Source organism: Pinus tabuliformis, chromosome X, assembly GCF_031772625.1.
Source record: "Pinus tabuliformis cultivar Carrire ecotype Pingquan chromosome X, CPIR1, whole genome shotgun sequence".
NCBI lineage: Eukaryota > Viridiplantae > Streptophyta > Pinopsida > Pinales > Pinaceae > Pinus > Pinus tabuliformis.
This window is the reverse complement of record NC_142308.1, coordinates 141041759-141113847: the sequence shown is the minus strand read 5'-3', so window position 1 is coordinate 141113847 and position 72089 is coordinate 141041759. Positions and strand designations below refer to the sequence as shown.

At 38.1% G+C, this 72089-nt stretch overlaps 1 protein-coding gene across 1 annotated transcript; it reads right to left on the bottom strand.

Annotated features, from left to right (window-relative positions):
• Nucleotides 1–23076: 23076 nt before the first annotated feature.
• LOC149138857 (uncharacterized) lies at nt 23077–59498 on the bottom strand. Its single transcript, XM_089453261.1, has 4 exons — nt 59219–59498; nt 53256–59013; nt 23595–23636; nt 23077–23490 (listed from the first exon to the last, which is right to left on the bottom strand). Exons 1-4 carry the CDS (start codon nt 59256–59258, stop codon nt 23283–23285), a joined length of 6048 nt encoding a protein of 2015 aa, XP_089309387.1. The 5' UTR covers nt 59259–59498; the 3' UTR covers nt 23077–23282.
• Nucleotides 59499–72089: the final 12591 nt, after the last annotated feature.

Sequence of the window (72089 nt, the reverse complement as noted above, 5' to 3'; positions counted from 1 at the left end):
TGCACCAGTAGCTAAGTTGAATACAATTAGATTACTGATTGCCTTAGCCACAAAACATAACTGGAATATACATCAAATGGATGTCAAATCTGCTTTTCTAAATGGTGATTTACAGGAAGAAGTTTATTTGGTTCAACCTGAAGGGTTTGTCAAACAGGGACAGGAGCATCTGGTTTGCAGGTTAAGAAAGGCCTTGTATGGTTTGAAACAGGCACCAAGATCATGGTATGTAAAGATTGATACCTTCTTTCTTCAGAATGGGTTTGTGAAAAGAAAAAATGATCCTAACTTGTATGTTAAGAAAGATGAAAAAGGACATGTTGCTTTAATATCTTTATATGTGGATGATCTCATTATAACAGGTAGTGCTCACAAGTTAATTGAAGAAATTAAAGTTCAGTTGTCACAGGTTTTTGAAATGAAAGATTTGGGTGAAATGCATTACTGTTTAGGCATTGAGGTATGGAGAGAAACTGGTAAAACATTGATTACTCAAAGCAAATATACAAAGGAGATTCTCAAAAAGTTCAATATGACAGATTGTAAAGCTATGTCAACTCCATTAGAACAGAATGCAAAGTTGTACAAAGAAGATGGTTCGAAAGAGGCAGATGGAATTTTATATCGTCAGTTAGTGGGAAGTTTGAACTATCTCACCACTACCAGGCCAGACATTGCATACTCAGTCAGTATCCTTAGTCAATTCATGGCTAAGCCTTCAGGAAATCACTGGATTGCTGCAAAGAAAGTTCTTCGATACTTAAAGGGAACAGTGAATCTTGGTATTATGTATACTGATGTATCTGATGTTGTACTGACAGGTTTTTCTGATTCAGATTGGGCAGGAAATCCAGATGACAGACGATCTACCTCTGGCTATGCATTCCATATTGGATCAGGGGTCGTATCTTGGAGCAGTAAGAAACAGCCAACTGTTTCTTTATCATCAACAGAATCAGAGTACAAAGCTTTAACCAATGCCACCTGTGAAGCTATTTGGTTGCGGAGAGTTCTTGCTGATCTTGAAGAAGCGCAAAGTGGTGCAACATGTATTAATTGTGATAATCAGAGTGCTATCAAATTAGCACATAATCCAGTTTACCATGCTAGAACAAAACATGTTGAGTTACAGTACCACTTTGTACGTGAAAAAATTGAGTCCAAAGAAATTGGGTTGATATTTTGTAACACCAAGGATAATGTGGCTGATATATTTACTAAGCCCCTTGGTAAAATCAAATTTGAAGTTTTTAGAAATCAGTTAGGTATGGTAGAAAATCCATTTCTCCATTAAGGGAGGATGTGAGAATAATGCTAATGCAGAAATGGTTAGTTATGAAGCAGTTGAAATAGAAGTAGTTATGAGCAGTTGAACAGGAATCGGTTGTGAGTAGTTAGGAATTAGTTAGGTGTTATTCCTATATAAGCATGATGTAATTGAGTAAAGAAATGAATAAAATTTGTGAGTTTTATATTTTAATTGATACTACCTTGTTGGACACACGAAACTTGTTGTAATTGGTGGTGAGTCACTAAAAATATATTCATAAATATATAAGAGAAAATTTACAGAAGTAGTTCCCGCGAGAAAAAAAGAGGGTTACCACAGAAAGCCAGATAAAAACCCTCATAGCCCGAGGTGAATAAGACATGCATAAGTCTGCATACATTAACATCAATATCTGAAATAAATAACCGAAGTTACAAAATATGTCATCCCTTAAAGAACTCGGTCTTTCTTCAATTTCCTTCGTGAGTATTTTTTCACAAGAAAAAAAAGACGAGACTCCTCTTGTGGTTGGGTTCCATTTCGTAAGAACCAAAGGAAGCACGAACCAGTGGAGAGACATTGTTAGTTTGACAACGAATTAGTAATTTTGGGTAAAATGTAATTAATCAGTTTTATACCGAATTGTCAGTTATGTAACTGAGGTCGATGATATAACACTGGTGAATGCCCATGGAATGTATATGAGTGGAGAATCATTGTTGAATAATATATTCCAATCCCTTGCCCCGTGGATGTTTCCTTGACACATTGTCGAGGTTTTACCACGTAAATCCTGTGTCTATGTGTGTGTTTGGTTTCCAGTTAGTTATGGTGTTTTCTTGGTCAATATATAACTGAATGTGTGTAATTATTTCCTATTTTTCCTTCTATTTCACCAACAAGTGGTATCAGAGCTCCGAGGGCCAAGCGATTGGTGCGGTGAGCGTGGGCGTTGTAGGAAAAGCGGTTGTGCGTTGAAGAAAAGGCGTGGAGGCTGTATCAGCGTGAGACGTGAGGCTGTATCAGCGTGAGACGTGAGGGCCGAGCGATTGGTGGCTGTATCAGCGTGAGGTCGAAGAGTGCATGAAGACCAGAACCGCATGCCTCTGCAATCCCGTGAAGACCAGAACCGTGTGCGACCAGCGTGGATACTCTGAGGTCCGGAGGCTGTAGAAAAACTGTCTGCCCGGCGTGAAACGTAGGCACAGAGCCTGCGTGATTCCAGAGTGAGAACCTGACCTGCGTGAGGCTGCTGCCTGAACCCCAGTTCTGCGTTGCGCCCATTCTCAGTGTGCTGGCCACCTGCGTGTGAAGGAGCCACTAGCCTGCTGCTGTTTTCTGAATACAGAGCCTGCGTGAGGCCAGAAGCCTGGCTTGTGGAAGATCCGGGTAATTTTTTATTTGTTGAAGACAATTTTTTTTGTTTACCCAGAATATTTTGGTTTGGGTTCATAAACCAGTTGAAAAGGAAGTTGTCCAAAATTGATAAAGAGCAGGGTTTCAGTAAGAAGAACAAGTTTTATTTTTTTCAGTAAAATTTGTTGAAGGGTTTCTCTAAAAAAATATTGCAGACCATTAAAAAAAAAACAAAGGCTCAAAATTGTAGAAAGAAATTTGTAAAATTTGTTTGTTTAAAAAGCGGGCTCAGTTTTTTTTTAAGAAAGGGAAACAAAGTTTTTTTAAGAAAAAGGGAAACAAAGTTTTTTTTAAAGAAACCCTAGGAGAAGAACAAAATGGCTAAGATGTCGAATGTGAAATTCGAGGTGGATAAATTCACCGGAAAGAGCAATTTTGTTCTTTGGAAACTGAAGGTTAGGGATTTGCTTGTGCAACAAGGGTTGCACAAGGCATTGGATGGGGCAACTAAGAAACCTGCAACTATGACTACTTCAGACTGGGAGGACTTGGATGCCCGAGCTCTCAGTACCATCCGGTTATGCCTAGTGGATGAAGTTCTCTTCAATATTGTTGAAGAGACTACAGCTTCAGGATTGTGGGAAAAACTTGAAAATCTCTATATGACAAAGTCATTAACCAACAGAATTTATCTGAAATGACAATTATACAGTCTTCGAATGAAAGAAGGTTCAAACGTTGCAGAACATTTGAATGTTTTTAATACACTAATATGTCAATTAACAGATATGGAAGTTAAAATACAAGAAGAAGATAAAGCCATAACCTTGTTGTGTTCTCTGCCTGAATCATGGGATCAATTCCTAACTTCAATCAGCTTGAGCACCGCTGATTCTTTGAAGTTTGAATCAGTCGTGGGAGCTCTCCTATCTGAAGAAGTACGAAGGAAATCCAGCACTGAAACAGCTGCATCAGAAGCCATGGTCACTAGAGGAAGCTCAAAGGAAAGAGGAGAAAAACCAAGGGGGTCTTCCAGATCGAAGTCGAAGAGAAAGAAGTGTAAGGCAAAATGTTGGAACTGCGGTAAAATTGGACACTTGAAGAAGGATTGTTGGAAACGAAATGAATCTAAAAACCCGAAGAAGGAAGCGAATCACGTCGATTCAGGTATGATAAACGAAGTTTTATCTGCTGAAGAATTATGTATGATAGATGAAACTTCACCTGAATGTAATGTCTCTCAGGGTTTTGATCGCTGGCTGTTAGACTCTGGTGCTTCGCATCACATGTGCCCACATAGAAATTGGTTTACTTCATATAAAAATGTAAACGGTAGTTCTGTGTTTATGGGTAACAATGTGTCATGTCAGACTGTTGGGATGGGAGATATCAGGATTAAGATGTATGATAACACAGTTAGGACATTAACTAGTGTTAGACATGTACCTGATTTGAAGAAAAATTTGATTTCTTTGGGAGTGTTGGATTTAGATGGTTATAAGTTTACAGGTCAGGATGGCGTCTTGAAAGACTTTAAAGGAGCCCTTGTGGTTATGAAGGCAGAAAGGGTCAGAAATCTTTACAGGTTAAAAGGAAGTACTCAGGTCAGTGAAGCAGCGGTTGCATCAGAAAAGGAAGAAGCAGGTACTCGTCTATGGCATTAGCAATTGGGTCATATGAGCGAGAAAGGTCTTCAGATACTGATGAAACGTAAATCTCTTCCCGATCTGAAATCCTTGAAGTTAGATTTCTGTAAACATTGTGTGTATGGAAAACAGTGTAAACAGAGATTTAAAGTTGGAAATCATAATAGTAAAGATGTTTTAGACTATATTCATTCTGATCTATGGGGGCCATCCCCTGTTGTGTCATATGGAGGTGCATTGTATTTTTTAACGTTTATTGATGATTACTCTCGTAAAGTTTGGGTCTATATGCTAAAAAGGAAAGCTGATGTATTAAATGTCTTTAAACAATTTAAAGTAATGGTAGAGAAAAGAACAGGCAAATCTATTAAATGTTTAAGAACTGACAATGGTGGTGAGTTCACTTCAGTTGAATTTGAACAATACTGTAAGGATGAGGGAATTGTTAGACACAAAACTGCTGTTTATACTCCTCAGTGAAATGGTGTTGCTGAGCGTATGAATCAGACTCTTATGGAAAGAGCCAGAAGCATGATCAGCAATGCTAACTTTCAAAAGGAGTTGTGGGCAGAAGCAGTATCTACTGCTTGTTATTTAGTTAACAGATCACCTTCAGTAGCAATTGATTGTAAAATTCTTGAAGAAGTTTGGACAGGTCAGTCTTGTGACTATTCACATTTGAGGATATTTGGCTGTGATGCTTATTCTCTTATTCTGAAAAATCAGCGTTCAAAATTAGATCCAAAGTCAAAATGTTATGTCTTTGTTGGGTATGACTATGCAGTGAAAGGATATAGGTTGTGGGATCCTACATTGCGGAAGATAGTCATTAGTAGAGATGTAACATTTGATGAATCCTCTCTGTTAAAATCAAATGTTGAAATAATTGAATAGGAACAGGTACCGTCGAATCAACGAGTTCAGTTGGAGGCTAGACCTTTCGGTGACAGTCGAAAGGAAGGAGAGACTTCTGGAGAAAAAGGTGTTGAAGACACAAAGGAAGCCGTTGAAGCTTCTGAACCAATGCAAGTTTCTGAACCAGTTCAGCAACCAGTCGCTCTAAGAAGGTCTACAAGGGAAAGGAAAACTCCCAAAAGGTATGAAGATTCTGCTTCATCTTTTGCTTTGATTACTGAAGATGGGGAACCTTCTTGTTATTAGGAAGCAGTAGATGATACAGATAGCGAGAAATGGAAAATGGCTATGGAAGAAGAAATGGACTCCTTAGCCAAGAACAATACCTGGGATCTTGTAGAGCTTCCTGAAGGGAGAAGTGTTGTTGGATGCAAATGGGTCTTCAAGCTGAAACGGAAAGTTGATGGAAGTATCGAAAGGTATAAGGCGAGACTGGTAGCAAAAGGGTATTCTCAGGTTGAAGGTATAGACTTTCATGAGATTTTTTCTCCAGTTGTAAAACTTGTTTCTATTCGTACTGTGTTGGCACTAACTGCGTTGCTTAATCTTGAGTTAGAACAGTTAGATGTTAAAACAGCTTTTCTACATGGTGATTTGAACGAAGAGATATATATGGAACAACCAGAAGGTTTTGTACGAGGTCGCAGCAGAAGATTAGTTTGCAAGCTCAGGAAATCATTGTATGGTCTGAGGCAGTCTCCCAGACAATGGTACAAGAAGTTTGATTCCTTCATGGTGAGCCAGAACTTTATAAGAAGTGAGTATGATCATTATGTGTACTTCAAAAGTTTCAATGGCATATTCATTATCTTAGCTTTGTATGTTGACGATATGCTTATTGCAACCAAAAGCATGGAAGAGATCAACAGGTTAAAGGCTCAACTCTCTAGGACGTTTGATATGAAGGATCTTGGAGCAGCAAAACATATCTTGGGCATAGAGATACACAGAGACAGGAAAAATGGTAAGCTTTGGTTATCACAGTAGAAGTATGTGGAGAAAATACTTGAAAAGTTCTCTATGAACAATGTGAAGCCTGTTAATGTTCCACTAGCTTCCCATTTTAAGCTTTCTTCGGTTTTGAGTCCTAGCACTGATGAAGGAAAGTAGTATATGTCTCATGTACCATATGCAAATGCTGTAGGCAACTTAATGTATGTGATGGTATCTACAAGACCTGACATTTCAAATGCAGTTGGGGTTGTCAGCAGGTTCATGGCAAATCCAGGTAAAGAACATTGGCAAGCAGTGAAATGGGTGCTTCGATATCTAAGAGGCACAAGTGATCGTTGCATCGTCTTTAATGGTAGTGAAGGATCAGTCTGCGGATATGTAGATGTTGACTATGCAGGTGATTTGGACAAAAGAAGATCTACTACAGGTTATGTCTTTACTCTTGCAGGTGGAGAAATTAGTTGGATGTCAAAGCTTCAAGAAACAGTTGCGTTGTCCACTACTGACACTGAATATATAGCTGCTTCAGATGCCAGTAAAGAAGCAATCTGGTTAAAGGGTCTGCTCGATGAGATTGGAAGGACGCAGGAGAATGTGAATGTACTTTGTGACAGTCAAAGCGCTATTCACTTGGCTACAGATCCTGCTTATCACAGCAGAACCAAGCACATTGATGTAAGGTATCATTTTCTGAGACATGTGATCAATGGCAGAAAAGTAGCTCTTCAAAAGGTCCGTACGCGAGAGAATTGTGCAGACATGTTCACAAAGCCAGTTACAATAGAGAAGCTGCGGTGGTGTTTAGCTTCTCTTGGCTTGCAGAAAAGATGATGAATGGGCATGGGCAAGGGATTAGGAAAATTGTTGTCAAGGTGGAGTTTGTTAGTTTGACAACAAATTAGTAATTTTGGGTAAAATGTAATTAGTCAGTTTTATACCGAATTGTCAGTTATGTAACGGAGGTCGATGATATAAAACTGGTGAATGGCCATGTAATGTATATGAGTGGAGAATCATTGTTGAATGATATATTCCAATCCCTTGCCCCGTGGATGTTTCCTTGACACGTTGTCGAGGTTTTACCACGTAAATCCTGTGTCTATGTGTGTGTTTGGTTTCCAGTTAGTTATGGTGTTTTCTTGGTCAATATATAACTGAATGTGTGTAATTCTTTCCTATTTTTCCTTCTATTTCACCAACAGACATTAGTAGAAGAATTAAAGAAAATACTTTTTAAACCCCGCATAAGCCCGACTGTAATATCCGTGAAGGCAACATGATAAAAAAAAATAACATACCAGATGCAAGTTTATAACAAAGAACTGAATGGAAACCCTTGCAATCAGATTATTTAATATAGCCAAAATTGCTAGAAGCCTCAACGAGTACAAATAACTAAAATATTTTAAATTAAAATAAATAAACTAACCTGAAATTCCAATTACCAAAACTAACAATTTTCAGATCATACACATGAATCTTTGTGAGCTACATGGCGGGGGTTTCAATATGTCCGGAAGTGCAAGCTACAAATTGTGAACAGGATGATGTGGGCATATGAAACTGTCCATGATTACATAGTACATGTTACCCCCACCATAGTACATAGTACTGAAACTCAGTGCCATAAGTGCACACTTAGGGCACAAAACAAATAATGTTTTCTTCTTTCGATCAATGAATAATTTAAATGAAAAGAAGTTCAAGTCATTTAAGTTTTCTATAGGATAGTATAAGGAAGATGGAAAATATAAATCAACCATTTCAAAAAGGATTGAAATTATCTAAGCAGCAAACTGGAACCAACCTAAAGTCCTTGAGGGGAACCCATACGGACAGGCCAATCAACTCCCACCTCAAATTCCAAAGTAGATATGTGTGACGTGGTTCCAAGGTAAAAAAAATCAAGCGGTGTAGGATATTTGAATGAAAAACCAATTCTCGTCTACCGCCAATAGAATGGAAAAAGAATAAGGAAATGACCAGTATCCAGTCCGAATGATTTTAGAACATCCAAATCAGGTCAATCAAAGACAAATTTCCTAAGCAGAGAACCCTTTATGACCGCAACATAGTTTAAGCACAGTTTGCCAATCTAAAAAAACCTTTATTATCCCAAATAGCTTATCAATACCTTATATCTGGCTTCGACAAACCTTATAGCCCAAATTTCATTTGCAATAATTGAATCTAGAGAAACCCTCACGAACTAACCCAGGTTGAACAATATACGATTTCACCTCTGAGAAAACCAATCTATGAACCCAGATCAGGTCGGAAATACCCAATTCAAATGAGATTTCCAATACGCGGAGAGCAGATTGAAGGCCCCAACCAATATTAGCAATACCCAATGTCCAAATTGGGATTGGACTGAAGAAATCCCTAAAGAACTCGATCAATTTTAGCAATACCCAATGTCCAAATTTGGAGCAACCTCAATGACCCAAATCAAGAATTGAAAACACGAGGAAAAAAAAAAAGACGCAAACCTCCAAATAAGAACCGGGCTAGAGGTATTACCCAGTCTCCAATTTGGCAAACTCCTTATCCCATAGGTCTCTGGATAGGGAAAAGGAGAAGAGAACACACTGTAATGGCAGCCCTGAGATCCTTTGAGCATCCGTTGAGTTGGGTTTTCGAGGAGGGCCATCATCCGCTGATCTGGGTTTCCAACGAGGGGAATTGAGCATCTGCTTGCTATTCATATGGTTTCAAGGAGGAAAGATCAGTATTATTGCAGTTATAACTATATCTTTAATCCAACGATGGAAAATATTTGAATCGTCTAACATCTCATCAAACGGATCATAGCAAGATAGATGTGACAAGAGGGGAGTTGATTTCAGAGGGAACGCTTTACAACGTAATTATAAAAAATAAAAATGTACATGAAGAGAAAATTTGGATAATTTCTTATCCAAAATTTTTACAGAAGTAAAAAAGGGGGAGATGAGAAGATATTTTCATAATTTACCAAACATGGTTGAAGACATGGTTTTCAAAACCATGGGAAGGAAAATAGTAGATGGTTTCCAGAGAAAAATGAGAATTATTTATGAAGTTTCATTCATTCATAAGTGTACCAAAAGTGGTCAAAACTACATATGAAAACAATGGATGGTTTTGGGTAAATGTTTACAAATTTCAATTATGAAATTCATAAACAAATAAATGCTACAATGAAGAAGTATTACATGAATGGTTTTCAAAATCGTGGATGGGTTTACAGAGCAATATTTTGGGATTTGATTTATGAAATTCATGAGGAAAGGAAAAGTTTTACATGTCAAAATAAGACATGGATTTCAAACAATGAATGGTTTTACGGAATAAAATCATTTGAGGAAATATTTTGAGTTTTCATTTATGAAATTCATGGAAATCTGGTTTTATATATTTTTGGGAAATTTTTATCAAAATATCTTATTCCCAAAAATTTAAGATTTATATTTTTGAAAATTAAAGAGTGACAAAAATATTAATGATTTCCAAATCATTTTCAAATTTTTCGACAATGGTTAAGCACCTAAAGGATAATTAAGATAATTGAATTATCAAAGGATAGGGGATTAATCAATTCGATAAAAAGGGATCGGCTAACTAGATTATGGGCATATTAACTGAGTTTTAGGGAGTAGCTTCAACAACCTCCAGATTCTGAGGTAAAAGATCAACAGGTAGAAGATTAAGGTAGATTTGTGACAAAAAATAGGCAACCAGTTTCAAGAATAAAGGCAATGAATCAGCGATCAATGAGCCAATTTCCATATTTGAGGGAATAAAATCAGCAGTCAAGCAATCATTTCTAAATTTACATGGAAAAAACTTTAAAAAATTCAGATTTCTTAGCAAAAGAATCAGAAACTAAAGGATCACTTCCAAATTTAAAGGCATGAGACTCTCTGCCATTTCTAGATTTTCGCAGCATATTGTATTTTTAGTTTATTTGATAGGATTTGTTTCCTATAGACTAGCGACAATTTGAGGAAGATTTTTTCCTATATATTGTTTCATTTTCATTGTAAAAGGGTTGGCTTTTAATGCCAGAGCCCTACCATTTTTGTAAATACTTTTATTATAGGAATTTTAATTAAAGTATTATGGCTTTAGTTTCATGACAGAAATTGTTTTTCATGTATGTCTTTCCTTGTTATTTCATAATTTGTTTCTGCATATGTTCAAGGTAACATAGGAGTTATGGCACGACCAGGTTTGAGTATCAACCTTCCTGGCAGCCCACTACAAAGTTATCATCTACACTTATATTAGTTGATTGAACAATTTGTTTAAATTAGCTCCTCTGCATCATTTAATTGTTGTCTTTTGTCATCTCTTGAATGTATATCGGTTTGGATGTAGAATTATTCTACACACATATACTATATCTGATTGATTAAGTATTCGGTATGAATACTTAATTATCTGATTTCTCTTGTATTCCTCCACCAAACTCTTTAAGCTATGCTTTTCTGTCGGAACTAGACGTTGGCACTTTGATTAAGTTTCAACAAGAGAGAGCTTTATTTCTGAGCAGAGATTGGATAATCATCAGCAACCACCTACAACAAATAATAGATATCGTAATTATGCTTCAAAGGTTGTTGTCCAGTGACAATGAACAGCTTTAAAAAATCCTTGTAACACCTGAGGGAGTCCCCTCCGATTCAAGGGCCAGCTTGAACCTAAACACTGGTCGCGTTGGTTTTTCGGTGCAGTTTCGCAGCCAAAAACTGCCTTCGAGAAATAGATACAACATTTGGTGTTGTTGTCGGGGAGCGAGGTAACGAAGAAATCTTTCCTCGAGTCACGATCACTATTAGATCTACTCTCTGCTGGTGAAAAAAGACTAGACAGTTGATATTGGCTGCATTTATTTCACCTAGCAGCTCCACTTTGTCTATATGGTGATTCCATTGGGTTACCAATTCCCCTGGTTCGAAATGTCGGTTGCATTCAACATGTCTTTCTTTCTTTTGATGACGACCAGAAATTTCAAACATCAACAAAGGATGCAGTCTTCAAATTTCAGTTGTAAGTATCAGCTACTCAAGGAATTTGAGTTTTATATCATACATATTTTTGAAGTTATCAATTGCATGCAAAGTGATATGCCAATTAATCTGCTTCTCAATGTGGTTACACTGGAAATTTTACTACACTTAACAGTGTAGATTTTCAACTCAGTTAGATAGAGGTGTGTGGGATTGAATCAGTAGATCATTCAATTTCAGTGTGCAATAGATAATTCAGTTTTGGTGTGCAATTTATAAATTGGTTTTATTTTCAGCAGTTGTTTCAATTTGGATTCCAATTGCAGTTTGTAGTTTGGTTTGCTTGAAGTGCAATAAGTTGCAAGATATGGGAAAAATAACATTTGTTGACTATTGACTCCACTAACCCAATGGATTAAGCATTGTTGTACTTAATTTTACTCGCAACGGTTGATGATTTGGTTTTAGTTGGCAGCTTACAGATTCCAGAGTGCATAACAGGTTTCAGGCCACAGATTGCAGGTTTGAGAGTGCAAATGATTAATTTTCTTATGACACGACTCTATGCCCAACATAATCAAAGATGTTGGTCTACTAGTTCTCTGCATCCCACAGAGGGAAGCAGTTCCCAGTTGGAGTCTATGTTGTAACTTTTTTTGACACCTTTAAAAGTTACAAAAAAAAATTGCCAAAATTTGCCACCTTCCTTCAATCTTATCCTTGCCTCGGTAAATGTCTTTCTTTGAAAATCATTTCGTTTAACCCTTTCCAATGTTAAAGGATGAATTGTCTCTAAAGTTTTCTAATTGTATTTGAGTTATTTTTAATAGTTTTGATTTTGAATAAAAATTAATTTTATAGAATATATATAATTATATTTTTTATAAAATTATTTATTTAAAAATATTGAACTTACATTAAAAATATCGAGTCAGCCCAATCTCTAAGTATCAAAACCACATTTGTTATCTACTACCCCCCACACCCTCCCCCGCAAGACCGTTGCAAAACCATTTTTTAACATTGATTTGAAGTTATAAATGTCAAGCGGGAATTTCTACTAGATATGCAAGCAAGTTTAAAAGCTATAAAGTGTGTATCGAGGGAAATAATGGAGGGAGCATTTTTATAATTGTATTCTTCTGGAATGAGCTCATAGGTGAAAGCTTGAGGTAAAATGAAGATACACGTTCCAAAAGTTTCTACTAGGTATGCAAGCAAGTTTAAAGTTATAAAGTATGTATCGAGGGCAATAATGGAGGGAGCATTTTTATAATCGTATTTTTCTAGAATGAGCTCATAGGTGAAAGCTTGAGGTAAAATGAAGATACACGTTCCAAAAGTTTCTACTAGGTATGCAAGCAAGTTTAAAGTTATAAAGTGTGTATCGAGGGCAATAATGGAGGGAGCATTTTTATAATCGTATTTTTCTGGAATCAGCGCATAGGTGAAAGCTTGAGGTAAAATGAAGATACACGTTCCAAAAGTATATTTCAAAGAATATCATGGAGTTTCCAATGTTATAAATAAATATTTCCTCCTTGTGGAATAATTTTACAAAAGTGAAAAATGTACGTGAAAAGAAAATTTAGATAATTTCTTATCCAAAATTTCTACAGAAGTAAAAAAGGGGGAGATGAGAAGATATTTTTATAATTTACCAAACATGATTGAAAACATGGTTTTCAAACCATGGGAAACAAAACAGTAGATAGTTTCCAGAGAAAAATGAGAATTATTTATGAAGTTTCATTTATTTATAAGTGTACCAAAAGTCACTAAAACTAAATATGAAAACAATGGATGGCTTTGGGTAAATGTTTGTAAATTTCAATTATGAAATTCATAAACAAATAAATGCTACAATGGAGCAATATTTTGGAATTTGATTTATGAAATTCATGAGGAAATGAATAGTTTTACAGGTCAAAAGAAGATATGGATTTCAAACAATGAATGGTTTTAAGGAATAAAATCATTTGAGGAAATATTTTGAGTTTTCATTCATGAAATTCATGGAAATATGATTTTATATATTTTTGGGAAATTTTTTTATCAAAATATCTTATTCCCAAAAATTTAAGATTTATATTTTCAAAAATTAAAGAGTGGCAAAAAAATCAATGATTTCCAAATCATTTTCATATTTCTCGACAATGGTTAAGCACTTGAAGGATAATTAAGATAGTTGAATTATCAAAGGACATGGGATTAATTTCCAGATTTGAGGGGACAAAATCAGCAGTCAAGCAATCATTTCCAAATTTACAGGGAAGAAATTTAAACAACTTTAGGTTTCTTAGCAGAAAAATCATAAACTAAAGGATCACTCCCATATTCAATGTCACAATAAAGGTTTTCTTTGCAAAATACTTTCGTGATAACAAATTGAATTGTTGAGTTTTCTAAATCATTTAAAGATCTCAACTTTATTTACATTGTAGAAGTCTTTGATTTTCCAAGTCCAATGGACTTTTTAAAATCTCACAAAGTAAGGTCATGAACATCTCTTTGTATAACCAATATGTAGACTTTACCTATACTCTTATGTGTTGACACGTTCACCATCTTTCCTTAGAATAAAAGACAAGTTTAATGACACTAGCTTGTTGGAGACATTTACTTTAATTTTCAAAAGAATGTTTCCCTATAACTAGATTAGTTCTAAATGTGATAACTATGCCAATGAGGTCAAAGTTCAAGTCTCTTCAATGGCATGCTCATGACTTTGTTTGCTTCACACCTTCACCATCTTTCCCTAGAATAAAAGACAAGTTTAATGACACTAGCTTGTTGGGGACATTTACTTCAATTTTCAAAAGAATGCTTCCCCTATATTTAGATTATTTCTAAATGTGTTAACTACCAATGAGATCAAAGTTCAAGTCTCTTCAATGGCATGCTCATGAATTTGTTTTCTTCAGTGCTTGCACTAAATGCAAGTCCTTGGCAACTTGGGTGGCATAGGTAAATCCCAATTAGGGCCTCTTAGCCAAATGGAGACTTTTTAAATCTGGAAAGACATTTTAGTCTATTAAATATCATGCCTAGAGTATTGGTTACTTCCTCCTATTGACTAGAAGCATTCAATAAATAAATAAAAAGGTTGTTTTTAACCTGAGTTTATCATTTAATAATATAAATCATATACAATCAAAAATCTAATTATATTCATCCATTGGGTTGTCATCTAGCCATAAATTGGAGCATTTCCAATTATGATGACCAAGTTCAAAATCCAATGTTAGCAAGACCTAGAAATTTAAATATAAAAAACCCAAAGAGAAAACGTCAATAACTAGACGACGGGAAGCAAATACTTTCCCAAGTTTTTCATTTACAACAATAATAACACCATGGCAAATGTTGCAACAACATCCTTCAATCCAAGATAGTATTAGAAATGATATTTGTAAACCTAATGATGGTTTATGGGAAGGCAATAAACATTAGCCATTATATTGTCATAAAAAAAATCCTTCCTTGTCATTTATATTGGCATAAAAAAATCCTTCCCTGTTTTTAAAGCATTGTCACCAAAGCAATAGGTTTATAATCTTTGCAAGATTTCTTCTAGCTTTTCCTAATAATTCTTCGTTGAACCTTCCATTGAGAAACCTTTCCATTTGATTCGACACAATACAATTATTAATGTCAAAGGAGCTTGACTTGAGTGTCCAAAACTTTCTTTGGTTCAAAGACAAGATTTCCCTCTACATTGTTAGTATTTCTATCTAAGAAACATGATGGTTTCCCATTTTCTATTTTTAAACATGACACATGAAAGAGATCATGGATTTTTCCTTTGTATATGATTTCTACAGCATATGCTACTTCACTTATTTTAGTTTGCATATAAGGACCATAGAAATTTTAACTTGTAGCTTGTTAGTACATTGTTTTAAGGTTTTTTGCTAATAAGGTTGAAAATGGACTAACCATGTCACATATTTCATTACTTCATTCTATTCGATGTTGGTGGGGCTTTTACTTTCTTTTACTTGTTGCTAGAGCTAAGTTGCTTTTTATAATGGCTAAAGTCATCTTGCATTTCTTGGAAATACTTTTGCATTTTTATTGATCCAATCTTTTGACGATAGAAATTCATAATCATGTACAGCGTTAAAAGCAAACTTCTAGGTGGTTGCCTGGATTTGTGGGCAATCAGAGGTACTTATTGAATGTAGTAACTGCAAGTTTAAAAAGTTCCTTAAAAAATGGCTGATGAATTATGGGTCTCTGTCAAAAATCATATAATGAGAGAAACCATGAAGACTTTAATATTTTGAAGAATAGGTTGGCAATCTCTAAAGCAGAAAATTTAGTGGTTATTGGGATAAAATGCACTCAGTTAAAAGATTGCCTAACGCAAAGGTAGCATCCTTCCCTTCAAAGAGTGGAAAGCAAACAATGAAATCCACAGAGGTTTGTTCATATTTTTTTTATCGGCAATAGCATTCGGTTAAATGAGTCATAGGTAAGTGATTGTTTTCATCTTACTACGTTAACAAATATTGTATTCAATGGCCAACTTTTCAATGTCTGTCTTAATTTTGGGCCGGCTAAATTAAGAAGAAAACTACCTGTTGTGATCCAAAATGGATTTTAGATAGACTTCTAAGTCTAAGTGTTCCTCACAGAAGAAAATGAAAGTCCAAGGAAGTTCCTGGAAATAGCCCCACTTGTAGAGATATTTTCCTTCTCAATCCACTGCAACTTGAATGGGCTAAAATGGACTTAGGATGCAGAAGTTATCGCAGAAAGAAGATGCCCTTTGTTCTTTAGAAAAAGAGGCAAAATCCCCTAAAATGGGCAAAAAACCCTTATAAAGGGAAATCGCATCAGAGAGGGTCCAAGAGCGGACTTAAGCGGAAAGGGGAAGAGACCCCCGATTGTCGATCCCCGACATATCGGGTCGGAGGCAGGCTGGTGCATATAACATGAGGAAAGGACCCGGGCCGATGCGACATTGCGATCGCCGATCGGCAGATCGGCATCGGCGATGGCATAAGACAAGGGACGGACCCCCAAGGCTATGCGACGAGCGATTGCGATATATCGCATCACAACGTCGCATCGCGGCAATAAAAAGGGCGATAATACATGCACATGCAATCGTCGGACCCGATGGGTTTTATAAACCCGGCTTCATAATGTTTGAGTTCCGCCGTAAAGGGATTTTCTGTGTATTGGCACATTTCGGCATAAAAACCGAAATACAAAGGAAAAAGCCCCCAAAGCAATAAAGTGGACCCGAAAGGGAATTATAAACACGGCGCATGATATTTGAGTTCCGCAAAGGCGGGATTTCGGGCGGGCCTCGGGCGAAAAGCGGTATTGGGCTGGCTCCGCCCACTTCCACACACTGGTCGACACGTGGCTGGCGGAGGAGAGAGGAAAACCGCCTTTTCAGGCGGGTAACCCCCGTACTCTTAAGCCGCCCGAAATTGGATATCGACCGTTGATCAAAGATCCAGTGGATTGACGGTAGGGATTGCGATAGTGGCCAAAAGTGGACGCGATGCGATATTAGGGCGATTTCAATATAATTTCAAGTCCAATAGAAAGAGTTTTGTCGGGTTTTTCACGTTTTCCCGTGTATTTGGGATTTTACCCAACTTATGTGATGCGATATAATAACTAATGGCGGACCCAATAGGATTTTTAGGGGCGATTGAATGGGATTCCACGTCCGGAAATCACGCCCAAAAGTTTATTTTGCAGACATTCTCTGTGTGATGGGATTTTCTCATTTGTCGGGTTTTTGCCTATGAAACGGCCCTGATTCCTTCTGTAACCGCTCCTGGTCATAATGCCACGCTGCAGCAGGCATTTTTACAGGCAATGATGCATTTTGAAGCCACGGAGCCGCAGAGCCAGATGGCCAGTCTAACTGACAGGGAGCAGAGAAGCCGCAGAGGGATAATGAATCGCAGAGAAATGGCTGAGGAAGCCGAAAAGCCGAAAAAGTACCTCAAAGGAGGCAAAGAGCTCAATTGAGAACAAGGGAGAAGAAAGAGAGCAGAGAGAGCGAAAAAGCTAATGCGCAGAGTAGCTGAGGGAGTCTTTGGAGTCACTTGGAGGTCAAGGGAAAAGCCAGAGAGCTGAAAGTTGCAGAAAGCCAAAGCTAGAGGCAATAAGTGGAAAGCTTCCGAGCCGGGGGATGAGATGGTGTCCTGAACCCATTGTGTTCTGTGTAAACTAGTGAAGTTAAGCGTGGAGCTTGTAAAATAACTTAGACCATAATCCCAGAGAGCCTAGTTGAGTTGACTAGAGCTCAAGGAGATGTAGCCCAAGAGTTTTGGGTGAACTCCATATTAAATTGTTGTTTTGTGTGTGTTTTATTGCTGCATTGTATCTGATGTTTTATTTGCTATTATATGTTTTATATCAACTCAAGCAAATAATTTAAAATACACAAACAGTTTAAAAACAAACACCAGCATACACTCATTTTCAAGCATCATTAATTTGACAATTGGTTAATCACACTAGATCATGGGAATATTTAAGCTTTGGAAGTGGGAGAGGTGCTTGTAAGTTAGACAAGAAACCTAAGCGCTCCATTTTCAGATTAGGTGGTATCGGAGCCTGAGTTTGATTAACCCCACCTTCAAAGAATGTTATATCAAGATGCTTGATTAACAGAGCAAATATTGCTTGTCTAAAAGGTGTTTAAACAATCAGAGGTTGATTTTATGCTTGTTTGCAGACTGGCTATTGTTTGAATTTGCAGAGGTGAAGGGAAAGCTATTGATTGCTCAGTCCAAGGACAAAAAGGAAGAAGGGTTGAAGGCATTCTTCTATCCCAAAGGACCTCAAGGCGATTCTTGAAGCACAAGAGGTTTGTTGCAAAAAGTTGTTGAATAAGCTCTTTATTAATCTTGTTTGAAGTTCTTTGTTCATTTGCATAATGACAACTCCTACAAATGTATCCTCAAATTCCTCCTTCATCACAAGATTCTTTGATGGAGACATAAAGCGAGACTTGTTCATCATGATGGACAAGGTGAGAGAAATGTATGAGGATGGAAGGAAGAGCAGCATACTTAGAGAGCAGTTGAATTCCATGGAGGAAGAGAAGCAGATGCTTTCTGACAAATTGCAGGAAATGGAGAGGCAACTTCATATTGCAAATATGAACCTGAAAAGGATGCATGAGTTGGAGTCACAGTTCTTTGTTGCCAAAGAAGCCTTAGTCAAGTATCAGCTTGAAGAAGAGGTAAACCATTCCAATTTGTATTCAAATTCTTCTAAGAATACTTATATTGGTTCTTTTGAAAAACATACTAGAGGCATAGGTTCCAAGCTAATGTCCAAGATGGGCTATGAAGGAAAGGGCTTGGGTAAACATGTACAAGGTATTGTTGAGCCAATAATAGTTGAGAAAAGGCCTAAGTATTTGGGTCTTGGTTATGAAGTCTTATGGAGAAAATTCCAAAGCTGCCATGAAGGCCATTGAAACAGCTCCAAGAAGGAGTTGCATTGCAGGTCTTCTACCTCAAGAATGTGAAGATTGTATTCAGGAGAAATGCAATAGCTTGAAGCATCATTTGCAAGATGTAGGTGTTCAGAAGCACACACTTGAACCAGAGAGTTGTGGAAACTGTGACAGCCTTGAAGAGATTGATGGTGTTCCAAAGGGAGCCACTTCTTCATTCAATTCACCTCCTCATAAAGGCAATAAAGGTGAAAGAGAAAGGTATAAATCTGGTTCTAAACATATTCTTTTTTATTATGTAAAGCATGGTAAATTTCCATATAGATATGGGAAAAGAATTGCATGTTCCTTCTGTGGTTTGGATAACCATCATGTTTCTAGATGTTGGAAGAGAATGGCCACATACAAGAAACTTTTGAGGGAAAAAAAGCAAGAAGCCAAAGGCGGATTGAACAAGGCAAATCATGTTATCAAGAGGATGCACATGTGTTGCACTTACTGCGATAAGCAAGGATATCTTGCTGAAAAGTGTTGGACTCTGAATCCAGCAATGCTTCCACAAAAGTTGCAGAAGGTGGAAAGAGAAAATGGCAGAAATGGAAAGGAAGATTCCATGAATGATGTGTCTCAAGATAATTCACATGTTGATACTGATGTGCAGACAAAGGAAGGACCTTTGAAATTGATTGGTAAAAAATGGCTAAAGTTCTTATCCAATTAAGATTGCATGTCTATTGATGCATCTATTTGCATTTCTTTGTTGACGAGATGCAAGTTGCAGGATTTTACCAAAAGGGTGAATGGGAGATGTTGAGTAGGAGACTCACTTTCTTGTTGCAACATTATATTTCATTTCAGCTTCGAAAGTATAGTGTGCTTAAGTGAAAGTTGAAGAATGAAATGCATGCATGAGCATGAGATGCATGAATACAGGGATGTTGATGTTTGAACATGTATGTGTAATTAACTTGAAGAGTTGATTGCTTTAAACATGCATGTAATATTGACTTGAGAAAAGTTGATTTGGTCTCCAGGATGGAGATAATAATGAAGTGTTTCATCTTTTGAAAAAGAGTCCTAATAGTCTTTGTCTACATGTTTGACTTGAAGGGTCATTTGTTTTAAAGGCATGTTTTGTGAGCTTGTTGTCTAGTCCATCATTTGTATGCAAATGTAAAACATGGAAGTGTTCACAAGATGTGAAACCTATTTCTTTTGTTGAAGCAGGAGTTAGACCATCCAGTTGTTGTCTATATTTCTATTGTTGTTAACAGTGGTTGTTGACAGCTTTCCAAACAGGTACAAATGAGAATTTTGTGGAGTAGGTGTACTTCACATTTGTTTGAGCCACCTTGGATCAATGATCAAGGCAGAAAAGTTCAAACTACCTTCTATGACCATTTCAACAAGAGTCCTGCAGGAAGGCAAGGAGGAAGGCAGTCCTTCTCAAGAGGACCAGCACATCGAGAAAAGAAGGTGGTCAGAGACTTTGGTTCAGAGGCACTATGCAAAAGCGTGTGGAGGCTGAAAGAAGAGGGTGTTGTTACTCTCATTTACTGTTCAAATCAGTGTATCAGTGATTTGGAGACCAAAAGTTCTTTAGTGGGAAGGCGTGATCCGAAATGGATTTTGGATAGACTTCTAAGTCTAAGTGTTCCTCACAGAGAAAAATGAAAGTCCAAGGAAGTTCCTGAAAATAGCCCCATTTGCAGAGATCTTTTCCTTCTAAATCTACTGCAACTTGAATGGGGCTAAAATGGACTTAGGATGCAAAAGTTATCGCAGAAAGAAGATGCCCTTTGTTCTTTAGAAAAAGAGGCAAAATCCCCTAAAATGGGCAAAAAACCCTTATAAAGGGAAATCGCATCGGAGAGTGTCCAAGATCGGACTTAAGCAGAAAGGGGAAGAGACGCCCGATTGCCTATCCCCGACATATCGAGCCGGAGGCACGCTAATGCATATAACATGAAGAAAGGACCCGGGCCGATGCGACATTGCGATTGTCAATCAGCGGATCGGCATCGACGATGGCATAAGACAAGGGACGGACCCCCGGGGCTATGCGATGAGCGATTGCGATATATCGCATCGCAACGTCGCATCGCGGCGATAAAAAGGGCAATAATACATGCACATGCGATCGCCGACCCCGATGGGTTTTATAAACTCGGCTTCATAATGTTTGAGTTCTGCCGTAATGGGATTTTCTGTGTATTGGCACGTTTCGGCATAAAAACCGAAATGCAAAGGAAAAAGCCCCCAAAGCAATAAAGCGGACCCGAAAGGGAATTATAAACACAGCGCATGATATTTGAGTTCCGCAAAGGCGAGATTTCGAGTGGGCCTCAGGCGGAAAGCAGTATTGGGCTGGCTCCGCCCACTTCCACACACTGGTCGACATGTCGCTGGCGGAGGAGAGAGGAAAACTGCATTTTCTGGCAGGTAACCCCCATACTCCTAAGCCGCCCGAAATTAGATATCGACCGTTGATCAGAGATCCCATAGATCGACAGTGGGGATTGCGATAGCGGCCAAAGGCGGACGCGATGCGATATTAGGGCGATTTCGATATAATTTCAAGTCCGATAGAAAGAGTTTTGTCGAGTTTTTCACGTTTTCCCGTGTATTTGGGATTTTACCCAAAACACTTATGCGATGCGATATAACGCCTAATGGCGGACCGATAGGGATTTTAGGGGCGATTGAATGGGATTCCACGTCCGAAAATCACGCCCGATAGTGTATTTTGCAGACATTCTCTGTGTGATGGGATTTTCTCATTTTTCGGGTTTTTGCCTATGAAACGGCCCCGATTCCTTCTGTAACCGCTCCTGATCATCATGCCACGCTGCAGCAGGCATTTTTACAGGCAATGATGCATTTTAAAGCCACGGAGCCGCAGATTCAGATGGCCAGTCTAACTGACAGGGAGCAGAGAAGCCGCAGAGGGATAATGAATCGTCGAGAAACAACTAAGGACGCTGAAAAGCCGGAAAAATACCTCAAAGGAGGCAAAGAGCTCAATTGAGCAAGGGAGAAGCAAGAGAGCAGAGAGAGTGAAAAAGCTAATGCGCAGAGCAGCTGAGGGAGTCTTTGGAGTAAATTGGAGGTCAAGAGAAAAGCCAAAGAGCTGAAAGTTGCAGAAAGCCAAAGCTAGAGCCAGTAAGCCGAGAGCTTCCGAGCCAGGGGATAAGATGGTGTCTTGAACCCATTGTGTTATGTGTAAACCAGTGGAGTTAAGCGTAGAGCTTGTAAAAAAACTTAGACCATAATCCCAGAGAGTCTAGTTGAGTTGACTAGAGCTCAAGGAGATGTAGCCCAAGAGTTTTGGGTGAACTCCATATTAAATTGTTGTTCCGTGTGTGTTTTATTGCTGCATTGTATCTGCTGTTTTATTTGTTGTTATATGTTTTATATCAGCGCAAGCAAATAAATTTAAAATATACAAACAGTTTAAAAACAAACACCAGCATACACTCATCTTCAAGCATCATTAATTCCGCAATTGGTTAATCACACTAGATCATGGGAATCTTTAAGCGTTGGAAGTGGGAGAGGTGCTTGTAAGTTAGACTAGAAGCCTAAGTGCTCCATTTTCAGATCATGTTGTCACCACTAGTCCTGCGAGTTGATTGCACCGCAGAAATTACACAACAAGATAGGAAAACAAGATAAGCCAAAAGAAATTCTCATAAAAAGAACGCTATATCAAGCCGTGGTTAATAAAAAATTGATTGTTGAAGATTAGGAAAGGAATCCTATGCTAGATTCGTGATATGCATTATATATCATATTTTCTCACGTTGTGTCCCAAACTAAGGTTGACAGGACCAATTAGTCAACTAATTTAAAAACAGATTGATTGTATGGCATTGAAAATTATCATGCTGTATATACTCAGGGCAAAACTCTCTAAAACCATGAAATAGAGTAGTGGCACAAGAGTTCTATGGGAAAACAGACGACATTTAACTAATTATTACCATTTATTGACTATCTAAACAGAATATTTTTTTAAATTGAAGACCATCCAGTAATTCGAAATTCAGAACCAGAAATCAATATATTTATGTGAAATACTATACAATCACTTCAGCATGAGAATAGGGGTAGCCCCTGGCCACATTATAATCCAGCCTTGTAAATACTACAGCATTCATTCAAAATTCATGATTGTAGGCAAGAAGCATTTGCTCTTAGAATAATATCAAGAATATAGAATTCTTTGAGATGCATGCTCACATTAAACTGCTAGGGGAACTCTTATTTGAATATCAACACGCTTAAGGGTTCCATAAAAAGTTGTTCTCGCATCTAACAATGCTTCAGCCTGGATTGTAACAAGGGACCTTCCATAAGAAGAGAAAAGCAGAATGGAATCATGCAAAGATACTCGGAAGTAATATCTCCTCTAATTTTCTATTTGGATAGTACGAGTGGATCATTTTATTGCATGCTAACAGATATAGTAGTGCTACTAGATGTAGCTTATCAATACCGTTTCTATACAATCAACAAAAATGTTGGCAACTTCATACTACCCATAAATCCTAACATGTAGCTTATCAAAAACACTCCAATCAACAAAAATGTTGAGGGCAGCAAGCTACCCATACACCTTAACAGCGTCTTGCCTTGAAGTCTCATCAAGTAAATGGCCAGGCCATTAACCTAATGTGTGATGGAAACCAAGGTGGGTTCTAAGGTTAGAAGTTGAGCTCTTGTAGTGGAGGCCTCTCTGAACTTCCATGCCCACTTCCAACCTCTGTCTGTACTTTGGTCTTCGGCATATAAATCATATTTTCGTCTTGTTTTTCTGTCAATCCCCCATCTTTGTTGTTATCTTCAAGGTGTGATTTGGCATGCACTAATTGCTGCATTTCTTCTATTTGCTCAACAAGCCCCTGGTTTTTCCTGCATCTCAACACCAATATATTTAGGAAACCACTGTTTTAAACAACAATTGTGGATAAATTGACAATTTTTGCAGAGAACAGGGACACTTCCACAGATAGTACCTTTCAGCAATATCCAGTTTCTTCTTCAACCTTAATTGATCTCTGTGGAAGCAACATCGAAACCACTTAAATTAGATCAGAAAGCAAGTGCATTTTCCTACAACCATGATATATTTAACTTTCCAGACGTACATTTCTTGTTTAGCACAGCACATTTATACACACTTAACATGTAGTTTAAGCTCCTAAATAGACAACAACTAGGGTACACTAAAAACAAACAAGGCTAATAGGGATGGTTATCTCATCCCTTTACTATTAGAATGTATACAGAGCAAGCTATCAATAATCATCTTAATCGTTCACAGTAGGAGGGTGTTTTTATTTTAACCCACAAATACAATTAAACACTCATTTCATAATTTTAGTCTCTGATATCATCCTTCATTATAAGATATCCTCTAATGTCAACCTTTTCTTTTTTTATGCTGATAAAGCTAAGGGCTCAAACATAAATCCATGCTTATTAGAACCCCACATTCTTGCCCTGGTTTGGGAGGCCCACACCATCCACTTACAACTTTTCAATCATCATTGTCTAGCTACTTAGAATTTAAGTCATAGCAGTCCAACTCCAAATGTCAAATCCAGGGTAGGTCAACAGAGCTCTGGTAGTTGGGCTTAAGTGATTGACTTTTTCCTGCTGTATAATCTCCTCAAGGTAGTGGTATGGGTGAGTGAAATCAAAAGTTAAAACTGCAAGGCACTGAAAGACATCAATTAAACCACCAGGACATTTGTTTTATAATATCCCGGTTTTGATCCCTGGTTCATTGTCTGTGTATGCAAATGATGAATGGCTATGGCAGCAAATGTAGATTGTAACCAAACACTGAAGGATAATAAGATACATCACCAGCTGCAGAAGACAAGGACATAAAGAAAAGAAACTATGACTCCACAAGGAGAAAAGCCAAGGGAGCTTCAGTACGCTAAAGAAAAGGACCTGAGTAAATGATTTTCATTTAACCCAAAGTCTTTGTAACATTAATCATAATGGCTGTCATTGAGGAAATTCACTACAGCTGATAATTCCTTGGAATCCCGCCAATGAGATTTCCTAGCTAGCTTGTGCTAGAGGCCCGGGAAGAAGTGAGACGGCCTGTTGGACTGCTAAGCAGAGAAGGGGATTCCATTCCTTGGGCTGTGTACATTGATAAGAAGAGACTATGGATCAAGAATTGCTGTAAGTGTAATTATTAGCTATGAACCTGGAAATTAATGTGAGAGAGAATTAGAGCTAACCATAGCAAGAGTTCATCCCCGTGCAATCATAGCCTCAAGTTGGGGATGGCCTCTATTGCAGAGAGAACTGGTGCAGCAGGAAGCATATGGTTGGGTGGAATGTTCCCCCTCTCCAGCCAGTTAGTGGACAATTCCATATTTTCCAGTTTGTTAAATTCTGACTACCTATATTAACCTGCATTTATACTTATGGTCTCATGGATAATTGACTGATTTCATTATGTTGCACACATCTATATTGTCATGCCTACATATGATAATTAGCTATTAACATAATAATGAGTTTGGTTCCATAGGAATTTACTGCAAATTTGGGTGGTTAAAAGAGTTACTCCATATCCAAATATTGCAGAAGGCTATTAGGTACATCACAAAATGGTATCAAAGCTACTAGTTATAGCACTAGGGTTGTATGGGCCACATGTCAATTGTATATGAAGAAATTCTTGTTTGTGAGACAAGTGTTGATGAAATTTCTCCATGAGAATATTTAGGGAAACTAGTGTTTGAAGTTTGCAAAAGTTGAATTGAACACTAATTATCTAATTGAGTGGCTTATGGAGGCATAAATGAAGAAATGCCTGAATTTTAGGGTTAGTTCTGTGAAAAAATTGAGAAAATACATTTTGTAGACAAAGTGTTTGACAAAATGTACATGAGAAAGCATTCTATAGAGCCATAACTCCCAGTGTAGAATACCAAATTAGGCATGAGTGTAGTCATAGGAAGGCTAATTCAAAAGGAAATAATTTTGATGTATCAGATTTCAGAGAAGAGCTTTAGAATTCTTCAGAACTTGAGAAGAAAGAGGGAAGTAGCCTTGATTTGATAGAACGAATGGAGTGCATGATTATGAGCATTTGAAAGAAAATGCTACAGACCAATAATTGAGATGTATCTAAACATTTATTTATATGCACAATTCTTGCAGGGTCAAAACTACAAAAACAAGTAAAGAATATTATTGAAGAGGAGACATGGAATATGGACAAAGACCTGATATCGATGAAGAATAAGTTAGAGGGTTGTATATTAGCATAGAAGAGACAGAATCTAACAAGAATAGAAGACAATGGAGTCATTAGAGCTGGTGGAAACTATGAGCTTGAAGATCAAGGTGCAGAGCTATATAGCTAATAATTAGAGGATGTTGAAAACTCAAGTCGAGCAAAATCAAATGAACACTCAACTACTACAAATTTTAATTATTTTCAAAAGCAAACGAAGAAAGGATTAGGCTCAGTGTATGAGAAAGGAGTTAGACTCCATTCAAGAAAAGAAAGCCATGGAAGATCCCGACACTAAAAATTGCTATCAAAGCTCAAAAGCATCATTATTTGGCAACCCATTCAGCACTATGCATCCGAAGAATCACCAACCAACCCATGTGTGTCTCCTTTCTCCTCAATCATTGAGACTGGGAGGAAGTTCTTATTTAGTCTGTTGTCGCACAGAATGTCTAGGCACCGCGACAATGGCTCAGATCGTGGTTTGTCACCCTGATCCCCAATCTCTCCATTTAAGTTGTCTCCCTACAGCAGACTAAAGGGGGTAGACCCTACAAAAATGAAATGAAGAAGGACCGGTTGGGAACCTACCAATTTGGGAGACACAATTGAGTAACCAAAATAATAATTTTGAGTTAATTACCTCAAAAAATAGATAATTTTGACGGACGAAATTAAAAGATAATTAAATCTTTTTCAACAGTCAAGATTACTTTGACAGGGATCAAGCGAACTAGCCGTTGGAGAATTTCTCTATAAATTAGAGGTCGGTGTTAGTCTAATCCATCTGATCTTTTGATCGTGTACTAGCTCTTGAAGCTCTTGTAAACTTTTATGGAATAATACAACACAAAGTCTTTGGGGTTTTAGTTGATGGCATTGTTCCTCTCTGGTATCTTATAGTAGCGTGTGTTTGCTTTTTTTGTTGATCTTATTTTAAGATAGCATTAAGATTTTTATTTGATTGGCGGGTATCTCCAATCTTTGAAGATTTAATCGTTATTTTATACCTCTATTAATTTGACTGCTTATATTTTAAATGTGCAGAAGTCATCTTTATTCAAAGATTTTGGGCATTTGGGGAAGTCCTCGGTTGGACCAATCGACTCCTGAAACTTAAGATCTAAAGAGACTTCCGGATTAAAACTCTGAGATTATTTAACGAAATATATTTTGCAGAGATTTTCTAGGCTAGTACCTAAAATTTTAAAAATTAATTGTCTTCAAAAAATTATGCTAAATAGCTAGATCTAGCTGGAAAGAATCTTAGATCTACAGATCTGGGAGCGGAGTTAGACTCATACTCCTCAAATCTAATAGATCTATAAATTATTTGTATAGATATGTCATTTACTTGTGTAAATCTGAAATTTTGTAAAATAATTTTGAATTTTAACACTTGGGATTTTAGGATTTTCTCTATTTTTGTATATATTGGGTATTGGGTTTTTCTCTTTTCACTTTTGCAAGAATAGATCTGAGAAATCAACCAAAGAAATCGTCAAATCTGAGCTAGATCTAGACCCCGGAGAGCAAGATCTAGCCACAAATTTTTGTTTGCAATGAAGAAACGATAAGATCTTTCATTAAAGGCTTCAGATCTAAAATTATTTGAGGAAATCATCAAATCTGAGCTAGATCTAGTTTCCAAAAATTTTGCAAGGTCAGCGATTTAAGATTTTGCAACAAATTTGAAGATCTGAGGCAAAATAATTTTTTCAGAACAAGGGTTTCAAGTTTTGGTGCTCCTAAGCCTCTCTGCCTTCTCCTGGCCCAACGCTAGCCCATTGAGCCTAGGGCTAGCCCTCACTAGCCCTAGATTCCCTTGCTCCATTTCTGATCTGAATATTTAAATTTTTTGAAGCTAATCATTGGTGGTTTTTTGCAAAAAAAATTCGTACAAATTTGTGTTTCAAGTATTGAAATTATTTTAGCAACTTGAGCAAGTGATCTTCAATGCCTAGGGGCTAAGGGTTTGATCTCTAAACCCTCTTTTTCCTCACTATTTGCTGCAGCATTCATATATTTTTCTAATAGTGGTGAAAAACACATCTAAGAGGTTTGAATAAATAAATAATATTTGCTAAATACATTAATAAGTCACATATGTTTAATCGGTATCAAAAATTTGGCCAAAGTCTACATTTTTTTGTGACTGTTATCTCCGAATAATTTTGTTTCTAAAGTCTGAAATATAACAGTGGCAAAATTTCAGGTGGGTTATCCTAAAACCAGTTCCTAAGTTGTCCAGTACATTAAAAAATTAATTTTTTGAGTTGGGCATCCATCATTAAGCCTATTTCATATTTTAATTGTTGACTGTAATAAGTATATCAAATCTGATATAATTCTAGAAATCACATCATAATAGGCTGAAAATTTTTAATAATTCATGTGGACGTGTTTGAAAAAATTTCAGTAAATTTTTGGCATAAAGATAGCATTGATAGTTTACTATTTTCATTGTCATATTACTATGGTCATAACATTTGTTTGTTGTTGTCCTAAAGTTTTTCTTACTACTGTCCTAAAAAACAATTTCTGAAAATTAAGTGCTTTAACATCATTGTGAAGGTGACTGTCACAAGTTTTCAGAGGATTGATATATTTGTTTGCAGCAAGCATTTCTTTGTTGTCATAAATCTTTTTTCTTTTTTTGTGCTCTTATTTCATAACTACTGTCATAGATATCATCTTTGAAAATAAGTGATTTTGTTTCACTTGTAAGGGCAATTGTTTGCATAAGATTACATCAGCAAATTTTAGTGGTTTTTTGGATTTTGGATTTCGAGTCTAAGAGTCTGTTGTTTTTTTATTTCCTACTTCAAAATCACATATATAAGCTTGTTTCCCTAAAGAATATTTAAGTTGGAAATAGTCGATATTTATCTTTCTAAACCATTTCTCTTGCCTTGACTTGTGAATGGTAATCACATTGAAATATAATTCTCTTTAAGCTAAGTAGCATTTAAGGTGATTTAGTCCATTTGCATAATATTGAGTAATTTGAAGATAATTGAATGGTTTGAATCTAATTGTCATTGGCATTATCTTGGAAGAATCCTAATTGTCTAAAGGGAGTGTTGATAATCTTATTTTCATTGAAGCATAAATTGGATAAATGCTCTAGTTCTCTTTCTTGACATTAATCTCATTATTGGCTTGTGGTTATTACAATTTTTTGGCATATTAGTGATCTTTCTTTAAGAGCTTACATTTTGTGATCATTTACTTGAGCAATTGTATTGCGGACATCTTTTATATGTTATTGGTCCTTGGAAATTTGGCACTTTGTCTTGTATAGGGTTGTCTTTTCATTTATTAAGTACTCTTGTCATAAGGTTAATTTATACTAAGTACTCAAACATTAAACGATTTTATCTCAAGACTGCTCACTCATCCCTTTGTTAATCGCATCTTGCATCTCTTTTCGTCATAATAACATTTTCCTTAACAACAGTTGTCCACCCTGTACTTGATCCCAAATTACTTAGCAAAATAGTTGACCCCACAATGCACTGGTATCAATTGTCTAAATCGAATCATTTAAGTCTTGCTATATCTAAACAAGTATATAACATATATATACAAATAATTTATAGATCTATCAGATCTAAATATGAGTCCAACTCCACTCCCAGATCTGTGGAGCTAAGGCTTTTTCTAACCAGATCTAGCTATTTAGCAAAGTTTTTTGAAGATAAATAATTTTTAAAATTTTAGTTACTAACCAAGAAAATCCCTACAAAATATATTTTGTTCGATAATCTCGGAGTTTTAATCTGGAAGGCTCTCCAGATCTTAAGTTTCGGGAGTCAGAAGGTCCAAACGAGGACTTCCCCGAACGCCCAAAATCTCTTAATAAAGATGACTTCTGCATACTTAAAATATAAGCAGTCAAATTAATAGAGGTATAAAATAACAATTCAATCTTCAAAGATTGAAGATACCTGCCAATCAAATAAAAATCTTAATGCTATCTTAAAACCCAACAATTTAAACAAGATACCTGTGCAATAAATTGATCTACAAAAGCTATTAACCAACAGCTTATAAATAAGATCAACAAAAAAATTAAACACGTTACCATAAGATACCAGAGAGGAACATTGTCATCAAGTGAAACCCCAAAGACTTTGCATTGTATTATTCCATAAAAGTTTACAAGAGCTTCAAGATCTAGTACACGATCAAAAAATCGGATGGATTAAGCTGACATTGACCCCTAATTTATAGCTAAATTCTCCAACGGCTAGTTCGCTTGATCCCCATCAAATTAATCTCAATCGTTGAAAAAAAAAATAATTATCTTTTAATCTCGTTCGTCAAAATTATTTATTTTTTGAGGAATTTTTCATTTTTCATTTAATTCTTTTTTAATTAACTCAAAAATAATAATTTTGAGTTAATTACCTCAAAAAATTGACTTTGACTTAACTACCAAGGTCCAAGGGTCCAAGATTTCTTAAAATTTTCAATATTCCCTTGGCCCGAGACCTTTAAAAAAAAAATTTAAGACCCACGAATTTTGCCTTTGGAGAATTTAAATTTACCTAGGACATAAAATTAATTAAATTTCTGGCTTAGGATTTTTAATTTAATTTGGCCAGAAAATTTAATTAATTGACTTATGAAAGGATTAATTATTTTTCCAACCCTCTAATACTTAACCATGGTGTCTAATTATGAGAGACCATGGACTCAATATTTTTTACAACAAGATTTTACATTTTAATACATGAAGGGGAAAAACTCGTTCGTTAAAAACCCTCAACATTTACCCATTTTTGCAACACAAAAAATATAATCTAGTAGACCAAGTAATCTATAATAAAATAATCTAGCCAATTAGCTAGGATTATTCCCAAATTGCTTTTACAGAGACTCGATAAAAAACACTAGGACTCACTTGATATCTTGACGACAAAGTCCACCCTCGCTTTGGGGTGAAGTTGAAGGGAAAAATTGTGTTGATCATTTGTGTCCAGATATATAAATGAAACAGTGAAACAAAAAACCACCTAAGGTAGAAATCGTCATCAAAATACTACGCTTACCTAGGTTGTTACATACACGATGGTCTTACTAAGATGATTTACATTATAACCATGCAGAATGTGTTTACATCTTTAACAAACCGCTAACTAATGATGAAAATCTGAATGATGCGAACACTAGAACATGATAGATCCCTTTGGTGAAAAATTGGGTGCATTGTTATGGGGTCATTGACATAGAGTGGTCAACACAGCCCTACAACAAATAGCACATACTTGGCTTCCAATGTGCCTCTTGACTTTGGTTGGAACTTAATGGTTTTTATTGACCATGTACATGTCAACAATTCCAAGAAGCATAGTACAGAATTATGCATTAAAAATTTCCAGTCATCATCATCTTTGTAATCCCAAATTCTGCAAATTATTGTAAAAATGATTCTAGTATGACTATTAATCCATCTAACACCTAGGTAAGTCTATCATTCTTCTCAAAGGGTTTCACTCTAGGGAGTTTTTTAACCCCCACAAATTATTTGTGTTTGTAAACAAGAATAATTGGCAACATTTTTCTCTCAGATATACACCAAAGCTAGGGTGAAACTCATTGACAAGATCTTAGGTGAGTCCTAGTGTTATCGACTCGATGTACTTTTATCATACTAGAACATGTGTCTTGTGTCGCAGAAATTGGTTGAGACTTAAGAGGTCTATGTCTATGTATAAATTGATTTTGTAATATCTCGATGTAAAAGTGTCTAGGAATATTTTTGGTGAAAGGATCATCATAATTAAAACACCATTACCAAATTATTTTTTAGATACACTTAGAGGGTGGAAAAATATTTGTAATCCCCACCATAAATTATCAAAAATAAAATGAAGGGAAAAATTAATCGTCGGCTTAGTGGAAAAATTATTCAAAATTTATTTGAGGCTATTTTCAAAGGAAAAAATTCAAGTCAAAATAAAAGCCTCATTTCCAAGGCAAGATGGACCAATACAGAAATTCGTTGGGCCATAGAAGACCATTTTCCAACAAATCAAAAAATTTGGACCAAATAGATAATTATTTTGCACGAGTAATGGAAATTCTATTTTTTGAAAGTCCTCCTCCATGGTCCAAAAGTCAAAGTTTGAACCCTCCAGCATAGTGAACAAGGAAGATCAAATTGTTTTGGATATTTGTGCCAACTAATCAAGGGTTCGAATTTTTTCAACAAGTATCAACTTGTGCATCAATGCTACTAGTCGTTATTTTCCACTTGGAGGGGTTGATCCCTCTTATTTTCTATATATGGAAGCTTTCTAGCTCCTCGTTGTAACAGAACTTCATCTGTGGTGTACTGAGCTAAGCTTTGCTAGAATATTTTTCTGCATTAATAAAGTCTTTGGGGTTTCAAATCAAGGTGTCTCAACTCTCTCTCTCTTGATGACTCATGGTATGTGCTTATATATTTTAATGCTCTAATTGTTTTTATCATTGAAGATTATTGTTTCATGGTCAGTGGTCAGATGATCTATTAGCACAATTATCTTGCTTTAGGTATTGGGCTAGAGTAAACACGTTGAAGCTAGTAGATCTAGTAGGTATATCTAGGTCTCTAGTCTATTTGTGTGAATCAAACTCCTTTGAAACTAATAATCTATCTTTCAAGTGTGTATAGATCTTCAAGTGATTCAGCTCTTGGGCACAACAACCCAAGTACATGGACTTTGAGGTGAACACACCTTGTTTGGACTCTGAGCTTATCAAATAATTTGTGGTGCAAGGTTATGGCTTGTGCATTAAGTAAAAATTATTCCTATCAATTATTTTCAAAATTCCATTTGGGCTAAAAACTATTTATTTGCTAATTAGAGCTTGAATTTAATTGTGAATAGTGTAAATAATTTTGTAAATAATTTCCTGACCCTTGTATATTATTTTCCTTCTTTGCAAATAATAGTTTGGGATTTCTATTTAAGAATTTTCTAGATCTTGTGGATCAGCTCTATTTATTTAACTTGCAGATGCCAAAGGATCAAATTTTCAAAGAGGAATTCAAGTGTGAGGATCCTAGCCCTCACCTAACCTAGATGGCTAGGGCTCATGGCAATATTCAGCCTTTGCAAGGGTCATTCAGCCAAGGAGGGTTGATTTAGGGTCTAGAGGCCCTAAGTTGTAAGACCCAAGTGCCAAAATTGCAACGCCTAGCCTCTTTAAGGGAGCCGCTAGCCATAGAGGGCTTGTTTGCTGCAGAAACTAGGGTTTTCTCAAGTGTTGACATCTGAAGTTGTTTTGCAGGTGGATTTTCTAAGGTTAGAGTCATTTTGAAGCTCCAAATTAACAAATTTAACTTGCAAGAGGTGGCCACAAGGGTTTGGAGGGCATTAAACCCTAGTCGCTAGCCTAATAGGTCTATTTTAGCCTAGCCACAACCCTTAAAGGGCCTACAAACCCTAGCCACAAGACTATTTGGCCTCTAGGGCTAAGTCGCACCCTTTGGTAGCTTGGAAATATCATTGCAAATTGATTTATGACCGCTAATAATTTGTTTTTCAGGCCTAAACATCATTTTTGAAGGGGCTTGAAGTGGGTTTTCGCTGAATATTTGCCATTAATCAATGAGGGTTTGAGCTTTCTTGGCTAATTAGTGGTTTTGCAAGGCTATAATCCATTTTGTAAAAGTTTAGTTAGTTGAAGCTTGCTTCTAAGCCTAGCCGCAAGCTCCAAGAGGCCTAATAGGTCTAGCCGCTAGCCCTAGAAGGCTTAACTCATTGTCAAGGGTGTTCTGGGGCTAACAATCTTATGGTTGCAGGTGTCTAGAGGAATTGTATCTCTTGTTGCAATGCTAAAGATCACATTTTGGGGCTTTGCACTTGCTACTTTTGTTCATTTTTTCTAGTTGCGGGTCTAGGAAGGCATTCTAGCCCTTGTCATGGGGTTTTGAGGGCCTCCTCCATTAATTTCAGATTGACATTTTGTGATTGCAGGTGTTAGAGAGCCTACATTGCACTTTCAAGGTCAAAACATCATCATTTTGGTCCCTCAACCATCCAAGGTTGCCATCAAAAGAAGGCCGCTAGGCCTCAAGGGTTTGATTTCTCTAGCCTTCTCTCCTTTCATGATTGTCATATCAATAACCAGATCTGAAGCTAACCATTACAATGGCTTAGTCACACAATAATCACATAAGGCCCTAAAACATTCTCTAATGAGCCTGAGAACCTAAAGGATTAACTTACATTAAGTAAGGGTTTGATTCATCATTGTTATAAAGTGAATTTTGGGACTGTTCTGACAATAATAAGTGGCTGATTTGATTTGCATAAGTCTGGTGCACCTTCTTAATAATCATTGAATGGTAAGGACATTGGTGCATTGATATATCTTTAGGTCTTGCATCATTGCATTATGCTTCTCTTTCTAGCATCCATTGTTAGTTAGATGCATTTATTAGTCTCATCATACATTGCATATCACTGTTAGCAATCTCAACTCTCCTTGTGCTTATTGTTTTAGTTATTATTGTGCTTCACAGAAAATTGCAAATCTTTTCTTGTGTCTAATTGGCTTATGACATAAGTGGTAAACAAGATATTGCTCTCAATGTGCTCTAAATTGCAGTGTTCCACGGGGACTCGCCCCCCCCCCCAAGGGGTCTAGTTTCCTCGCTCCCCCACACTCCGGGGACTTGGGGAAGAGTAGGGGACGTGCCAGGGAAACATTTCCCTTCCCTGAGGGGACGTTTCCCCACGCTCCCAAAAAAATGGCCTTGCTTATAGTTTATGATTTAATAGACCTAAAGTGGTACAAAGCTACTCATGTTCTGTATGGGGATAACGTCTTGTGCTGTCTTTTGGTTTCAACAAGCGTTATTTTAGAGGGTCAGTATCATGGAAATTTGTTGGACCATATAGCACGTACATGAATTTTCCCTTTTAAAACTTCTCATTTTTTTCTCAAGTGATGGCTGGATTACAGTGGGGAGATAACTGGAGTGACAGGCAAAGAATATGAGACATTCAGTTTGTGTTTTTAATTTGCATGACATTTGACATACAAACTATGGAAGCAGCACCTATGTCATGTGGGAAATAATTGGGTGGACTATAGACTAACATGCGTTTACTGCAAGCATGACAAAATACTATGGGCAACAAGAAATCTCAGGAACTGTCGTTATATATGAATTTATACAGTTACAAAATTTACATAGACCACAGTTGCTCAGCTTGAATTCTCAGGTCTGAAAATTATTTTCACCCCTGAAATACACTGCTAGTTTGAAGTTTGAACTGCATGGCATTGCTCTAATAAGGTAGACAAATTATCCATGCCATCGTTGGTCACCCAAGTTGGTTTGCAGATGGTCATCCTGCAGTCAATGTCATTTGATAGTAAACTGTCAAAAACTCTTTCATGTGACCTTCTCATCTCTCCTGGAACTAAAACTCTTCTTTCAGCATATGGTGTACTGTCTATATTATATATAATATAACAAACTTTCTAGCTGTTGGATCCAATACAGCTGGACAACCCATTGTAGTTGCCCCTTCTACTGCCAATGCAGTGTTCTTGATCTGTTCATTTACCTTTTCACAGAATTCAGTGGCTACCTTATCAAGTTGAAGCTCTCCCTCTGTCTGACCAAAATCTAAATTAGAATTTGACCAAGCTGAATTAGAATTTTAAATTTATTATTTTATATGATATTATAAATTTGGATAATGTCAAATGATATTCATATCAATGATCATGCTTTGCAGCTTTTCAATTCAAACCAAATTGTCATAGTGGACTCAATTAATAAATTATATTTTATATTTATAAATTTTTAAGACCCTGACGCTCCCCCACGTTTCCTAAAAAATGGTAGGGAGCTTTTGCATAGGCCGCTCCTGCACCCCCTCGTCCCGGAACCTTGGTGGAAAATTGCTAAATTGTTCTTGCTCCTAATTGCTAAATAACAAAAGAGGACTTAAAGAAGATCCAATTGACATATTAATAAGCTCTTGGATAATTGATATTGCTAATTTGTTTCATTGGGATAGCTTCTAAAGTATTCTATAAAGTGCTACATTTATTTGTTAATCTTGTGTTGGGAAGTAACATTGTGATCATCTTGATTTCAAGTGACATTGTCATATTGGAGCATTTTACACATTTGTAATCTCATTGAAGCAAACATAATTGCATCCTCATTCTATCTTAGAAGTGCATCTCTAAAATTTACCTCCAAGCATAAGCTTGGTATTAAAATTGGCAACTAGGGCCAAACCCCATGTGGGTCATCTTATTTATGGCAGCTGATATTTTTCTTGGATCCCTCTCATCGAGAGGTGTAGTATTGATCTAAAGATCACCGGATTTCGATAAGTATTCATGGAGTTATGAATTTATTTGTGTTATAAGACAATTCGTGAGGGTCGGCCAACGACCAAATAAACCCCGCATGTACTCAACGCTTTAGTATAAAAGGAGATGACTTGAGATTCATTTCACACATACTTCACTCTTGAATTCTCTCCACTCACTTTGGGTTTTAGTGGAAGAGAAATCTAGGAGAGAATGCCCTAGACGTTGGAGGAAAGGAGCCTAAGCATGGAGGCCATAACGCAGTCCTAGCACCCTAGCCAATGACTGTTCTACGCAAAACCTAGAGGACGCAGTTATGAAGGGATCCCTAATCCTCCACGTTGTCCTAAACGCAATCAAGATAAGAATATACATTGTCCTAAACATACCAAGGGTTCCCTAGCCACAGGCCTAATGCGGCTTAAAAAGGAGGATTGTTTTAAGGGCTAAAACAAGGCTCTGAGCTCCTGGAAGGAGGCCGAGGTTACTTGTTGGGTAGGCCGAGTTGGAGACCTCTATTACAAATATGTTTGGGCACTATTTTGTGGACAGGATACTTGTATGGTGTTGGCCGTAAGCTACAGAAGTATTGTGTGCTAGCCGCAGGCCATAGCATCACAATTAGGGCTTGCGTAGGGTGAATTGAGGGCTCCAATATGCCTAGAACAGCAGCGTGCTAGGGGAGGTGTCACATGAGGGTGTGCCGCAATTTTCCTAAGCGTTGTTCCAGGGTTGTGTGAGGAGTTTAGGGCTGCCTTAGTGCCGTAACCAGAACAGCCACGAACAGCAGTATACAAACATATTTGAGCAGCATTTGTATAGTGTGTTGGCAGCGAGATACATGGGACAGCAAGGTCACTTGGTGGAGAAACCAATAGGACAGCTATCAATGACATGGTGTAGCAAGGCTACAATGGGACAGTAGCAATAGCGCATAGTGTTGCAAACTCATTAGGACAGCAGCAAGGTACAGCATGCCAAATGGGACAGCTAGGCAATGGTGCTTGTTGGAGCATAGCAAATGGGACAACAATATGCCAAACATGGAATGGCTAGTTAACTAACAGTGGGACAGCAGTATGGTGTAGCTATGGCACATGGGATAGTTGTTGAAGCATGGTGCAACAATGACACATGGGACAGCAGTGGCAGCATAAGGTGCAGCAGTATGATGTGTGCAGCATGGTTATGAAGTCCAGCATAATGATGATGAGTGCAACATGGTGCAGCACGGCGAGGTGCAGCACGATGATGAGGAGCAGCACAATGATAGGTGCAGCATGGTGATGGAATCACCTGGGAGAATCAGTTGAAGCAGCTTGTCTTCAACTGAGTTCAGCTACCTCATGTATCATCTACTTAGAGATGATCTATTAGATAAGTCAAAGTGTTGACTTCTGTTGTATATGTATTATCTCTCTCTCTATTGAACTGTTGAAGAACATATAAGAAGAATTGATCAAGGGTTTCCCCACATTGGGGTTTGTCTTTGGCTAGCGCCACATGTTGTGTCCTCTTGTCTTGGCTTGTCTTCTGTGATTTATGTTTATGTTCTATCTCCAATTTACTTTAATGCTAATGTGATTACTAATCTAGAAAAGATATTGAGCTAACTGTGAAAATTGAAATAAATTGCTCTAAGCATAAAACATACCTAAAATTAACATGGTATCGGAGCTGAGGTGAAGACAAAGCCCAAGCAAGAGTGAAAAAGGAATAACCGAAAACAGTTGGGAAAGGACAATAGGATCAGTGGATTCCTCATCCCTCTTATAATTCACCAAGGGTGAAGTCGAAGCAGAGAACATTATCAGAATGGCGTAGCGGAAGCCTCTGATGGCCTACCTAAAGATCACTTCAATGGGAAGTTCGGATCTAAAGGTGGAAGGAAAGGCAGGTGCCTTGGGTGTAATAAGTTCGGCCATTATGCGAAGGAGTGTCAGAATGGCAGGGACACATCACTTGATGGTGATAACAATCATTCCAGGGACATCTTCAATGATCAAAGGAATGACAGGTAATGCAAGTCATCAAGGAAATAGTCGACTCTTCAAAGAAAGAAAGGAACCCCAGGTATGAAGAATCCAATGTTGTTTTTGGTAAGATAGAGAAGTATTATATTATATTGGCCCTCTCCTCCAGACTCTTTGGGAATCTGGCTTATTGATTGCAGTGCTTCAAGGCACTTCAACAGATAGAAGGGTGCTCTCTCTCTAATTTGGTAGAGATGAAAACAATCATGGGATTACACTTGGAGTCGATGCCACCTATCCCGGAAAGGGTGTAGGGAATGTTTCCCCTCAATTGAATGAGGGTAACTCGATTCATTTATAGAATCTCTTTTATGTACCTGATCACAAGAAGAACTTGGTGTCCATTTTGGCAATGAAAGTCAAAGGTTTCAGGGTGGCATTCATCAATGGAAAGGTACGTGTGTGGATAAGGAATTTTAAAAGATGCTTTTTGAATTCAACAGTTCCAACACCCTTCACTACATACCTAGCGTCATTACCAAGCTCCACATGTAAATCTGAGTCTCTCTCTGTCAGATTACTAAATAGCTCATGTTCCATTGTCATATGACTTGATGCACCACTATCCAAGTATTAGCCACTCCTTTTGATAGTGTTGGTAGATAAATAGGAGACTAATGAGAAGTCCTTCTCGAACTTCATTGAAAACTCATCAAGTTGAACCTTTAGTAATGTTGTTGTCTATTGCGACTTTCCCTTCCCCTTCTTTGGACATTGTTATGCATAGTGCCCATTCTTGTGGCAAATGAAGCACTTGAGCTTGCTCAAGTCCCTCTTCTTTCCTGGCTAAGAGGTTTTCCCATCATTGTTACCTTTGGAACCCTTCCCTTTGCCCTCCTTCGCCACACTAGCCACAGTTAAGTTCCCCTCTCCATCTCCCTGCTTGTTGGCTTTAGACTCCTCCCAAGTCTCTTCTTGGATGCAGTCATCCCAAAGCCTTTCCCAATTGGATAGTTTCTCTCAACCACAAATTCCTTTGACAAATGGTTTTGGAAATACTGAGAGGGGGGTGAATCAATATTTCACTTTAATTAATTGATTCTGCACTAGATCATTTTTTATTAAGGCTACTCTATTAGCTAGGTTGGATCGTATCCGTCAATGGGTGGGATCGGGGGGTTTATCCGACCACTCCCCTATTTTCATGGAGATTAAGGAATCCAACCATAAACCAAACTCTCCTTTCAAATTTAATGCTACTTGGTTTGTTGGAGATGATTTTCATAAATTAGTACTAGAGACCTGGACACACTGTGGTTTAAATAACCGTTCCTCCCCGACTGAAGTAATTACATGTAACTTAGCCCGTTTAAAATAAAAAACCATCAGTTGGGCTAGAAAAAAGATGCAGAAGGATGAGGCCGACTTACTAAGGATTGTAGGGGTCCTTAAGCAAATGGAAAACTCGAGGATTACAAGCTACACAAATTTTGAATCAAAGGACATGCTGACTAAATTGGAATTTGAAAAAATCCTTGTTTTGAGACAGAAAGAGGAGGCTTGGCGCTTAAAGAGCAGAGCGATTTCGCTAAAGGCGGGGGATGAGAACTCAAAGTTCTTCCAACAATATGCCAGGGGGAGGAAAAATACTAATACTATCTAGGCGCTGCGAGACCAGACTAACAAGGAGGCCAGCACTTTCAACCAGCTTGTAGATATGGGAATCAGACATTTCTCTCATATTTTCAAGGCAACTGGGGAAGCCTCCTTAGCTGAAATCTTCTGAATTGCTAAGGTTTTTCCTAGATTTGTAGAGGCTGAAGAGGCAGTGACCCTAAATGAGCTAGTAACATTAGGGGAAATGGAAGCTGCATTGAAATGCTTCAAAAGAGACAAGAGTTCAGGCCCAAATGGGTGGCCCGTGGAATTCTACATTACTTTTCCCAACCTCATTGGGCCTTACCTCCTTTTAGTGATTGAGGACTACAGACTTTCTAGCCAGATGTATGAGGGGTTCAACTCGACTTTTTTGGCCCTTATCCCAAAAGTTGATAATCCTCTATCTTTTGACGACTATAGGCATATTTCCCTCTGCAACTGTATTTACAAACTTATCTCCAAAATTATTGCAATGCATCTTAAACCATTTTTGTCCAAGATGATCTCCAAGGAACTATTCGCTTTCGCCAGCCATCGACAGATCCATGAAGCCATAGCTTCTACTCAAGAAGGGCTCCACTCGATCAAAAAAAGAACAACAAGTCTATCATACTCAAAATTGATCTTTCAGAAGCTTTTGATCGTGCAAGTTGGTCATACCTTCAACTCATCCTTACCCATATCGACTTCCCTTGTATTTTTATTAATTGGATCATGTGTTGCTTCACTTCTGCATCCTTATCAATGGGGTTGCATCAGGTTTCTTCCATGCTGAACGGGGTCTGAGATAGGGATGCCCTTTATCCCCTTCACTATTTCTATTGATCATGGAAGGGTTAAGTACATTGTTAATAAAGGCTCGTGCAGAAGGGTCTCTGGGAGGGGTAATGATATCTGAAGTGTCTTATCTCTCACATCTATTGTTTGTAGATGATGTGCTTATTTTTTTAAATGGTTCATTCTGTGATACCACTTGTTTCAAGAAAATTCTATCATTGTTTTGTAAAGCTACAGGTATGGAGCCAAATTACAACAAATCCACCATCATTTTAGTGTCTTGCCTCCAAAATGAGGAAAGATATGCTTTACAACAATTTGATTTCGTCATACAAGAGCTGGAGACCGGTCTCAAATACCTTGGGTTCAAGCTCAAGCCAAATGGATACCATATTGCGGATTGGTCATGGCTCATTGCAAAAATTGAAGGTTGGATTGGTCACAACTCTTTCCTAGACTCCAAAAGGTATTATAAACAAGATTCAACAAATTTGTTGTAGGTTCCTTTGGCGGGGGAAAAATGTGGAGCGGACTTTTCGCTTGGGTACACTGGGACAAGATAGGGAAACCTAAGAAATGGGGTGGTTGGGGTTTAAAGGACCTCCATATTTTTGCAAAGGCCCTGGTAGCAAAGATGGGATGGCAAACTATCAAGTGAGAGAGCTTATGGAAAGAGGTGATCTATTACAAATATATTCATCCCCTATCTGTAATTGACTGGATTCGAAGACCCAGCGAGTGCTTACCTGGTGCATCGATTATATGGAAGGTTATCTCACAATCATTAAGCATCATCAAGGATGGCTTGGCGTGGCATTGGGAATGACGAGCAAGTCAGACTAGGTACAGATGCCTGGTTTGGATGTGGGAATGCACACATTCTCCCACTGGCTTTGCGATAATTCCTATCGGTAGCTGGCATCACCCAGATTGCCCACATCGCAGTTGACAAACATCCACTCCGGACAACATAGCACTGGCTAGATTCTCTGGACCTTGGCATCCTGAACAGATGAAGACGGACATGGCATCGATTTATAGGAGCTTTGGAGGAAGCAAATATCAAGATAACGTCGTGGGATGATGAAATCATCTGGGCCTCAGCGTCTCATGGTTGATATACCCCAAAGGATGGGTATGCTGCTCTCATATACGCTCATGATCTAGGGGATGCTTACTGGTGGTGGCGCCCTCTATGGAAACTAAAAGAACCACACAAAACGCGATTGTTCATGTGGTGTATCCTTTCGAATAAAGTACCCACGGAGGTAAACCTCATGCGACGTGCCTTTCATGGTCCATCCAGATGTTGTCTATGCCATGAAAGTGCAGAGGATATTGATCATTTATTCCTTCACTACTCGACAGTTGTTCAAGTGTGGACTCATATTACTACCACTCTCAACATTACCAACAAATGGGAAGGCCCTCACATTGCTAATGCCTGGCATCGTTGGTGGACAGAAGCAACCACTCAAAAAGTCAAAAACCTCCCTTTGATTGTTTGTTGGGGCATTTGGTTGAACAGAAATTGTTGTATCTTCCAAGATGCTCTGACCTATTGGCCAACCACTTGTAACCATATTGTTGCTATATACAACCTGATTCCAGATGATCCTGAACAACAACATGCGCGGGTCATCACTCCAAAAGTTATAGATAAGAGCATACCTTGAGCCTATTTTGATGGGTTTGCTCAGGCCGCGAGCTGTGAGGGAGGGGAGCCGATCTGTGTGAGTTTCTAGAGAATTTTCACCTTATATCAATTAATTTTGATTAATTAACCCCTTTCCCTGAGTTCAAACCTAGGAAATAATTAAAAAATGGGCTAATAATCTAATTAAGGTACTTCAAGGTGGAATTTCCATAAACGATTTTTGGGTTATGGAGAATTCCTGGATTCTAGCATCTCCACAAAGTTTTGAGACTAGAACACCTCTGATGCTACAAAAACTAACACTTCCTCTTAGCGAGGAAGGTGTTATAGTGTCGTAATGCTACAACACCCTATCTCTGTATCACCCTCTGTCACGTTGTTGATGTCTGGCCACTGCCCACTAACCACTACGCAACTCTAATGTTGCATTTGTGTTGCTGCTGACACTATTGTACTGTTGTCATCTTTGCATTTGCACTGCAACTACCCCTCAACTGTTGTTGATGCAACTACAACTGAGAAGCATCGTAAATACAGAAATAATTAAGGAGATAGGATGAATTGTATCTGAGTTGTAATTAGTTAGCTCAGTTAACTGAATTAAGTCCAGTTAAATTAGTTCCAAACAGTTTGAGGAACTAATTGTGAGTTCAATCAGTTAATGCATGCATGCATGAGACTAGTGTACTCCAGATAACTGAAGATTCTCTCATAAATAACTCATGCATGTCAGTTCAGACAAAGACCCAATTGAGATTAAAGACAGGGACATTGTACTATCAGTTGGAACAATTTTCCTATAAAAGAAACTAATCCATGCAGAAGGAACAAGGTTCCTTGAGGATTGCGCAGTTCTGACAGTGTGTTGGAGCAGTGTGTGAGATCATTGTTACATTGGGTAACAGCTCGATCACCCATGGAAAATTGCGGAAAGAAATAGGAGGCTTGGAGGGCAGAGGAGAAGGTTTGTGAGAAGCCTCGTTTGCCTGTGAGCATCCAGGAGGATTGTACTAAGAGTTGGCTAGCTATGAGAGCTAAGGCTTTGTGTAATCTTGATGTATTTCCACCTTGTATGATAATACAGATAGTGGGGTTTTTAGTTGAGGCTTTCCCCTGAGTATTTTCTGTGTTTCATGAGCATTGATTCTTCTTCTGGTTATATGTGTTCTGCTTGATCTTGCTAAAATCTATTAAGCTTCTGCAAGTTTGATTGTAGAAGTAGATTAAGTATTTTGCTTTAGTTATATTGCATAATCGGGTTAATCTACAGTGAGAATTTCTACTTGGTATCAGAGCTAGCTGATCCACAGAGAAATTTCTACAAGTAAAGTGGAATTGAGGAATTGAAAGAAATATCCACTCATCTCAGTAAGAAAATGTCGAATTTGGGTGGCCAAATGACCCATGTCACACATTCGCAATAGACCTATATTGTTGGAGTCGCGACGCTACACACTGACAAGTAAGAACTTCTACCATCGAGCAAAAAACTTCTTCCACCTCTCAGCATGGGTATTACGTTTTTGAAGGTTGAGATGTTGTCGTACAATGGCGAGATAGTGTTCTGAAGTTGGATGATTGGCCAAAGCAGTTGGGGATAAATTGTATGATACAACAGTATACAGATGAACAGAAAGTTGTTTTCAGAATGCTACACATGAAATAAGAATCCCTCTTGTGCTAGGAGAACTTCTAAGACAAAACCTCAAAGCCTTGAGGTGTATTATGTGGGAGAAATTAAGGATTCAGATCAAAGATTAGTTCTACCTTACAAACAACAAATGCAATGGCAGTATATGAGACAGATTGAACCAATCGATAGATGCTTATCTTTACACTCAAACATTATCGAGGATACTCATCATCACTCATCAAAAGTATTCTATAGTTTTTTATACTTCTAGAATAGATTTGGCACCATCCCAAGAGAGGCTTTGTTGTAGCAATTCCAAGATATCATATTCTGGAGATTTTCTCGACTACCATAATGGGACTTGTTGACCACCCTATGTCAACTACCCTATAGTAGTACAGTTTTTTGCAAATGGATTCCATCATGTTCGAGCTCTCAAATCATCTTGAATTCAGCATCATCAGTCTATCAGAGTTGTAAACCCATTTTGTAGTTTGTAATGTAAATGATCTTAGCAAGACCATAATGTATGTAACAACCTAAGTTGCACGAAACGGGGAAACAGGTACGAGTTTCTGAAATGGGAAGCGATACGATACGCGACCTCCCCAAGTTTTGGAAACGGGGAAACGCGAATATATATATATATATATATTGAAAATATTTAAATATATATATATATATGTGCAATCATAAAGCATAAATGATACATTATAATTTATTACACTTAAACATTAAGATTTAATTTACATCACATTTACTCATGAATGATCACATAATGAAAATAAAAACATCGGAATATCCAAAAGCAACCTTTATTATATATCCAAATCTCAAAATTAGCCTTTATTTATATTAATATATGAGGCTGCAAGTACAATAAAGACTATAAGGCTGCAAGAGAGAGATCCAAATCAGGGTTTTCTGCATCCATATCCCATTCTTTAGAAGGACCACTGTTGTATTGGGAGTCTCCTCCTACATAGTCGAACGACCTTAGTGCTCTTGATTAAATACACATTTCATACCCTAGTACCCTACATGATCTTGATTATTGGGAGTTTCCCCTGCATAGAGGGCTTGGTTCTCTTGATTAAATACAAGTTCCATACCCTAGTACATGATAAAATCCAATGGAAACATTGCAATCCCTCCAATCCTGAAAAACAAATAAGTCTGCTGGATTTTGAGTGAGATCTAAAATTCTACTTTCTCCATATGAAATCCAATGAGGGCGAAACCACTCTCAAACATCCTGAGTCATTTCATGGTAATGTTAAAAATTTAAGTAAAAAGATGAAAATGAAAAATAAAAGAGAATATCACTTTTTTTTCATTTTCATCCTTTTACTTTAAGAATTTAACATTACCATGAACTGCATATCCCTCAAACTTCCTGATGAACTGCATATCAACACTAGGGCAAAACTTCACTTTTATAACTTTAGACACGCATCTAGAAGCAACAATAAGTCACTAACATACCCTAAAAGTAAATTAAAAATTAAAAATTAAAAAAAACACAAGTTAATGAGGAAATGTGGGTCGTACGACCCTGAAACGCGTTTCCGGCCGTACTGGCCACGTTTCCATTTCGGGAAACGTGGCAGTACAGCTGGAAACGCGTTTCACAGCCGTACCAAACGCATTTCCGTGTTTCGTACCCGTACCTCTATACCACGTTTCCTACAACATAGGTAACAACCTAGGTAAGCCTATTATTTGGTGACGACTTCCAACCGAGGAGATTTTTTGTCTCATTGATTCATCTATGTTTCTAAACTCAGATGATCAACAGAGTTTTTCCCTCCAGCCTCACCCCAAAGCTAGGGTGGATTTTGTCATCAAGACCTTAGGTGAGCCTTAGTGTTCAATCAAGTCTTCTGTAAAAGTGATTTGTGATTAATTTTAACTAATTGGCTAAATTATTTTATTACAAATCACTTAGACTACTAAATCATATTGAGTAGCAAAATTTGGTAAAATATTTGAGGGTCTATAACCAATGGGTTTCCCCCTTTGAGGGTTGAAATGTAATTATCTTATGTAAATAATATTTTAGCCATGGTGCTAAAATATTATAGCGTTGGAAAAAATTATCAATCCCCTCGTGTGTCAATTAATTAAATTCTCTGGCAAAATAAATTAAAAATCTTAAGCCAGATATTTAATTAATTAGAGTCAAAATTAAAGTCTTAGCAAAAATAAATTCTACAAATAAAAAAATTCGTGGGTCCTAAAGAAATTAATTTTTAAAGGTCCCTCACCAAGGGGATATTGAAAATTTCAAAAAAAATTGGACCCTTCGGCCTTGGTGGTTAAGTCAAAGTCAATTTTTTGAGAAAATTAACTCAAAATAATTAAGTTTGAGCTAATTAAAAATGAATTAAAACAGAAATTCGAAAATTACTCAAAAAATAAATATTTCGATGGTAGAAATTAAAAGATAATCAAATCTTTATCAACCGTCAAGATTACTTTGACACATATCAAGCCGACTAGCCATTTGGAGAATTTATTTATATATTAAAAGTCATTTGTCTCACAAAAGATCTGATCTCTAAATCGCGTACTAGCTCTTGAAACTCTCTCTCTTGTAATTTTTCTGGAGTAATAATAACACAAAATTCTTTGGGGTTTCTCATTTATGGTGGTGTTTCTCTCCTACTTCTTATCGTAATATTGTTCTTAATGCTCTGTTGAAATATATTTTAAAAGTTGATTATTAGCCTTCATGGAATAACTTATTGCACAAGTATCTTACATAAGTTATTGGATCTAAGATAGCATTTTAATTTAACTGAATTAGCAAGTATCTCTAATTCTTGAGGATTATATTGTTATTTTATATCTCTATCGATCTAACAATTTGATCTTGGGTGTGCACAAATCTTTTATATTTGAGAACTTGGGTGTGAAGGGAATTCCTTGGTTGGACCAACCAACTCCCAAGGCATAAGATCTGAAGAGCCTTCATAATTGAATACCAAGATTTATCTAACGAAGAATCTCTTCCCAGAGTTCTTGGCTAGTGTCTCATTTAAAATTATTTATCTTTTGATCATTAAATAGATCTAACTAGGAAAAGCTTATTTCTACTAATCTAGAGTGGAGTTGAACTCATACACCTCAAATCAAGTAGATTTGTATTCTAATTGTATAAATCTAAAATAATTTTTTGATTTTCTACCTCTTTGGGGTTTTGGAATTTTACTTTCAAATTTTTGTATATATTGAGTTTTGGATATTTTATTCTTTCATTTGTGCAAATAGAGATCCAATCTTATTTAAAAGAAAGTGTTGGGGTTTGAGATAGATCTAGACCCTGGAGGACAAGATTTAATCTCAAGTTTGTTTGCAGGGCATAACGAAGCACTATTCGATGGAAATTAATTGGCAAAGATTTTAAGTTGGCATTCAGCAAATTTATGAGCCCTTAAGACCTAACGCATACCCTAAAGGGCCTTCCTAAGCTTGGTCGTTGCCCTTAACCTCCTCTGCTGCCCTCTTCAACCTCAACCTTTCCCTCATCTCCCTCTCGGCCCTCTCCATAACCCTGTCGTAGCCCTTTCTTCCTAAATCCTCCTCCACTGGCCTTTTCTCCCTCACAGCACCCTCATCTTTCCTTTTGCTCTTCCCTTCTCCTCATCCACAGCTCCATCTCCCTGCCGCAGCCTTCACTTATCCCTCCGCTGCTCCCATCTTCCTCTTCCCTTGTTGTCGCAGCTCCCTTCCTCTTCCGCGACAGCCTCTTCTCCTCATTCGTTGTCTCCTCCCTTCCTCTTTCGTGACAGCCTCTTCTCCTCATCTGTTGTCTCCTCCCTTCTCTACTCATCCCTTCCTTACCTCCTTTCTCTTCCACATTGCCTCCTCTTCTCTTACTACCCTCCCTCCTTTTCCTTGGTCGTAAGGCCCTTCTCTCCCTTGTGTTTCCCTCAAAGGACCTTCAGCTATCAACGTTGTCCTCTTGAGCCCTAACACGGTCCTTAAAGCTACCTAGTACAATCCTCACATTTTCACACAGTCCCTTTGCCATCATTGCTTTGACAACAAGCCTAAAGGGCTCCTCTCATTCAAACTCATACCTTGGGGAAATCAGAATTTTCGATAAGGTTTTGATTCAGATTTGAGGTGTGGGTGACTTAATTTGCAGATCTAGAAAGAGTCTTCAAGCCTTAGGGCTTCCTAATGCATTTTTCTAACCCTTACCTCATTATTTCAGTCAAATAAAGAATCCTTAACACTGAAGAATCCTTAACACACTTGGGCATTTACTTAATCAATTTCATCACAAATTTTAAGTGACTGTCATAAAATTTTCAAAGGGCTGATATATTTGTTTGCAGTAGGCATTCTCTGTTGTTATAAGTCTATTTGTTGCTTTTATTATCACTGAACCTAACTGCTGTCATAAATTTAATCTCTGAAATTTTAAGTAATTTTAGCTCATTTTGTGATAGAGAACTGTTTTGCATCATCAGTAAGATTGAAAATAATTATTGGTATTTAAGAAGTTAAATGCTTGTTATCTCTTGAATTACATTATCTGAATTCGCACACACATAATCTCACTTGCTAAAGCACATTTGTTTCACATACTTGGTCAAGAAGATAAGTTCAAGGAGTTGTGGGCATCTAATGTTCTAATTTGCTCAAGAGTATTCTTTTTTCATTGATTTGTGAAAGTTAATTGTGCTGAAGATCTATTTCTCTCTAAGACTAAGTAGCATTGAAGGTGATAATTGATAGATTGAGATCTAATTGCATATTGGGCATCTTTTAGATAATTGGTTTTGGAATTTCAAACAATTGTCATTGGCATTTTTCATTGAGATTGGATAAGTATTCTATTGTGGATCTGTGGCAAATTGTGCATCTTTCAATTATCAAGTTAAGTGATTTCCATTTCATCTTGTTGGCACTTTCAAACTTGGCATAATTGAGATTGTCTAATCGAAATTTCTTAAATAAGTACTTGGCAAAATAACTCAAGATAAAACGTAATCTAAGCACTCATGAGGCTTTAGCGATCTTCCTCTAACAATCATCTTCTAACTTCACATTGCATTTGCATCCTAAGATAGTCGTGCATATTATAATTTACCTTTAAGCATCATCTTGGTTGATAGAGAGATAGGAACACATTTTCATCTTCTATTGGGAAGTCTAGCCTTTCTAGTATTTAAAACGATGATCTTGCAGTTGTTAGAGCCACAGTCTTTGCAGCACTAAAGGCACCGGGTACATTAGATTTCAAAAAGAAAAATCGTTAATCACACCCTCATGTGCTTCACCTTGACTTCTCTCTACCACTTACTATAGAGTTTAGGCTCAATATAGATAAAGATCAAAGGTCATACTTAGACAAGGCATTTAAGTAAAATCAACCAAGATTCTTGCATTTCACATAAATCCTAGGAATTGCATTTCATATAGGATAGTTACACATTAAAGCAGCAGTTGTCCATCTAGTACTTGGTCTTATAATTTGTAAAGCAAGAGTGTTGACTCCATATGGCACTAGTTTCAAATATCTAAAATCCAATCGAATCCTTAATATCTTGCTAAATCTAAACAAGTGTTAGGCCACTACACTGAGTCTCCCAAACTAGTTGGTTCCCAACTTGTCCTTCTTCATTCTATTTCCATGGGGTCTACCCCCTATAGCCTGTTGTTGGGAGACGACTTAAACGGAGAAGTTGGGGATTAGGGTGACAACACCCAACATGAGTCGTTATCGCGGTGCCTGTACATTTTGAGCGACAACGGGACTATATGAGTTAATTTTGGGTTATGTCCGCAAATCTCACAACCTTTCATGTCCGCATCAAATGTACATAAATGAAGTAGATTATTTTCTTTGTAAGCATATCCATGCAGGGGATGGATATCTCATCCAATATGCACCTTATCGAGACAATCATTATATGGCTCAAAGGCGTGGGAAATGTATGTTGCAAGCCAACTGTGTTGGGACTAAGAGAATATAAAACCTCCTCCTTTGACATGTCATTTGATGAAAACAAACAATTTCCACCACATTATTCAAGCAAAGTTCAAGGCATAACCTCCAATAGGGATCAATATCCTCACATAACATTTTGTCCATCTAATACCACCACGTCGACGAACCCCACAAACAAATTCGTTGTTGGTTCTCAAAGACCTCTAAACTACTCCAATTAATGGCCATCTCACTAAATTGTCTTCCCTGCTTAAGATATTTCCCAGATGCATTAAACCACCTTCTACTATCTAGCAAGATATGAATTGAGCAATCAAACAGGACATCTACACACTACATTCAATTTACATAAATAACAGAATCTAAGGGCCTTAGCCCAATTCCTACTCTGTGCACTCCTAGAGATTAGAGAGGGGCATCCAACTTTACTATAGATGCAACCAATAAATGCACAACCTCCAAATCTCCATTGGGTAATTCCAAGTGGGTTCTCACAAACTCCAAATCAAAACTGACCACCACAACGAGCAATAGGGCTAGGCCCACCAATGATGTCACTTACAAGAACTAAAAACATAGGAGCATTTCATTTTTTGATGCCCCACTTTTATGAGATACACGAGAGATTTCACTACTTCAGAAACTCAAGGACCTTGCTTTCCACTTTCTTCCACTACCTAGATCAACAATGCCTTATTCTCTACATGAGAGATGTGCTCAAACACAAATCTCAAGTTCTCCAAACCCATCCCCAATCATAATTTTCAGGTGGATCACTTCTTTATTTCAAGTCGCACTATTAAACAACAGGAAAATTCCTAAGGACCTCCGAAACAAACCCCCAAACGACCCTTTAGATTCAAATCAATGAGGCCTCAATCACCTACTCCAAAGGGCCAACCAATCTCCAAAAGACTCTTACAAACCTACCACTCCAAGGCACAAGTCACTCCACACTACTAGATTAGAAAGCAATCCAATAGGCAACTCAATTCTAGACAACATCAAGCAAGGCACACAACCCCCATCCAACACAACCATGTTTCCATCTAGACTTTCTTCTTCTTGGAGTTGGATGCTAGGAGAGAAAGGCTCTTTGGTTTCCCCCAATATCATACAGCCAAGCCACCTCATCCTCAATCACTCCTCGCAAGACAATGCATCCTCTACAAGGAGCACTTCTTGACATCATCTCTCGATCAACACTAATTTCAATCTCACGTGACCTCTTCTTTCAATATTCTAGCTTTTTGACAACTTTGTGTACTAGTTCTCTACTTGTTATGCTTTCTTAATAGCTTATTAGCCTTTTTAGTTAGATGCTCGATTGATAATCATGACCTTAGACTCTTTGACTTTAGCATTGCTCAAGGAGTTGCTTTTGTACTCTCACATAACACCTTGTGTCATGGAATGTATCTTTTAGTCCCATTGACCTACTTTTGTGATCATTTGTCAGACATTCAATAAAATCATCTTATCTTATAAACCAAGACTTGAGACAGAACTCTAATGATTGGCGTAAAGCATTAAACCTTGATTATTAACACTACATATTAACCTCGTCACAAACTTAACAAACTTATATTATGATTTATCCCAAAAACCATATCTACACTAAATCCACATTCTATAACAATATACTACTAACTATATATACAACACAAATTGTGTCTAAAAAAGGATCATCATGACATCTACCTCTTTTGCAACAAAGAAACAACAATCCTCCAGCAACATAAATAAAAGAATCCAAGGAGTGTGGAGAGTTTGCCACCAAAACTTCCTCAACCTAGTGAATAACACCTCAAGGTATGCCCCTAAGGGCACCTGGTCTCCTCTCATGAACCCTCAACAACATCCTTGCTTTGCTTTGCCACCTACATGAAATCCTCTACATGCAACCTATACCCTGCTCTATTTAGGGAAGGAACATCAAGGGTAAGAGGGAAGGAGGCAACCCTCCTCTACCATCTATCTCCAGACTCCCTGATCAATTAATAAGTGAAGGTACATCAAGACAAAAACCATGATGATTGAATTTCTTGGCTTTGTTATTGAACAACATTGTCGAAGAGACATTGGTCAATTAATTTGCCTATATCTACAAAAATTGAGTTAGGTCAATGGAAAGAAGCAAATCGCATAAACATACGAGACATCTTACCAAAACAACATTGATTGTAATTATTTTGAATGCAGGTTATAAGTTATATAACTTCCTCACTGTGATCTAAGATGCTTCCATGTACTTAGATAGATTATTCTTCTCTTGGCTGACTGTGAGTTAAAATGTTGAATTTCCAGCTGCAGTCTACTAATTTTAAAATGGCATTAATTAAATCAATCCCTTCAATATTCAAATGAAACATATATAAGTAGACAATGACTAAATATATATTTAACTATAGCTATATTCAAACAATATTTTAGCTATAATCATATACTCTAAAGATAATCACGGCATAAGTGTAAGCATTAAATATGGTCTCTTAGTAATTGTCCAGAACCTATCATTAAAGACTATTAAATAATTTGCATCCTAAACGACTCCTGTCCATGTTGATCTGCATTACAAACAAAAATAAAATGTTTAAATTTCAGAGTGAAGATTTCCACAGTTGTTAATTGTGAGAAGATTTTCAGAGAAATCCTATTCACGGTTTTCTCTAAAAATCTTATCACAATGTTTAAATTTATTCATTGCAAGTAGCATATCAACATTTGTTCCAGAGAAGTTGGTTTCAGAGAAAGGAACAGGCTGGCTGATGGTTTATCGAAAGCTGGTCCTCTGTTGGACTTGGATCCAGGTCAATGGCACATTTACGAGGAAGCTGAAGGGAAATCTGCAGAATACTTTCATACTGTTTTATTAAAATGCATTGGGAGTTGTCCTGATCATATATTGGTATATACTATATACTGGTGTCATGATGCTTGGAGACTTAAGTGCTCTTTCTGATGCATAATTGGGACCTTATGTTTTTACTTTTTGATGCAAATACGTGAATTGAAGGGCTGGGAACCTTTTTTTTGTTCTTTTCTGAGAGAATATCTACAGACAAGGGTTGTATATGAAAAGATGTCTACGTATTTCCGGGAAAGACAGTATTCTTTTGGGAGATTCTTGGAGATATAGATTCCTTTGGTGGAATCAAGAAATGCTATAAAACATTTTAAAGAAATTTCACTTTTATTAAAGAAACTACTTTTTTCCACAGAAACCAAAAGAAATATATATATATATATATTGTTAGTAGTGAAAATAAAATCTATATTTGTAGCACTAAAACAGATGAAATAATATTAATAATGCCAAAGTGTAAGAACTAAATTCGATGCAATCAATGACAGTTTTACATTTTTCATTTCTGTTTTTAAGAAGTATGTGTAAGATGTCACCATACCTGACAAGGGAATCACAAAGTTCTTGATAGTGAAAATACCGCTCAGGATCTATTGTACTTGAATCTTTGTGCTCTAGCTCAGAATTCCTTTGCTCAAGCCTATTAACGAGTGACTGGAGACTCTCAACTTCTCGATTGAGTTCTTCTATTACTGTATTCTTTCCAGATAATTTTGTCAAAGCAACCTCGAGTTCTCTTACTAACTCTTGAACATTCTGCTCCTCTTGTTCACCCTGCATATTTAGACAGGAATTCAAATAATGGGCCTCAAATGTTTCTGGCAATTGTTCATCTGCACTTCTAACCATCTCCATCTTGTCAACAACCTCAATGGAAGATGAGCAAGATGCATATGCATGATTCAAATTTTCTTTAACATCCAAATCCCCTTCTGTAGCCCAGTTTAATTTTCTGTCTTGTATGCGTTGTAAACGGGCTCGCAAATTAACTTCATCCACTTGCAAGTTCTGTAGCTGACAAAGTGCTTTTTGTAAAAAAAATGTCTTTGGAGCTTCAAGCTCTAGCTCTGCAGATTTTTCTTCTTCATTGGCAGATCCCATTTTCTCCAGCAAATTATTTCTCTCAGCCTCCATGCTCTTAATGGAAGATAAAAGAGAATTAAGTCTCCCTGTTTCTTCCAAAAAGTTGTGGTTTAGATTTCTAAGAGACTCCTGCGTAGTAGAGAGTTCCACTTGCAAATGTTTCTCTCTTTCCATTGCTTCTTCTTTATATTTCCTCAACTCGCCAAGAGATAGATTTGCAATTTCAAGATCTGCTTGAAGGGACTTATTTTGAGAATCAGCAACAGCAACTTTATCCTTCCAATTTAACAGTTGTTGTTGCACAGTTTGTAGTTTGACTTCAAATGATTGGACTTGGCCCTTAAAAATTTCAAAAACAGCCAACTCACCTCTAAAAGCAGATATTTCTTCCCTTAACTGTCTGTGATTAATAAGTACTTCTTCTTTGCATTTCAAAACATCTCCCTCTAGCTCTCCCATAGAATGACAGACAAGTAAGAACTTATCCATTTCATTGCTCAAACCTGAATAACAATTACATATTTCTTCTTGCAGCATAGAATACTGCTTCTCTACAAGGTGTTCTTTATTCTTGTATGCTTCAATTTTGGAGTTCTGCTCGATGGCAATCTCCTCGGAGTGTTTTAACTGTAATCGGACTTCTGTTATCTCCTCTGTAATAGACATAGCCATTGCTTTCCAGTTTTTAAGATCTGTTATAAGTCCATCAATATATGCAGGAGACATTGTTGAATCTGCAACTTCTTTTGAGCCCCCCTGTGTTGACTTGCAGCCATCAAACTGTTCTTGCAAATCACCTTTGACTTGATTTGCATTCTTAAGTTGTGATGGCATATTCTCAGCATCTTCAACTGAAGTAGCAGCTTTGTTTTTCCATTCAAACAACTCAGAGTTCAAGTCCTTGACGGTGTTGCCAAGCAAACCAATCTGCTTAGCTTGCATGGTGGATGCGAACTGACTATCTTTCAGCAACTCCTCTAGCCTTACTAACTCAGAAGTCATATCTTTTTCTCTTTTCTGGAAACATTCCAACTGAACTTTTACATTTTGGAAACCCTTCATCGCAGTCCTGAACTCTGCAGCATAATGCATGCCCTCCCTGAAAGCTGATTTTGCATCCAATTTAATATTTGCTAATAGAGTTTGCAATTCATCAAATGAATTACACAGAGATAACATGTCAATGGTTTCCTCCTTCAGGCTACCTTCTGCCCCTTCCAAAGCTACTCGCAATCCGACAACCTGCTTTTCAAGTACCTTAGTTTTATCTTCAGAAAGCTGAAGCTTATCTAAAAGCTCACTAACAATCTTCTCACTGCTTCCAGTAGTAGCAATCAACTCCTCCAACTGAGCCTGAGAAACTATCAAATCATTCCTTAAACCCAAAATATCTGTGTCCTGATTACATACAGTTAGCAAGGCAGATGCAAGTTGCTCTTTAATCTGAGAGATTAAGCTATTTGCCTCTCTTTCTTCCACCTCCTTCTGCTCCAGTTTTTTTTGAAGTTGATCTACCTCATCCTTCATGTGAGCTAATTCATTTACAGCCACCTCATGATCACGACGTAGAATGTTTAAGTCACCGCCCAGTTGTTGGTTGCATTCTTGTAACTCTGCAACTTGATGTCTAAAAAGAGAAATGGTCTTCTCCAAATCCTGCTCATTCTCAAATTGGCTTTGTAGACGTTCTTGCAGGAGCTGCAAATCCAATTGCCCTTTTGCAATATTCTCACTTTTTTTCATTAAATCAGACTGAAGAGAAGATATATCTGTTTCTTTTGCCTCCAAAGCCATGTCCTTGGTACTAATAAGTTCTTCCAGAGTTGTGCACTTTTCATTCCATGATACCAACTCTTCATTTGCAGACTTCAATGCCATCTCAGACTTTTCCATCTTCATACGAGTCACTGATACCTCATGCTGCAGTTCAGTCACAGACTCCTGCAACTGAGAAATTTGATCTTTGGTACTCTGTTCCAAATCTAATAGTCTACCCTCTGCTTCTTTCAGACTTTCTGCATACCGGACCTCTGCCATCTCAGATGCCTTCAGATCCCTGTGAAGGTGCTTAATCTCAGACTGCTTGTCAGAAGAATTCTTCTGTTCAGTTCTTAACTGGCACTTCAGCGTTTCAATGATATCTTTCATATCCTCAACAGTATCTTTTTCATTTTGAACTTCCAATCGAACAGCATCAAGGGCTGCTTCTTTTCCCTCCACGACTGCTTGGATGGACTTCAGTTGAGCTTCCAGGTCTGCATGGCATAGTTTTGATTCAGTTGCCCTCTCTTCCATTTCATGTATTACATCACAAAGCCTGTCAATTTCAGCTTGCTTCTCTTCACTTTTCTTCAATATATCATTCAAGTTTGATTCCATATCTATAAGTTGATCCTCCTTAGCCCTCAGTTCCCTCTGTGCACTTGTTAGTTTCGACCCCAAGATTGCTTCATCTTTTTCCTTTTCAGCCAACTCTTGTTTAACCAATAAGACCTCGTTCCTAAGATGTTCAACTGCAATCTCAAATTCATATATCTTTTCTTCCTTCTCTTGAATGCATGACCTGCCTTCACCAAGTAAAATCTCCAATTGTTGCATTTTTTTCTCTGTATCTGATAATTCTTGGTGAAGCACATCTACTTGTTTTAATTTCTGTTGCAATTCTGCAATATCTCTGTCTCGGTCATCTAATTTTGAATCTGCAAGTTCCAATTTAGTGCATGCCTGTTGAAGAGCCAAATTGTTATTTTCATTCTCCTCCACAAGCCTTGAAATTTTGTCTTCCTGCACTTTGATGGAATTGACTATGGCACTTTTCTCTGCAGAGAGCACTTCATTTTTCTTTTGCAATTCCCCCATATCAGTTTCTTTACTCTCAAGGCATTTCTGGAGGATATTCCTTTCTTGCTCACAATCTAAAAGCTGCCTTCCAACTGCCTCAAGTTTTGCATTTGCAACAGCCAATGATTCAAGCTCCCGTGTTCTTTGACCCAATAGTTGCTTGTGCTGTGCCTGCATTTCCAGCCAACTCTCCTCTTGCTGGCTCAACCTGTTCAGGGATTGTTCAAAATGCATGACTTGTTCTTTGAGCTCCTCTATCTTTCTGTCCCTGACTTTTATAACATCGAGAAGAGCTGCTTTCTCAGCCTTGCTCTTTTCTTCTAAAAGAGAGTGTGCATTACTGGTTTCTGACATCTCTTGCTGCAGTGCTTGTAACCGATGCTGGTATTCTTCCGTCTTGTTCTCCAAGGTAACACGGATTGCCTGATTATTATCAATGACTTCCTGCAACCTCCTCAACTCATTGTGAAGCTCGTTTTCTCTCTGTTCTTTTGCACGAAGACAAGCATTTGTTTCTTCTAAAGTGTCGGTAACTTTCTTGACTTCTGCTTTGTGGCTCTGCTCCTTCTGAAGCATCTGATGCTGAAGAAGATCCCGTGATTTGGAGAGGCTCTGAAATTGCTCTTGTTTCCTATTAACCTCTTCCTGCAATGCCAAGAATTGTACTTCAAGAGCTTCAAGAGACTGACATTTTCCTGTCATCGTCTCAATTGTTCTTTGATGTTGATCCAGCTCTTGTTGGATCTGTTCAAATGCTTTTTGTTTGGCCTGCAATTGATCCTTCAAGCAATCGACTTCTTCATTCTTCCTCTTACAGGATGACTCCAGAGTAAGATTTTCAGCCATCAGTTTGGATTGTGCCTGCTGATATTCTGATTCGGATATCGTTAACCTCTGTGACAGTTCTGCTTTCTGATATGTTAATCTCTTGACAGTGGAAAGGGCCCCTTCCAACTGATTCTGTAGCCCATATATCTTTCCATCCTTCGACACAACATCTACTTGACAATCATTCAATGTTTTTAGCATCTCTTCCCTTTCCTTGTCCCATTGGGATTCCTTCCTCTTCATTGTTTCGGAGATTTCTTTGTAAGACTCCTCTATAGCTGCATACTTCATCTTGAACCTCTCTAGTGAACCTTGCATCTCGTCGCTGCCATATTTGAATGCCTGGAATTCATCCAGCATGCTCTTCAGCTCCTGATTCTCTTGCTCCATGCGAGTCTGCTTCACTTCCATTTCACGCACTTGTCTCTCCTTTGAGGCCAATGAATCCCTCAAATGGCCTACTTCTTTACTAGATTTCTCCGTCAAGCTCTCAATAACTGACCTCGCTTCCTCAAATTCAGCAGCCACCTTCTCAAACCCATACCGAGATTCCTCTGCTTGGATCTCTAATACCTTCCTCCGGCTCTCTTCGTGTGCCAGGGCCTGATTGCACCTCTGCAACTGCAATTCAAGATCCTTGGACTGCCTGCATTGGGATTCGAGATTGGTCTGCAGATTTGATATTTCTGTGATCAGACCCACCTTCTCACCTTCCCACTCGTCTTTCTGGTCCTGGAACTGCTGCTGCAACTTCTTGTGAGCCTCTTCTAGGAGCCCAAATTGCTCCTTCCTCCATTTAAGCTGCTCCTGAGCAGTATTGTGTTCCTGTTCAACCTTCAACAGATGCCCAGATTTACTCCTGAGCTCTTCCAAAGCACTCTCTGCAGAAGCCCTCTGTGCGCTCTCCTGCGCAAGACTCCGCTCGCACTCTGCAAGCTTCATCTTGAAAACCTCAGAATGGGTCCTATTGTCAGAAAAAACAGAAATTGTGGCTTCCCGGGATTCAAGCTCGGCTTTAAGCCGCTGCATTGCCTTCGTCTTCTCTTCAGCCACAGCCTCGGCATCGCTGCATTTTTTCTGCACTTTGGCAACTGCAGACTTCAAATTCTCGATCTCACTCACAAATTGCTTCATCCTCCTCTCTTGCTCTTCACATTTACTGTTTGCGTCATCAAGCTTAGAAGCCAATTCCCACTTCTCATCCTCCATCTTCCTTTGTCCTTCATTAAACCGAGTCCTGAGCTGCTCGTGGGCAGAATTCAACCCCCTAAGGGCGGACTCCTTCTGCGACAATGTGGCTTGGATTTCTTCATATTTTTTATTCACGGCATCAATATCCTCTGCCCTTTTATTCAACTCTTCAGCCTGCTTCTCCACCTGAAGTTTCTTCTCCTGGAGCTTAGCAAGGGCATCATCAAGTGCTTTTTTTCGTTTATCGGATATTTCACGAACAGAACGGGATTCGATCTCGAGCCTTTCCATAGCGAACCTCGTTTCCCCCAACTCTCTGCGAAGCTCCTCCATTTCTCGATCTCTCCCCGCAGATTCTGCAAATTCGTTAATCCAATAACCCCAAGAAAACAAAAATTACATAAAACCCAAATCCAATACCCTGCTTTTCGGTCATTACACCATTAATCTAATCCAAAATGTTTATTTCATTCTCTTCCTAGATAGACAAAGTTCTTCTATGGAATAGAACTTGCGCTGAACACAGTAATAAAGATTGAACGGTTTTGAGCCTGTACTTACCATTTGAGGGCGGACCTGAGCAGTTCTGCGTGCCTCTCATGGCTGAAACGGGGGAATGTTCAGTGGATTTGAAAGGTTTTGAGAGGGTTTAAAGTGGTTTATCGAGTACGATCGTGTCTCGGCAATGTTTTAAGATTGCAGGGATAATGGAGCATTTCTGCTGCCATGGAAATGCAGATTGACGATCGTTGGGGGAAATGGAGAGAGCGGAGCGGGTCTGAATGCTTCGAGGAATAAAAGACGCGCTTCTTTCTGTTCAAATTCTTAATTTGAAAATTTGAAATGCTGGGCTGCCCCAAAGAAAATTTATATTGCCCTTTTTAACCCCTTTTTTTAGATGTGTGAACTAATTATTATTATAATACATATTATATTAATCACAAGAGATTGGAATGCGTGTAAAAGTTGTATTTAGAATTTAAAAGGTATGAGATAAAAAGTTTGTATGTTAGAAGGTAAAAAATTGGATGTTAAATATCTAAACTAAAAACGCAATAGGGTAAGGATTTATGTAAATAAATAAATTAGTATATATCTTTTTTAACTATTGTGATAGGTCAGTTTGAGTAGAAAGGTTTGGAGTATGTCCTAAAATTGCTTTTGGTTGGCTAAGAGCTCGTCTTCCTCGGACGTAAGGAAATAGGTTAACGGCCCAAGACCCAGAGGCATCTGGCAGGAGTGAAAGCCTGCTCCATTATGGACCACCAGCGGGTTAGTACAGGTGGCGTGGTTTTCCTGGATAACAGTGATGAGTCAAAACCGACATTCGCGGATAGCAGCCAGAGATCGTTGTCGTCATTGTTGGTTTTGACACCTGAGTTTGATAGGTTTTGCCACCTTCGAAAAGAAAAAACAAAAACAAAACAAAACAAAACAAAACAAAAAAGAAGAAGAAGAAGGAAAGGTCAGTTTGAGTAGAGCCTTGTGAATTATTAATAGGAGGTTTTGGGGTTAAAAAAAGTTGTGAACAATGAGTATGTGGTTTTGGGTTAAGAAGTTGTGAATTATAGGTAGGAAGTTTTTTGGTTGGTTGATTTTGTTCAGGAAGTTTTCTGTTGGATTAGGTTGCCAAAATTATAATTAGCAATACCATTATTAAAATGAGGGGAATGTCTAAAAAGTTTTTTTTTTAAGATGTTTACTATATTAAAAAGAAAATATCTATCTTAATTATGAAAAAAATACATATAAAGAGGTTTGTATTTAATTTCTTTTTATTCTCAAATAAGAATAGGTGAAGTACTTGTTGATTGTGACAAAATATGTATGTTCAAAATCTTTGTGAATTAATTAGAATGAACACTCGGTTACAAGTATCTGATGAATTTGATTGATATGTAGTTAATGACAAGTCTTAGGTACTTAGTTACAAGTTCTTATTGAGATAAATAGTACCAGTATCAAGGGAAAACAAATCTCTTAACGTGCAAACCTCGTTTAGAATGCAAATATGTTATTTGTTTTAATGTGACATAATGTTGTCTTTAATCATAATAACATCTCTCGTATGAACACCTCTCCACATAATAAACTAATTTATTAATATAAAACAAATGATGACAAAAGGAAGACAATGAGAATAAAAAAGTACACCTAGTGTAATAAAAAGTGGAAGCGCACAAACAATTCCTAGAGCACACCAACAACAAAAAGAAAAAGATATAATAAAAAAGTTAAAGTGATTTTAAAAGAGAGAGAGATTAATAAATAAATAAAAATCAATATAGGTGAAAATTCATTAAAAACATGTTATGGAGTGTTGGAATTTGGACTATAAGTGAAGGCCAAAACAATGGGAGAAGTGAAGAAGAAGTTTCTTCACTTGAATCCTTGATAACCATGAAGTCATCAAGAACATGGTAAAGATGTTGGGATTTGGACTAGAAGTTGAGGCCCAAATAAGGGGAGAAAAGAAGTCTCCTTATTTAAATCCTTGATTATCATGAAAAGGCCCATGCACTCTAGTGTGCCACCCTTAGGGCACTTGAAAGGGAGTCTTGGATGAAGGTGACTCATGACTCTTATCAATCAAGGTCATTTGGAAAAAATAAAATGGAATTTTGCATTGAGGAGCACTTTTTTTCCAAAACAGAAAAACGCTTTCAGATTAATAGTAATAAGAAAGTACAATAAAACAAGGGATTAGGATCTTGTTGGTTTGTCTCTGTGTTGAAGCAGAACCATTCCTATACTTGATTAAACATTGCTCTAAAAACCAGTAAACCTATTATTGATTAACATTGCTCTAAATTACAGAGATGGATCATTCCTATTACACATTCCTATGGCGGTCTCTAAATTCATTCGCAAGTGCATTCGATTAAATCATAATGTGTCTCGATCATTGAAGAGGACCAAAGGAAAAATATTTGTAGAAGATCTTATCAGGATCTAAGTTGCAACCTTCCATTGGGAGTTAATATGCTTCGCCATTTTGTCTCCAGTAGATGTGAGTGATGGAGACAAAGTTGAAAGCCTGGTGCAGGACTTTGATTCGGCATTTCCATGTATCTAGGTTTGATGATTTCAAGGAGCCTCGATTGTTTTCCCAATCTATGAGTTGAGATTTCAAGCCAATATGGATAGAAAAGGACACCCAGATGTTAATTTTTGCAACTAGGGTCAAATTCCATAATTGACGACTCAGATGACTGAGATGATTCTTGTAATAAATTCTTATTTTCGAGAGGACCAAAATCGACCTAAATATCACCCAATTTGGTCAAACAGAAATTAAGTTTTGAATTATTTTATGCATATATATATTATGGAAAGGGTCGACCCTAACCACATGTGTAATAGCTTAGGTCGACCCTAGCCACATGTGTAACTGCTTAGGTCAACCCTAACCACATGTGTAACTTCTTAGATCAGCCTTAACCCCAAGTGGACCCTCAAGAAAGCCTATAAATAGAAGTGACCTCAAGCTCATTTCATCACAACGATCAAGCAAACTTCTATTCTTCTCCTTTGTCTTGGTTCACACAGGTTTGATGGAAGGAGTTCGTGCAAGCGTCTGGAATCACAGGCATGAGGCTCGCTCTGACTTAGGGTTTTATGTTTCTTGGACATTGGCATAGAACTGGGCATTTTAGTCCCTAGACACTGGCATGCAGTCTTATGGGAGTGTCCAGAGATCCCTAAACGCTGGCACACAGGCTTATGGGAGCGTTCAGGGGTTCAGAGACAAATCAGGCTACATAAGTCTTGGGACGCTCGCATAGAGTGGTCCTGAGAGCGCCCCGGTCATCACGGACGCACGCACAACAACTTTAAGGGAGCGTCCAAGGGATTTTGGTGTGTTTTACCCCGAACGCACGCACGAAGTCTTCCTGAGAACTTCTGAGCAGTCACAGATGCCCTCACACAGTGTATGAGAGAGCGTCCAAGGAGTTTCAGACACACGCAGTCAATTTTGATGAGAGCATCCAGGGAGTTTCAAACACACGTAGTGAGTTTTAATGAGAGCATCTAGGGTTCAGATCTAGGGTTTGACATTTTGACTTCAGTTGGCTTCAGTGATCTGGTGGATCTGGGTTTCTCTCTACTATTATATAGATTTGTAGATCTATAGATCTAATTTGTAAATATTTGTTGCAAACATATGTATTGGGCTCATTGTACTCTCTGCTGAAAACCTTTTATGATGATCTATTAAAGAAGAAGATTTGAAAGGGTTTCCCCCTTGTGGGGTTTTTCCCTGGTCTTGGACCAATCTATTATCTCTTATGGTTGTGTTGTTGTCTTCTTTGTCACTGCATATATTGTTCTTTCTTCAGTTACGTTTATGATTGGTTATACTACTAATAATTGGATGCATTGTTAATGAAGAAGTAAATTGGGCTAAAGTAATTGATACAGCATAAAACAATCAGAAAATTTAACATGGTATCAAAGTTGAGGTGAAGGACAAGCCCAAAAGAAGACAAGCATTGAAGCCCTCATTTTCAGAAAGCAGATTGCCTAGTCAAGGTCAAGATGTCGTCCTCTACCTTCAAGGAGCATGAAAAGTTGGGTGATGCATCAAACTTTGTTGCATGGAAAGTTAGATTGGAGATCATAGCTGACAACAATGATGTGCTGGAATACATTCAAGGAAGGATGCCCGAGCCTCCAGAAAATGCTTCCGCTTCCCTCAAGAACAGGTACAAGAAAGGTGAGTCCAAAGCAAAGCAAATTATAGCTGATGGTTTACAAGATCATTTACTTGCATATGTTGGGAATTTAAGAAAGTCTAAAGATATGTATGACAAGATAGTTGGCATGTATGAAATCAACAACTTGAATGAGATCATCACCTTGAAAGATCAACTCAAGGAAACCAAGATGAACAAAGGAGAAGTTGTTCAATCCTACATTATGAGGATCTCTCACCTTAGATATCAATTGCAGAGAGTTGGAGAAAATGTGCCTGACAGGGAACTAGTAGTTGTGACTCTTAGAGGTCTCCCTCCTATTTGGGAAACCTTCATTACTACAATTAGCAACAACAATGTCCTTTTGTCATTTCATGAAATTATTGGGAAGCTTACTCAAGAAGAATGAAGGATGATAACAAGAGGAAGAATTCAAAAACATGAAGAGGGAGACCTCGCTGCATATATTACTCATGACAAAAGGAAGAAGGCAAAAGCAGGTCCATAAAGGAAGCCTCCTTCTTAAAACACAAAAGGAAGGAATGACTGTTACATAGCATTTTGTCACTATCCATGTACTCTGCGTTTCTCAATCCTGGAGGACCTCTACAGTGACCCTCATGTGTTTCCCTATCATGAAGAACAAGTCCTTACATCCCTCTTACATCATTTCCCAAGAATATTCCTTCAAACTCAGTTTTCACGACCAACGCTATCACTCAGTTTCTTCCTTGCGCTGATTTGCAAAGTCTAACACTGGGCCTAGCACCGAACAACGCCAGTAATCCATTCATGACCTGCACCGACCCTCTTTTGGAAAGTTTTTTAAAATGGAGTCGAAGCTTCTAGGTCTAGAAGCTTCGTGAATGGAAGTCTGGTAAATGGTTAAGTAAGATAGAGCCGAGAGAGACTATTTGGGCTCCTTTCCCTTATTAAAATGGAACAAAACAAAAGGGATAAGGCATCTCCCATCATAAGAGGATCCATTTCCCCTCTCTCAAGCTAGATAAACTCCTCCTTTTCCAACCTCAGCTAGCTAATGAAAGGGTTGGAATAATCTGCGAATCTTGATAGCCATCTTAAGAGCCTTAGCCTTCTAGTTTGTGTTTGTGAAGGGAGAATAAGCTTGTAATTTGTTTGGTTGGAGCAAAGAGGAAGAAGCCTTGAACTTCCATTGTTTTGAGGGTGAATCATGAGATGCTAATGGTGGTGCTGGAACCCAGACACATCGAAGCAAACCTGCAACACTAAGGTGAAGGTTGTACTTTCCTTTTTGTCATAATAATACAACTGATAGTTTGTTTCCTATATCAATTGCATATGATATTTGGTAGCTTAAGACTCCTTAGCCTCTTAAGTATGTTGAATATTTTGTATGCTATCATGTGTGCTTTGGTTTCTTGTCTCATTGTTTCAAGTGCTCGATTGAAACTAAGGAGTTGATCACTGGAGCAAAGGCACAATGACTTCATCAAACAAGGATTAGCGATACAAGAGGTAGGATCTTATCCATTCTCAATCTAAGGAAACTTATATTAAATTGTCTTGTTTGTGGCTATACCCTCTCCCCTGGGCTAGAGGGATTGTCTCTGTCTGCAAAGAGAATCTTCCTACTCCACAAATTGGCGACTCCGCTGGGGATCCATCCCTCTCTTTGGATTGTTTTTCATTTCATGATTTGTGACAACTTTTCTCGTTTCACTCTTTCTCTGTTGTAATATGTACTTCAAGTCATCTACTGCTTTGATTCTTGAATTTAGAGTGACAGGTCTGGTTTTGGTTTGTGAAAAAAAATATTTTTTCTTTGGATCCCTTGATTAGCGCTATTAATTTTCTAACAGTAGCACCGACCAGCGCAAGTTCCACTTGAACAGTCGCGCCATAGCCCTTCTGGCGCTTGTTTCTAGTTAGATAGTCGCATCAATGCCTGTAGGTTAAAGTCAGGGTTTCTCTTAAATCATTGCCAGTGTGTCTTATCCTCATAAATTTTGTTTCTTGGCTTGTTTGCTTGTATTATCCCTAGCTACAATGCTTTGTTAGCTTGATTTGTTTGCTTGCTTGGTTTGTCGCTTCATGCATTTCATTTTTTAGTCCTTGCATCTATCATGCTTTGGTTTCAATTGAACAAGTGAAAAAGTTTCGTTTACTCTACTCTTGTTGAACGTTTATTTTCTAAGCATAGATCACATTGCTTGGTTTGTTTCGGTTGAATCTTTGCTTTTGGTTTGAAAGGAGTTCTTTTTATCATGCTTTGCATTTGATTGGTGTTTAGTTGTTTTGAAATATTTATTGAAATGTTTATGTGAAAGATTCACTTTAGCATTCCATTGAAGAAAATATATCATTCTAGTTTGTTTAATTGATATGTTGCATTGAGTAGCATCACTGAAAACTAGAATTACATCATCATGAGCATTTGAAATGAAATGAATTTTGTTTGTTGTTAAAAGGACTAGTTGAAGAGCATCTGATAGGAAGACTATGAAGTGGAAAGAATATTCATTATTTTGTTTTGAAAAGCGAAATAGTGAAGAGTCATCTTACTTTCGATTGCTTATTTGTTGTATAAATTGTTTTCTCTTCTCTCAATTAGTGTAAGCATTCATCGAATTGAAAGGGTTTTGTCTCATATAGTTGCACATAAGAGTTTTTCAAGTGACATCGATAGGGCCTAAAAACTGAGACTTAATTTCAAGATAAACCTTTAAAATATATTCAATTAACCTAAGGCGCATTTGAAACTAAACGCTCACATTTAGAGGTCTAGGCTAGAGACGTGTTCCAGCGTCTTTAAACCTAGCAGTTGTCATTCGCTTCAACATTAGACAGCGCTAGTATGGACTTGTGCTCCCCGTACCGTCATGTATATAAAGGGATACCCCACTAGGTTTGCAATCCTGTATCCACAGGAAGCCAAGTTTGCCGCCTTGTAAACGTGATATACCAAACAGAGAATTTGGGGAGATTGTCTGCCCGTACTTCTCGGTTCGCCCTGAGGTATTCTGCAGTTCACGATTACCTAGTAATCCCTTTTCCCTAGATTATCCTGAGCAGTCATTTTTGTCTTTTTGACTCTTTAAATTTAAAATATCATCAAGCACTTATCCTTCCGAGCTCGTTCAAACCGAAAGATACTTTTCTCGACCCTTAAAACATGAAAAGGCATCAGTCTGTTTCAGCGTCTCAAAAAAAAAAATTGTGCCCACGATCACATCACGTTCCTGATAATCTTATTCTGGACCACATCGTGAGTATATCGCTAATATAATTTAAAAGCCTTGAAATTAATATCTCTTCTCTTTTATTTGAGACAAAGTCATCAATGGTTGAACCATCAGGTCTGCCTCATTCTTCTTCCTCTCCTCCATCTGGAAGGTCATCCGGAGAAACTTTCCCTGAACTTCCGCAATCGCTTGAGGATCAAGGTGTTGAACTCAAAATTGTTCTAAGCATTCAACCTTTATCTTCTCGTCCGCCTCCGTCAAATACTGGGTCACCTTACGAATCTAGCCCGGAATCCCTTGATAATCCTATCCAGACTCTCGAGAGTCTGTAGACTTTTGATAGTCCGCAAAGACTGGTTATAGACCCTTTTGTGGTATCTTCACAACATCCTTATAGTCTGTACGATAATTCTGGTGTTCTGTTGGAGTTGTCTCCTCGTTCATCTTCGACTCATCACTGGTTGTTTTCTATGGAGTGAGAAGGCGAAATTCCAGTCTCCTCTCCGAGTTAGTTGGAAGTTTCTGCCACTCACACTCCTCAAGTGGGTGATGAGAAGCCATATGAGTTCCCTCCGGAAGGTTTCCCTTATACAGGAGCCATCCCATCTAGCGTTTATCCTGATTTTAGTGAGCCCTTATTGCCGCATGGTTATACCTCTCTAGCTCAGTTGGTTTCGAGCACTCCTAATGCCTCGTCGTTGTATCAGAATCATATCTGGTCTTCTGGCACCATGCCCACATCAGGTCCATTCGTCCAAAACACGACCTATCGACCGGTTGTACGAACTTCAGTCACTTCAGTTTCGGTTCAAGCTACCATTATGTCTCCGCTTGTTTCGTCGTTTCATCTGACGGTCTCGGTAAGTTCCTCTACCCCTCTAGTGAGTGGATAGACTGTGCCACCGCCTGGGGGGGAATATTTGAACATCTCTATGATGTCAGGCCAAACCAATGTGAGTGGATCACAAATTCACATGGTTGGAACGAATCAACCTTTCTATGGCATTATTCCTGACCCTGTTAATCCATCCGGGTCAGGTAACGTCCAATACCAGCAGCCATACTTGGTCAGGTTTCGTTCCAATCGGCTTATGTTCCATATGGTTCACAAGCCTTGATTACCCCACCTTACATTCCTCAAGATGCACCTTATGTTCAGCCTGGCCAATCCACTGTGCCTGGTGGGTATGGCCAGATTCAATTCAGGAACTATCCAGGAATTGTCCACCTACCTTTGCAGCAACAAGGGAGACCTTGATTGCAGCAGCAAGGACAACTGCTACAACCACAAGGGCAACCTTTGCAGCCACAAACACAGTTTGTTCAGCAATCCTACCAACCTTCATCCTTGTAAGGCTAGCCTTTGCAGTAGCAGGGGCAACCTTTGCAGCAGACACAAGGTCAACCTGTGCAGCAGCAAAGCCAACCTTTGCAGTAGCCACAAGGTCAGCCTTTGCAGCAACAGGTCATTTATGCATATCAACAAGGTCAGTCCGTTCAAGTCCAAGATCAACCTTCACAAGGTCAAGGTCAACGCCTGCAGCAATAGGTGCAAAATCCTTATGTCTAAGGGCAACATGTTCAAAATCCTTATGTCCAGGGGCAGTAGGTTCAAAATCCTTATGTCTAGGGGTAGCAGGTGTAAAATCTGGACGTCCAGGGTCAACAGTTTCAAAATCCTTACGTCTAGGGTCAACAGTTTCAAAATCCTTACGTCCAAGGTCAACAGGCTCAGCAACCTTTTAACCCATATGCCTATCAACGACCAATGGTAGGACAGTATCAAGTCTACCCAAGACAAAATCCTTCCTATGGGCAAGGTAACCTACAGTGGGGGAAAAATCAGATTCCATATGGACAAAATCCTCCACTTTGGAGGCAAAATCCTTACCAACAAGGAAGGGTTCTGCAATTTAGGTCTACTCAGAGGCCCCAAATGCCTTTTAATATGCAATTGTCGTTCTTGGCCATGTTGGAACTCCCAGATGTGTCAAGGCTCACTAATGATCCTATCCTTCATTCACCTTATTGGCCTCCAGTTCCAATGAAAGTTCTGAGTGATTGCCCAAAATTTGAGGGAAAAGCGAAGGAGGATCCACAAGCCCACGTGATGACATATCACCTCTAGTGCTCCTCCAATTCATACGTTGATGATTCTATCCGCCTACGACTTTTTCAAAGAACTCTCACAGGGGCTACAGCAAAATGGTACATTGAATTGCCTCGAGGTACCTATAGTGACTTCAACTCTCTCGCTATGGCTTTCCTCACTCATTTCCAGCTACTAGTTCGTTATGAAACTGGCACCTATCTACTTATGTCACTTAAGCAACACACCGTGACCCATATCTCTGATGACATCCACGAATGGAGATGTCGACGTCGTCGGATCAAGTTTTAAATTGCTGATCAGTTGCTGACAGAATGTTTCACCAAATCATTGGTCGGCCCAATTACTAGGGACATAACTATGGGTGGGTGTGTTATTAAGGAGCAAGCCATTGCTGGTGCCCAGTATTTGGACCTAGTTTACCCGCAATCTGGCACATTATATGAGATGTTACCTGATGCTCCAAGACCATCATCCGATCTGACAGCATCGAAGTCTCTGGCTACACCACCTATTGATGGAGTGATTGGTTCTGTGTCTCAGACTCCTATGAAATCTTCTTCCAAGCAAAAATCAGTCTCAAACACAGGTTCCAATGATCCCTCTCGAAATTCACCTAGTCCTGGTAAAACCTCTGAGGTTCACGTTATTTAGTCTACCACAGCAGACAAAACCTCTAAGGGTAAAAAGAAGGGCAAAGGCAAGGCCAAAGTCGATTCCGAAATAGGGCCCTCCTAAGTCTTCTGCTGGTGATGCTTCTCAAAGAAAGCCGAAGTATTCGTGCCTCATCTATGAGGAGGATCATTACACTAAAGATTGTCCCTGACGATCTGAAGTTAGTCGCTTGCTTAAAGGGACCCCGACTATCTTAAAAGAACCCTTTCCATCCTAGTAGACCCAAATGGTAGACCAACCTTAGTCTTCTGCTCCCTCAGGTTCCCAAGTGTTTATGATGAACATGCCTATAAATGTGGCTACCAGATCTAAAGATTATCAAACCCCGACGACAGGGAAAGAGAAAGAAAGTACCCCTTCCTCCTCTATCTCGTCGACCTCCGGTCCTCTCCATATAGAGCGACCTAATGGTGATTTTGCTATCTGACCACCCTCTCGGGGTGTGCTATGAAATTCCTCATATAATCCAAACTCTCGAGCCGCTCAGCACTATAATATTGTTGAGGACTTGGCTCAAATGCCATCAGCTATCTCTACTCTCGAGGTCCTTCAAATTTGTCCCTCTCAGCATAAATCATTATTGTCGGCCATTGGAGGTGTTGATCCATCTGATTCCAATCTCATTTGCTTTGATCTGTAAATCCATGTTCCGCGCTTACCCCATCAGATTTCCTTTCTCATTCAAGTGATCATTAATGAAAATACAATTCACAGGACCGTCATTGACGAAGGTGCTTCTACCTGCATCATGTATGTGTCTTGTTGGAAGGCAATCGATTCTCCTACCGTTAACCAATCACCTAATACGTTGGAAGCCTTTGATGTACGTGATTCTCGACCATTCGATGTCCTTCCTAATCTTGCCATTTGTTATGTGGAATTTTGCATCTACGGATGAACACAATTTCCCTAGGTGGGTAGCTACACCTAGAACAATAGATTTAAAGAGTTTAACCTTTTTCTATAGAAGATAAATAAGACAAGGGACCTACTTGTTATCTTTCACTTCCCTTTGTCTCCTTTGAATAGCTCCTGTCACTCCTTCTCGAACTGAATCCGCTCAATAAATACCTGCAATCATAAACAGAGGGCAAAAACCGATCAAAGCAAGAGATCTATCTACTATAAGCAAATGGAATCGAAAGCGTTTACACATATAATCATCATACATAAATAGAAGAATATGGGAAAATGTGTAAACATCTTTATTAAATAGAAGGAAGAGTTACAACCATGAAGTCTGATCCCATGTCACTCATCCAGCTTGAGTTCCATCCTTCATCACACCATAAGCACAACACTCCAGCAGCATAACAATACTTGCTTACAATCTCAAACCTCACACCAAAAGTATCTCCTTACAAATTCTCAAAGTCCAACCCTTGATCACTTATATGAGTGCTCAATTTATAGGAAATGGAGGTGATTTGGTCATAAATGAGGGTAATGAATGGCCTTCCAAACTTAAAGTTAGTTTCCATGGAGGAAGGGATGAGAGGATAGGAGGTTACTTAAATCATTCCCTATCCAATTTCAAGCTCATATGAGATGATAAGTGTGGGAATCTTCTAGAAGGCTCCAGAAGATAAGAATATTCCTAGAACCCTGTGAGGATTTCGCTCAATCTCGCCCAGTGCAGGTCAAAGTGGGCCTAGGTGCACTGAAATTCACCCTTACATGGGCCTACCTACACTGAAGTGCATTTACCTCTGACCAAGGTTGCGTTGGTCCCTCAAGGAGGCATTTATGGAGGGCTTTAGGCCAAGAAACTTTTAGGGAAGGAGGCATTCAAAGTAATGACTTGTCTAGGGCATGTAGCAACTGGATTAGGGTTTGATGAGCCCTAATAGTATTGATCTGAATGTTGGAAGTGATGTGCCCAAATGGATTTGTAATAGCTACCCCCTAAAGCATGAAGTCCAAAATGATAATGTCGAGTGATATGCTTTACGATGTGATGAGGAGGTTCTAAAGCAGATGGTGACCTACATCAATTACAATACATAATATCATGATATTTGGATTTTTCATAAATTGTTGAGGGAAGGCATACCCATGCTCAACATATAAACTTTCATTACTTGTACATAGATAGTCATCTACAGATATAGACCCATGATGGGATGACCATTAGTGGGAAGCCATCGTACAGATGATTTAGTACTCTCCTGAAATCGTAGCTCGGGTGGATGAAACTAGATCCAGGGTCTTCTATCTCGTCCAACTATTCGCTTAAAGTATGAGTTTAATCATGTGAATATGTGATCAGAAGTCGAACATGGGAAGACACTGTCTGATTACCAGCGAATGATGTAAGTCGTTAACATACGCGAGAGAAATCACCGATAATGATAATGATACTCAAGGTATTGCAGTACATTCTGCATGGTGTGAATGGATGTTTTGATGTCGAACACCATGCAAAGTCTTTCGGTCGAAGGCCAATGATGTCAACCTATCACCGGAAGCGAGAAACTTGCCATTGATGTATGCAAGACCCAAGGTACTGAAAGGGTGTTCCTAAGTAAACTTCTTGGATAATGTGCTGATGTCGAAAAGAAGCGACTTGTCGCCTAAGGGCCTAGATGTATCCCACATCAACGACACAAAACGAGTGTAATGATTTTTGGAGACAGAATGTGACTGACAACACAAGGTTCAGGAATGGCGGTCATGAAAATGAAGGTTTATGAGTATTTCAAAGGATGAATTTAACTGAGTGACTT

Excerpts from the sequence above, each read along its gene's own strand:
- LOC149138857 (XM_089453261.1), bottom strand. The coding sequence starts at position 59,258 with ATGAGAGGCACGCAGAACTGCTCAGGTCCGCCCTCAAATG. Across the intron at positions 23,637-53,255 it reads CTTTGTGATTCCCTTGTCAG|AGATCAATTAAGGTTGAAGA; the intron begins GTATGGTGACAT and ends TTGCTTCCACAG. Across the intron at positions 23,491-23,594 it reads AAACTGGATATTGCTGAAAG|GAAAAACCAGGGGCTTGTTG; the intron begins GTACTATCTGTG and ends GTTGAGATGCAG.